This window comes from Macrotis lagotis, chromosome 2 (genome assembly GCF_037893015.1).
Source record: "Macrotis lagotis isolate mMagLag1 chromosome 2, bilby.v1.9.chrom.fasta, whole genome shotgun sequence".
Classification (NCBI taxonomy): Eukaryota; Metazoa; Chordata; class Mammalia; order Peramelemorphia; family Peramelidae; genus Macrotis; species Macrotis lagotis.
In genome coordinates, this window is record NC_133659.1 from 102,758,655 (window position 1) to 102,830,743 (window position 72,089).

General features: G+C 38.4%; 1 protein-coding gene and 1 long non-coding RNA gene across 3 annotated transcripts; one reads left to right on the forward strand and one right to left on the reverse strand.

Moving 5' to 3' along the window:
- The first annotated feature begins 23,169 nt into the window (after window positions 1-23,169).
- On the forward strand, window positions 23,170-52,786 carry LOC141512999 (uncharacterized). The gene is made up of 6 exons (XR_012475658.1): window positions 23,170-23,509; window positions 24,700-24,770; window positions 30,270-30,369; window positions 40,140-40,213; window positions 50,376-50,497; window positions 52,259-52,786. It is a non-coding gene; the product is annotated as an uncharacterized LOC141512999 (long non-coding RNA).
- Window positions 26,109-47,847, reverse strand: CHIT1 (chitinase 1). 2 transcript variants are annotated; one of them, XM_074222410.1, is made up of 11 exons: window positions 47,527-47,847; window positions 47,041-47,070; window positions 44,257-44,458; window positions 41,074-41,130; window positions 39,273-39,438; window positions 38,110-38,234; window positions 37,666-37,789; window positions 35,944-36,129; window positions 35,276-35,389; window positions 32,469-32,595; window positions 26,109-26,581 (listed from the first exon to the last, which is right to left on the reverse strand). In XM_074222410.1, exons 1-11 carry the CDS (start codon window positions 47,549-47,551, stop codon window positions 26,367-26,369), a joined length of 1,371 nt encoding a protein of 456 aa, XP_074078511.1. In that variant the 5' UTR covers window positions 47,552-47,847; the 3' UTR covers window positions 26,109-26,366. The 2 variants fall into 2 exon arrangements, with proteins under 2 accessions (XP_074078511.1, XP_074078512.1); XM_074222411.1 differs by lacking the exon at window positions 44,257-44,458.
- Window positions 52,787-72,089: the final 19,303 nt, after the last annotated feature.

The window sequence follows — 72,089 nt, forward strand, 5'->3', positions numbered from 1 at the left end:
CAACATGCTGCATCTGAAAAAATAAAATAAAATGACCTAATTATTTATGCACTCAGACTTTTTGTACCTCTGTCAAAATTCTACTGTTAGAGTTTTGTTACTTCTAGTCGATGAATTCAAATGTCCCTTGAGAATTGGAATACATTATAAAATCCTCAGCTCTTAGAAACTCACAGTTCTATAGCACATTAAGGTTTGAAAAGCACTTTGCTCAAAAGAACACTGTGAGGCTGGCAGTGAGAGGATTGTTATCCTCAGTTTACAAATGATGCAACTGAGGTTCAGAGTGCTCAATGAACTACCCCAGTAGAGATGACAGGATCTGAGTCCATGCCCTGTGGCTTGTCATGGTCATAAAAGGAGAATCAGTGGTGAGATTTGAACTCAGGTTCCTTTGGATTTCTAGAGGACAGAATTTTGCAATGGAAAAAATGTTATTGGACTTCAGAGTGAGGAGGCATTGATTCAAATTACAAGCATAACTCTTTACACTCTGTATAGCCTTGTGCAATCTAATTCAACATACAGTGATCAAGCATTTATTGTATACAAGATATTGATGCTAAGTACCTGACCAAATGGACTGTGTAGCTGAATATTGGGGGTTTAGAAAACATCAGAAATGAAAACCATTTATCCAGAACACATTTGACAACCCTTTACAAGTAGTAGCATATGTTGAAGCCATTAACCATGGTGCCAGCTAAAATTTTGAGGTTCAATGTGATTTAATTGTGGTGTTCTACAAAGATGGATCTCCTCCTCACATGTCACGAATTCATGTTGCCAATATTGGTCCAAAAGGCTACTTCAATTGGAAAGATATACAGAATAAGAAAAGAACCAAACTATTACAAATCCAGATTTGTATACCAGAAACTGTTCAAGGTCATTAGTCTTTCTCACAGTTTAGAGAAAAGAATGTGTCAGTAATTAAGTGAATCCATGATCTCATTGATAGGGGTACTCCTTCCAACTCCTCCACCCCTTTCCTATCTAATGAAATCCAGAAGTGGCAATACTTAAATGTTAATTTTTTCTTCTTTATTTAAATTTTTTTTCCAATTAGATTCAAAGAATTTTCAACATTCATCCATCTTTTTGCAAGTTTTTGAGTTCCACATTTTTCTACCACACTCCTTTCCCTTTCCGCTTCCCATGTCATTAACCAATCTGATGTAGATTCTACACATACAATTGTGTTCAACATATTTATATATTAGACATGTTGCAAAAGGGAAATTAAAACTAAAAGGGGAAAAGATCATGAGAGAGAAAGAAGCAATATAAAAGAAGTTTTAAAAAGTGAACAGAATATGCTTTGCATTCAAACTTTATAGCTTTTTCTCTGGATGTGGATAACATTTTCCATAATAGGTCTCTCAGGATTGTCCTTAATCATTGAACTGCTGAAAGGAGCTGTGTCTATCATGGTTAATCATCATGTTGCTGTTAATGTGTCCAATGTTCTCCCAGTTCTACTCATTTCTCTCAGCAACAATTCATACAGTTCTTTCCAGGCTTTTCTCATGTTTTCTTATAGAATGGTAGTGGTCCATAGCATTCACCCTTGTTTAGCTATTCCCCAACTGATACAATCCCTTAATTTCCAATTCTTTGCCACTACAAAAAGAACTATTATTAAATTTTTTTGAAATGTAGGCCTTTCTTCCCTTTTTATGATCCCTTTGGGATATAGACCTAGTAGTGGTATTGCTGGATCAAAGGGTGTATAAGGTTCTATTGTCCTTTGGGCATAAGTTCCAAATTGGTCTACAGAATGATTGGATCAGATCACAACTCCACCAACAATACATAACTGTCCCTGTTTTTCTACATTCTGTCCAATTTGATTACTTTCCTTTTTTGTTATTTTAACCAATCTGATAGGTATGAATTGATACCTCACAATTATTTTAATTTTCATGTCTCTAGGGGGTGGCTAGGTGGCACAGTGGATAGAGCACTGGCCCTGGAGTCAGGAGTACCTGAGTTCAAATCCGGCCTCAGATACTTAATAATTACCTAGCTGTGTGGCCTTGGGCAAGCCACTTAACCCCATTGCCTTGCAAAAACAAAAAAAAAAAATTCATGTCTCTGATCACTAATGATTTGTAACATTTTTTCCATATGACTATAGATAGTTTTAGTCTCTCCATTTGAAAATTGCCTGTTCATATCTTTGATCATTTATCAAAAAGGAAATAACTTGTATTCTTATAAATTTGACTCAGTTCTCCACGTATTTTAGAAATCAGTCCTTTATCAGAAACACTAGCTATGAAAATTGTTTTCCAGCTTTCTGTATTCCTTCTAATCTTGGTAGCATTGATTTTATTTATGCAAAAAACTTTTATTTCCCTCTATCCTGTCTTCTCCATATTTTGACTTTTTAATGTTAAATTATTTTAATGTTGATAATGGCTTCCACATTATTACCAGCAAATGCATCATTGATTTTTTTAGCTGTGAAAACACATGCCCCAGTCAGTTCACTGCAACTGAAATGAATGAAAATCTAAGACTTTTCAGTTGAAGAACTATCCATGAATACTGGAAAAACCAGCTGTATCACTTTGTCTTTGTATTTATGTGGCAATCACTATTTCCCTGAAAAGAAAGAAAATAGATTCAACAAAGACTCTATTTAATCTTCACTCATGAAGAGTCATACACGACTGAAAAAAATGAAAGAACAATATTTATTATTAATTCAATTTTACAAATAAATAAAATGAGTCTTGGCTCAGTTTAATGACTTGATCAGAGTACCCAGCTAAGTCCATGTTTGAGAAGGAATTTGAACTCAGTTCTTCTTGTCTCCAAGTCTGGAACTCTATCCACTGTACCATCTAGCTGATGAATAAAAGAATAGAATCCTCTCTCAGATTACATTACATTACATTACATTGCATGGAACATATCATGTGACTGAACCTCAGTTTCCTTGCATAAAAGATGGGGATAATAATCCTTTTGTACCAACCTTGCATGTTTATTGTGAGGATTAAATGAGATAATGAGTGAAAAGCATTTTGCAAACCTTAAATTGATATAGAGATAGAAGCTTGTTATTCTTGTAACCGCTCTGGTTATCTAGATTACAGTCCCCATATCTGGTCAAAAGCTTCTTAGTAAAAGTCTCATGTTCTGAACCTCTTGTTTTCACTTATTTCAACTTGTCTTCAGCTTGTGGACAAATTGGACATTTAGCTATGAAGAAGGTAAGGTTGCTTAGTGGAAAGGGCATTATGTCTTAAAGAAAGATCAGAATTTTAGAGTAACTTGGCATATCAAACTGAGACTATTGACACAAGGCATTTTTTTTAATCCATAAAGAAAAAAGAAAAAGACAGGATAAAAATGTTATTCCCTATCTGCTTATTACTTTGCCCAGGTAGAATTCCTGAGTTGGTACTATAGTTGGCATAGCTTGTACTTATATTGCTCTCACCTACCAAGTGAGAGGAGATATTTCCTTTACCTGTTACCAACCTGGAAAGTCTCTTGTGGCATGCCAAATGTCTCTTCCTGTCTTCCATGAAATCTTAGGATCCTAGATTATTAGATCTGGAGGGGACTTCAGATATTGATCATATAATCCAATGTCTATCATTTGATAATTAGGGAAACTAAGATGGTTTAGAGGCAGCTAATTAAGGTAATGAATAGAAGGCTGGACCTAAAGTCAGAATGCCTTGATTTCAAATCTGACCTTGGATGTTTCCTAGTTGTGTGTCTCTGGGCAAATCATGTAACCTCCACCTACCTTGCAGGGTTGATGTGAGGATCAAATATTTCTGAAGGGTTTAGTCTAGGGCCTTGCACATAGTAGGTATTCAATAAATTCTTATTTCTTTCCATCCCTTTACCTAGAAAAGTTAAGCAATGTATGCAGGGTCATTTAATATCTAAGTGGTGGAACTGAAACAATAGTCATTGAACTCTATTTAATGCTTTTAATCAATGACTAGATTGAAAATAAATGGAATGGGGGAAGCTAGGTGGCATAGTGGATAAAGCACTGGCCTTGGAGTCAGGGGAGTACCTGGGTTCAAATCCAACCTCAGACACTTAATAATTACCTAGCTGTGTGGCCTTGGTCAAACCACTTAACCCCATTTGCCTTGCAAAAACCTAAAAGAAAATAAATGGAATGTGTATCAATTTTTCTGATGACATGAAGATGTGAGGAATAGCTGATGTGTTAGGCATCAAATTTCAACTGAACTGAAACAGTCAATATAAAATTTAAATGGAAAGTTCTATAGTAATTGAAAAAATCAGATGAATGGCATATGATTTTTCATAAGAAAAAATGTGGAGACTCAACTTGATTCAGCTACTTCACAAGCCAATAAAATTTCAGGATTAACTATAGTAGAATGTTCTGAACAAGGTAGGCAGTAGCCTATTCTTCAATCTACATATACAGAATAATCTGTTCAATTCTGGGCAAAATCATTTTGAACAGGAATCCTTAACTTGAGCTCCAAAAATCCCTCAAATGGTCTATGGAGATTTTTGGATAGATATCAGGTAATCCATGAACTTGAAGAAAAAAGTGACTTTTTTTTGTTCTACTAACCTTTAAATGAAATTTAGCATTCCCTCAGTTGTGAATGTGGTGACAAACATTATTCAAAGAAGTCTATAGGCTTCACTAGAATGCCCAAAGGGTTAATGATCCAAAACAGTTAAGAATTGTGTTAGAAGGACATTGACAAGTTATGTTCATCCAGGAAAGGATAATCAAAGTAGTGAGAAATCTGGAAATGGCATCATTGAGAGCTAGAGAAGAGAAGACTTAGTTTTTTGGGAGTGGGGTAGATAATGATAGCTTTCATTTAGAATTTGAAGATAGGATGAAGGTGAAAGTGGGGTTAGGTTTAAATTGTACTCCTCCAGAGGGTAAAGGAGATTTAGTTTGATGTAAGGAGGTGCTTTGTAGCAATTACAGCTGGATTGAAATGATTGGGCTGCCTCCCAGATTGTTCAGGCAGAGGCTGGAGAACCACCTGTCAGGGATGTTATTGTGGGGGGTCTCTGGCTCTAGAAGGATCAGCCTTAGATAACCTCTGAGGTCTATTCCTGAGATTCTACATGACACTTTTCATGTAGTGACATGTAAGTCCCTAGAATCTCACTTGAGTTCATCATCTATTTGAAGGTTATTCATAAGCACCTATTTTCTTTCTTTGAATCTGCCTCCCCTCCCTAAGCCTATTCCCCATACATCAGTCAACACAATTACATGATAACACATTGTAGAAATGAAATTGGAAATGTACTTAAAATAGAAATGCTATAACACAGAAAATTGCAGTAAATAAAAACTAATTTCACAAAAGGTTAGCATCTCCATATACCTGTCTCCTAGGAAATGAATTTAGCCTAGGGAAAGGGATTTAACTAAATAGACGATCCTGCTTCTTGTTTAGCTATGCCACATCTATTCTGCCTACCCTTCAGATATTTCCTTGGAGCACTAATTAACACCCCATTGCATCTTTTCCTATATCCACAACATAGCAAGAAGAAAACCCAGTCAGTCAGCTCATAACACAGTTAATCAGTCAGCTAGTATTTATTAATGGCTACTACCCATTAAGCGCTAATACTAATTGATTAACAGATGTTAGTGGTCATTGTCAGCAGCAGTCTTTTACAGAGATGCTTCTTGTCTTATCTCATTCAGCAGTCTGAAGTGTGAGGTCTAGCAAGCATAGCATTTCTAACATCATTACAGTTTCTTAGACTCCAGCTATCTCTGGAGCTTCATCCTTGTCTAAACAACTGTCATCACTTCTTTTTTTCTCTCTGCCTCTCTTGCAATTTTGCTTTTGGTATTCCAACACCTCCTACACTCAGAGACATCCCCATGCTGAGCCCAACATAGCCCCCCCAACGCCATATGCATTCTCAACAAATCAGACTGAACTCCAAAATATACTGAGAATATTACATTCTACTAAGGAGAAGGCCCTTACAATACAAGGAAGTATGTTAAAGAATGAGTGGGTAAGACACTCATTAAATTGACTACCACAATTATTTGCATAACACCTATTTCAAGATTTCTATGACCTTTCTTATAATGTATAACTATATATTTGCTTCCAGCATTTTGTAACTGCAAGTACTACCTATTTTAATCTTTTTTTAGGTTGCTTTTTTTGCAAGGCAATGAGGTTACACTAGTGGCTTGCCCAAGGCCACACAGCTAGGTAATTATTAAGTGTCTGAGGCCGGATTTGAACCCAGGTACTCCTGACTCCAGGGCCGGTGCTGTATCCACTGTGCCACCTAGCTACCCTATTTTAATCTTTTTTTAAGTTTTTTTTGCAAGGCAATGGGGTTAAGTGGCTTGCCTAAGGCCACACAGTCAGACAAATGTCAGAGACATCTCAATGCTGAGCCCAACATAGCCCCCCTCCCTAAACCCATATGCATTTCCAATGAACAAATTAGACTGAACTCCAAAATATCCTGAGAATATTACATTCTACTAAGGAGAAGACCCTCACAATACAAGGAAGGATGTTGAAGAATGAGTGACAATATGACCCAGGCCAAGTTAATAACTTCTCAGTGGTTAGAGTACTGGCCTTGGAGTCAGGAGGATGGGAGCTCAAATCCCACCTCAGACAACTTGATGCTTACTAGCTGTGTGACCTTGGGCAAGTCACTTAACCCTGACTGCCTCACATCCTGGGTCATCTCTATTTGTCCTGATTCATATCTGGTTACTGGGATCAAATGACTCTGGAGGAGAAAGTGAGACTGGTGACTTAGGCCAGCATCCCCTCACTCAAATCCAGTTCAAGGACTTGTCATGGCATCCTCTCTCTGATGTCATGATTTTCTTGGAGAATGAAGGACAAATATTATACATGTGTGTATATACATATTTATACAGGGAATTCCAAAAGTCTTAGACTACATTAGGTATATTATGAATATATTCATTTAATTAATAATTAAGATTTTTGTCCTTTGTGTTTTGAAAATTTACAATTTTGGAAGTTTACAAGTTTCCTGTAAAATTGGTTAGCTGTAGAATACCAGGATAATTGGGGGTGGAGGTGGGAACCATAAAAACTTCCACAGGGCTACTGATATTCACTTGAGCCAATAACCCAAAAACTTGATGAAAAGTAACTTAGAAGGTCTATTTTTCCATCATATAAAGAAATATGTCTGTATAGCCCACTAGGTTCTCCTGGGATCACAGATCATTTACTCCTGTAGCTATCTTAATCAATTGACCTTTCCCTGGACTTCTGGATGACACATCCACTCCAAGACATGTCTAGTCACCTACTCAGGAAAAGAAACCCAAAGCAGAAAAGCCTGGCAGGGGTCCCAGTGCAGACTCACCAAACTGACTCACCCACCTACAGGGGACATTCAAACAAAAGATCACAATTATTGCCACAGGAGAAGGTTGCAGCCAACAGAACCAGACAGAAGGACATTATCTGTTCTTGTAACTAATGCAGCTCCTACCTCACTGCTTCTGTCCTTTCAGGGGGGTCACTGAGGCTTCATCACAATCATACTAAATCAAAAAATCTTTTTGGCCAACACAAAATTGGAAGCATGCCCCAAAGCAATGAATTGGACTTGGGAACTAGGAATTTCAATGCTGCCGGCATCCTGGGGCTTTGGGTAGATAACCCACCCCATTCTCTCCTCCTCTCCTCCCACCTCTCTACAAAATAGACAAGGAAAGTGGGAAAGCCATCTTTGGAGGAGTCATCACCCCGTGATATCTTTCCAATCTAGACACTTATTTGAATGACCATATGAACCTATTCCTAACTCCAAAAAAATTATAAAAAAATATTTTCCAATAAATCTCTTTTGTACATGTAAGTTTTATTTGAGTGTTTTCTCTTTTTCCTTTCCCTAACCCAGGTACTGCATTACTACTTAGTCATTTCAGGAAGATAGAGAAGGAGGAAGAGGGAACAAGTATCTAAGTATATGCTAAGCACTGTGCAAATTGCTTTATACATATTACTTTATTTGATCCCCACAAATCTGGGAGCTAGGTGTTATTATTACTCTTAGTTTACTGTTAGGGAAGCTGAGGTACAAAATAGTTAAGAGACTTTTCAGGGTCACATGACTAGTGTCTGATTGGTTGGATTTGAACTCAGATCTTCCTGCCTCCAGGTGCAGCACTCTATCCATCACACCTCTTAGCACTCCCTCAATTTGGAGAGGCATATACCACTATATGCAGGAATTGAAGTGAGAAAGAAAAAAATGATCTCCCTATTTAAATACTCCATAGACCCACATAGAGAATACTTATTGCAGTTGCTTCAATGAGTGATCTTAATTTACATAATGAAGATAAACTTGGCAATATTAATCATAGTTAATCTGGGCATTAACCAACAGTCTAGTCCTTAGATTACCAGGTTAAGTAAACAAACATTTATTAAACATCCATTTGCTTATTATATAACAGTCAGTCAAAACAGCCCTTGCCTTAATGAGTTCACAATCTAATGAGAAAGCATTCAAACGATATACAAACAAGATATAGATCTGGTAAATTGGAGATAATTTCAGAGGGAAAAACTTAGCATTGAGGAAGATCAGGATAGATTTATTGCAGAAGGTGGAATTCTAGATGAGCATTGAAGGAAGCCAGTGAGGTCAGGGTTAAGAGATCAGTAGGGAGAACATTCTAGACATGGAGGACAGCCAGTGGAAATTCACAGAATTGGGAAACAACATGATCTGATGACTAGGAGACTGGTGTCCTGGATCACAGATACGTATATGGAGAGGAGTAAGGTAGAAGAAGACTGGAAAGGTAGGAAAATACCAGGTTAGAAAGGGCATTAAAAGCTAATTAGAGGAGTTTATAACTGAACCTGGAGATTACTGGGAGCCATTGTAATTAATTGGATAGGGGAGGGGAATAACATGGTCAGACCTACATTTTAGGAATATCTTTCTGATACTTGGATAAAAGGTGGACTTAAGTGAGAAGAGATTTGAGGCAGAAAATCAACTAGACGGCAATGACAATATTACTGGTATAAAGTAATGAGAGTCTGCACCGGGGTGATGACAGATTCAGAGATGAGAAGGGGATATATATATATATATATATATATACATACACACACACACACACACACATATATGGTGTTGTGAAGTAAAAGGTGACAACTTGACAAGAGATTAGACATAGAGGTAAGAAAGAGTAATGAGTTGAGAATGAAATCTGGTTGTGACCTGGTTGACTGGAAGGATTATGGTACCTCAAACAGTAATAGGAAAGTTAGGAGTAGGAGGATTTAGTGGAAAAGATAATGAGTTCAATTTTGGACATGTTGAGTTTAAGATATCAAAGGGATATCCACTTTGAGATGTCCAATACATAGTTGAAGATATGACTTTGATGTTAGATGAGAGATTGATACTAGATTAAGATCTACAATAAGATAGCAATTGAATCCAGGGGAACTCAGAAGATTACCAATGTAGAGGGAGAAGAGAAAAAGACCACAGACAGAAGTTTAGGGGACACTGGTAGTTAGAAGGCATCACCTGAATGAATATTCAGCAAAGAAAGCAAAGTAAAAGTGATCAGAGAGGTAGATGGAGAGTCAGGAGAAAACAATATGAAAACTTGGAAGAGATGATCAAGAAGAGGGTAATGGCTATTATCAAAGAAAGAGGACTGGGGAAAAAAAGGTCATTATACTTGACTCTTAAGAGGTCATTGGAAACTTCAGAAAGAGAAGTTTCCATTGCATGATGAGGTTGAAAATCAGCCTGAAGACAGTTAAGAAGAGAATGAGAAGAAAGGAAATGGAAGCACTCATGGTAGTTAGCCACCAGAAGTGGCTTGGAAGATAAGATAGACAAAGGATGATAGCTTGATAGGAATGTGAAGGTCAGTTTTTAAAAACATTTTTTTTAAGAAAATTTGAGGAGCAGCTAGGTGGCGCAGTGGATAGAGCACTGGCCTTGGAGTCAGGAATACCTGGGTTCAAATCCGACCTCAGTCATTTAATAATTACCTTAGCTGTGTGGCCTTGGGCAAGCCACTTAACCCCATTGCCCTGAAAAATCTAAAAAAATAATTTTGAGTTCCAAATTCTTTACCTCCTTCCAACCCTTCCCCACCCATTGAGAAAGTAAGCAATATGAAATCAATTATATGTGTGAAATCATGAACACATGTTACCATATTGATCGTGTTACAAAAAAAGAGAAAAATAAAGGGAAATTATACTTCAATTATACTTCAATGCTCTCCTTACTGATCTCTTAACCTTGACCTCACTGACTTCCTTCAATGCTCATCAGTTCAATTCAGAATTCATCAGTTCTTTCTAAAAAGTTGGATAGCATTTTTCATCATGAGTCCTTTGTAATTATCTTGGATCATCATATTGATCAGAGTAGCTAAGTCACAATTAATCATTAAAATTTTGCTGTTACTATATACAATGCTCTTCTGTTCTCTTCACTTTACTTTGTTTCAGTTCATACATATCTCCCCAGGTTCTTCTGAAACCATTCCACTTTTCGTTTCATTTCTTATAGCACAATAGTATTCCATCACAATTATACATGACAACATGTTCAACTATTCTCCAATTAAAGGGCACCTCAATTTCCAATTCTTTGTCACCACAAAAGAGGTACTATATATTTTTTTGATATATATATGTGTATATATATATATATATATATATATATATATATATATATGCCATTTTCCTTTTCCTTTGATCACTGTAGGATATAGACCTAGTAGTTGTTAAGTGTTAAAGATATATTCAAAGTTGTTTAACTTTCAAGTAATTCAATAATTCTTAAATTTTTTCTGCTGAATCTATTTTCCAGTTCAATTGCTTTTCTAATGAAATATTTCACATTTCTTTCTATTTTTCATTCTTTTTACTTTTGTTTTATTGTTTCTTGATGTGTCATAGAGAATTAGCTTCCACTTGCCCAATTCTTATTTTTAAGGAGCTATTTTCTTCAGTGAGTTTTTACACCTCTTTTTCCTCTTAGCCAATTCTAGAGCAACATAGCCAATAAAAATTTAGAATGAAGTACTTTTTCAGCCCATATTTCTAGCCTAAGACAACTTAGAAATCCAGTAGAAATATTTCTTTTCCGACTATTAATTATCTTTTTATAATTTCCTTGCATTGCTTTCATTTCTTTTCCCAGTTTTTTTGTCTAACTAATTTTTTTCTTTAACTCTTCCAAGAATTGTTGTTGGACTTTTGTCCTATTTGTAGTTTTTTCTTTGATGTCTTTTGGATATAACTTTTTCATAGTGTTTTCTTCTGAGTTTATATCTTGGTCTTACCTGCTACCATAGTAATGTTTCATGATCAAGTTCTATTGTTGTTATTTGCTCATTTTTCCAGTCTTTTTCTTGATTTTGAACTTTATATCCTAAATTTCAGAATTTTTCATGCTGCTATTTTCAGAGCTAGTTCTGGGGGGATCTGTGGGTTTTCATTGTTTCCAAAATAATGTGATTTAGTGAGTGATATGCTCATTACTCTCCTGGTTTATGCTCTGATCTTCAAGTGCTAGTGATCCTCCTTCCTGGAACTGCATTCCAAAGCAGTCTATGGACAATGGAATTGTCAAGAAAAGCTCAGGTTGTTGCACCCAATGTCAACTCAGGGTTGTCTGTAATCTTTCTAAACATTTGTCTGATCCCCTTACCATCTCTGGTCTGAGAACTCTCAAACTGCCTACCTCCAAGACCCATCACTCTGGTGTCATAGACCTCTTCTAGTGGCTTCCTAAGTTGTTATGGGCTAGAAAAATGGGCTGAAAAAATACTTCATTCCAAACTTTTGTTGGCTATGCTGCTCCAGAATTCAATTTAACATGTCATTTCAAAGTTGTTTGGAAGGGAACGTTGGAAGAGTTTGGTTGGATTGCTGCCTCTGCCATCTTGGCTTCAGTGAAGGACTTTTTTTGAGAATGGGAAGAATATGAGCATCTGTGTGGGCAGCAGGGAAGCAGTTGGTAGAGAGAGTGATTGAAGATTAGAGAGAAATAGGTAGGATAGAGACAAAAATCTTCTGGAGAAGATAGGATAAAATGGGAACCATTTTTTGCAGGCATAAGGGTTTGCCCTGACAAGGAGAAAGATCACCCCTTTGTGTGAAATAGGGGTGAAGAGGCTATAGTGGCAGTGACATGAGAAGAGTAGGAGGGGACAAGAGAGAGCTCTAGGGGAATGAACTCAATTTTTTTTCAGTGAAATAGGAGACAAAAACTCTCTACTGAGAGAGTGGAATCTTGAAAAACTTGAAAAAAGGATAAAAAGTTTTGGAAAAGTCACTGTAGTGAGTGGAATAGGATTGTGTAGATAAACAATCCATGAAGAAAATCAGGTGTTCTGTCTGGAGGTGGCGGGGGAGGGTTATCTCCTCTCCATCAGAAGCAACTGGTGGTGTAGTAGCTACACTAGTCCTAGAATCAGAAAGATCTGAACGCAGCTCTGACCATACTTACTAGCTGTATGACCCTGGACAAGTCACTTAACCTCTGTTTACCTCAGTTTCTTTTACTGTAAAATGAGATTAATAATAATAACACTACCTCCCAGGGTTGCTGTGAGAAGCAAATATTTATAATAATATTTGAGAAGAATTTGTAAAAAAGTGCAACCCAGCAGCTAGCATATGGTAGGAATTCTAAAAATGCTTATTCCCTCTTTCATTAGACTGTAAGCCCCTTGAGGTCAGTGACCATGGTATTGCCTTTATGTATTTCTTTCCCTTAATCCCAATTCCTTGTACTAAAATGACTAATGTATATACAAGTTTATCAAAAATATGTATGTATGATGCTAACCTAACTGTTCACTGCTGAGTGGAGGGGGGTGGGAAGGGAGGGTGGAAGAAAATTTTGTAACTTAAAAATATACCTGTGCATATGGATGAAAAAATAAATAAATTAATTAAAAAACAAAAAGAAAACCTGGACCTACATGAACTGATGCAAAATGAAGTGAGCAGAACCAGAAGGATATTGTACATAGAAACAGCAATGTTGTACCATGATCAACTGTGAATGACTTGACTATTCTCATCAATCCAAGACAATTCTGAAGGACTTATAATGAAAAATGCTATCCATCTACAGAGGAAAATTTTTTTTTAGGTTTTTTTTGCAAGGCAAATGGGGTTAAGTGGCTTGCCCAAGGCCACACAGCTAGGTAATTGTTGTCTGAGACCAGATTTGAACCCAGTTACTCCTGACTCCAAGGCCAGTGCTTTATCCACTATGCCACCTAGCCACCCCCCAAGAGGAAAAATTGATGGAATCTGAACACATATCAAAGTAAACTTTTTAAAATTTTATTTTTCTTGTTTTTTTAAGATTGTGTTTTTTATAACATGACTAAAATAAAAATATGTTTTGCATATATATATATGTATATATATACATATATATATATATAACCTATAGCAAATTGCTTAACTTCTCAATGGGGGAATGAGGGAGGGAGAGAATTTGGAACTCAAAATTAAAAAAAAGAAATATTAAAAATTATTTTTACATGTAATTAGGTAAAAAAATATATAAATAAATATTTTTATCTCCAGAACTTAAAATAGTGACCAGCACATAATAAGTATTTAATAAATGTTAGGGATTTAGCCAAATGCAAATAATCATAACAACCTAACCCTGCCTTGTGAAAACTGGCAAAAAAAAAAGGAAACTGTGTCAGAGGGCATGCCTTGTTGGTTCCTCAGAATGTCATAGAATCATAGATTTAAATCTCTAAAGGACCTTGGAGGTCATTAAGTCCAACCCCTTCATTTTATAGATAAGTTCCTGGGGTCTGGAACCCTTGGTCAAGGAGCAGGGGTAAGGCATATACTTGAGATGGGAGCTGAAACAGTTTATGATTGCTCATTGTCTAATCATTTGATTGATTGTTGAATGGAAAGACCAGTCTAATGTAGGACTAGAAAGAAAAGGACATGAATTTTAATTTTAAACCCATCTGTGATATACTGTATGTTAAATGTATATGATGGATTAAGCAAAGAATTTCACTGAGAGTCAGAGAACCTGGTCTCTGAATCCTGGCTTTTCTTCTCACTAGCAGGCAATTAAACTCTTGGCCTTAGGGCCTTCATCTGACAAATGTGATCCTGGACAATATGACCTCTACAGGTTCTTTCAGCTTTAAATCTTTGATCCTATGGCAACCTCATGCCCGGTTTCCCTGGACCTGTAAGAACTGATGCTTTCTGTCTCTGCCTCTCATTCTTTCAGTCCTATTTCACTAGAGCTAATCAGATCATTTGTGAGAGTGCCAAATGAGGTCTACTTAACTCATGAGCACATGAAAAATAAACCTTGTTCTCAAGGTCTTGTGGATGGGTCTCTGATGATATCATTGTTGTCTCTATTTGGCCAGGCATATATAGTGATGTCAGGTCAAGTAAGGTAGCCTGCTTTGAATCCCTAGCCACTGAATCAGATAGCACCATGGATAGTGTATAAGAAGACCCGAGTTCAAATCCATGTTGGACACTTAGTAGCTGTGTGACCCTGGGTCAATCACTTAACCCTCTTTACCTCAGTTTTCTCAAGTGTACAATGGGAATATGAATACCTATTTCCTAAGTTGTTGTGAAAGTCAAATAAAATAATATTTACAAAGAGCCTGGCACAGAAACATTTAATAAATCATAATTAAAAATGAAGCTTTTTAAGGTGCTTATTAGATGCTAGATACTGTGCCAAGTGAGTTATAATTATTATCTCATTTAATCTTGAAGTAAGGTAAAATACTTGAAGCAAGCCAGAGCTGAGGAAAATCTCCTTCCCTATCACAACCCTAAAAGATATTTTAAAACTTGAATCCAAATAATTGTAAATGGTCATATACTTTAATAGTCATTTTAAATAGTATAGAAATAAACCTTTAAACAAGGAACAGGCTTTGACATAAAGAATGTAATGGATGCAATCAAGGGGTTGAACCTCTTTCTCATCCCCAAACCCCCACAGTTTGGAGGGAAAAAAAAGAAAGAAAATGATGGGATAGGTAAATACAGGATGGTTTTTCCCCCTTCCAAGGAATCAGGTGAAAGAAAGGGATTTGGACTAGATTCTAGTTTTTTTTTTTTAACTGCTCACAACAGCTGCTCTTCTGATCACTTCTCTATCTCTATCTCTGGTTCTGTAAGACTCTTTCTGACTCTCTCTCTCTCTCTCTCTCTCTCTCTCTCTCTCTCTCTCTCCCCCCTCACCCTGTCCCTTTCTTCCTTTGTCTCCTTTCTTCCTGTTCTTCTGTCTGTCTCTCTGTGTCTCTCTCCCCCTCCCTCTTTCCCTCTCTCTGTTTCTCTGCATTTACTCTACTGTGTCATGAGGTTTCAGTTCTTATTTTTTCTGAGGCCATGTGCTCAGTGCTCCTCATTCTCTGTTGTCTAAACAAGAGAAGTACATATTATGTCTAGGGTAACAGGAGAGGCTCCCTCTCCTCCATCTCTCCCTGTGGCTTCTCTCCCTTCTGGCCCTGTGGTTTCCTTGCAGTATGCACACTGGCACACTGGCACACTGGCACTTTTAACCTCAGCATTCTCCATGGAAAAGACTCTAGGTGAAAGGACTATACTTTGGGAGAAGTAAAATGGCAGATCAACTCAGACTACAATAGATTTAAAGATGATACTCTATCTGTGACATGTAAGATCAGAGGAGAATTGGATAAGGTGGAAGTGGATGGAGAGATTAGATGACTTCTCAGCTCCTCTTGGACTGAGAATTCCTCATGGGACTTGTTTATATGCTGTGAAATGCCGAACATTCTCAGAATAACAGCCCATGCTCATCTTTAGTGAACATAGGATCCAGGGTCAATCAAGTGTGACATTGTATCAGCTCCACCTTTTTCCCTAACATCTTTACACAGATGAATAAATGATTGAATTAAAAAGCATTTTAAGGTTTCTATACATCCTGCCTTTGAAACCAATAAACATTGGTTTATATAGGAATTTTTATATAGGTTTATATAGGAATATTTTTATTTTAACATTTTTTCCTTTTGTTCTTCCAGATTGTCCTTCTCTTCTGTGTATTGGCATTCCCATGCCTTTGTTCTCTCTTTTTTATCTTTTATGACATTTGCCACTGTGGACTGGAATTTTTTTTCCAATTGTGTTGATCATTGCTGCTCTTCAGGCCAAAAATCTTGCTTTGACAATTTTATTTCTCTATTCAACCATACATCAAACCTGTTGTGCTTCCATATTCTCATGAGAAGCAGCTGGCTTCTCTGCCTCATCAAGTATTGATGCATTTTCCTTTATCTTATAATATTTTCAAAATTTCTGGATTGTAGATGATCTGAAGGTGATCTTCCCTTATTACTATCTTCCATACAGGTTCTTGTACTCAAGGCTGTTAACCTAATCTTCTTCTTCCTGATATCTTTGATAATTTCTGTCTTTGCTTCAGAAGCACCACTGTTGGCACATTGAATAGACCAACATGCCTAGACTCTGGGATGTTTAAGTTCAAATCTGACCTCGGATCACTAGCTGAGTGACCCAGGGGAAATTAGTTAACTTCTGTTGACCAGTTTGTTCCACATAAAATGGAATTGATAATGGTACTTTTTCCTATGGCTGTTGTAAGTATTAAAGGAGATAATATTTGCAAGGACCTTCAGTACAGTGCCTATTACAGGTGCTCTACAAAGGTTTATTCCCTTATATTTCCCTATCACTCACTTTTTTTTTTTAGTTTTTGCAAGGCAATGCGGTTAAGTGGCTTGCCCAAGGCCACACAGCTAGGTCATTATTAAGTGTTTGAGACTGGAATTGAACCCAGGTACTCCTGACTCCAAGGCCAGTGCTTTATCCACTGCGCCACCTAGCCGCCCTATCACTCACTTTCTAACTCCATCCTCTTTGAAGGTGGCTGGAGGGAGATGTAATGCTTCATGAATAAATTAATGATTAGTGATTAGCCATCTCTACTCTTAGTTTGTTGTGTTGTTAACTTGTTAAGATTCTTAGTGTCTCAGACCCTGGAGAGAACTGAAATTGCTTTATCTCTTATACACAATTATGCTTTTGGACAAGGTATGAGAGAAGTTTGGAGTTTAGGAGAAAGTGTCATAGTCTTCATCTTATGGATCATGTGACTTGAAGCCAATCTATTAAGCTCTTACTAAGTATAAAACACCAGGTCAAGTTTTGGAAGACAGTATAAGATAATCTCTGCTCCTGAGGAGTTCATATTCGAATGGGGTGGTGGTGTTTGTCCTTCGTTCTCAAAGAGGGCCAAAATGATATCACTCTGTTAGAGTCAAGTTACAGTGTGTTCAACTGTGACTGATCAGATGAATATGTGCTCAGAAGGCTCTATCACAGTTCAGGCCAAAACAGGGGTGGATTCTCTAAATTTGTACATCTTACATCCTACTTAGAAGGGTGTAGTCACAAGGCAGAAGGAAAGGTCTAGTGGTCTTTAGTTGTACAGTAAAGCAAATAATGCATCTTTAGTATCATTTCCACTGATAAAACTGTATCTTTTTCTGACATTGATCCATTTGACAGTACCAAAGACTTTGGTAGTGAGAAATTTCTTGGGCAGCTAAATTGTGCAATGGTTAGAGCACTGACTCTGGAGTAAGGAGGACCTTAGTTCAAATTTGGCCTCAGATATTTGATAGTTACTACTGTGTGACCTTGGGCAAGTCACTTAAAAGACCTAAAAAAAAGAAGTCCCATAGAAGGGCAGCAGAAAGCCTGAGGAATTGGGGGGGCAGGCTATTAATCTTGATGTATTTGAGTCTCAAATGTCAGAGCCAAGTTTCTTCCTTTTCTTTCTTCTTCAAAGGGAGGTGGCAGACATTTATTATATGCCTACTATGTGCTAAGAATCTGTTCTGATCCTCAGTGCAATCCTGGGAGGGAGGTACATTTTTACAGAGAGGGAAACTAAGGTAAAGAGAGATCAACTAATTTGCTCCAGGCAAAACTGTTAGTGCTTGGGGTTGAATTTGAACTCAGGCCTACCTGACTCCAGTGTCCTATCCACTGAGCCACCCTCCTGCCTTCCTGAGTCACCCTCCAGCTTTCTGGACTCCACAGTCATGGGACATGCCCTACTCCCCCCATTCCCCAAGTCTGGAGCCCTGGAAAATCACCACGATTTACCTGTAGATGACTTTGTATTTTCTCATTTCAAACAAATTTAGAAAAAAGAATTTTTAGAACTGGGAGAAATCACAGATGCATTGTTTGAAGGGACCTAAGAGACCATATAGTCCACCCTACTCATTTTACAATTGAGGAAATTGAGGACCCAAGAGGATGAGTGACTTGGCCAAGGTCACACAGGTGGTGGTAAATGCCATAGTTAAGATCTGAGCCTGAATCATGTCTCTGGAGCTGGCATTCCCTACATCACATCATAATACTCAAAACTTTGATCAATCGATCAAAAAGTGTTTATTCAACAAAGCCCTTCTATGTCCTTGGAACTGAAGAAACAAATACAAAAGTGAGCTAGTCTTTGAACTTAAGAACGAATCATTTTACACAGGAGGAAGTTAAGGTTCAGAGACTTCTTGGAGTTGACAGTTAACTGGAGGCAGATTTGAGACCAGAACCTGAGTCTCTAAGTCTCTAAGCCAGTGAACTGATCAGTTTTGTACTCCAGATGTGGTTCTTCAATCAAGCAAATGAACAAATGAGTTTATTCTCATAATCTTAGTAATATAATTATTATAATATGATAACAATGTTACAGTATCATTATATTATAATTATATTAATATATGCTTGTAATATTATAGTATGATAAAATTACAATTCATTAATAATAATTATAGAGTAATTATTTTTATTAAGCATCTACTGTGCCAGTCACAGGGAACACAAAGGGGAAAAATGAAACAGTCTGATCTCAAAGAGCTGACATTCTTTTGGGCAGAAATAACATTTACCCACCTAAATAAATATAAAATTTCACAAAATGGGTATAACATAATCTGTGTGAATGGAGAGAGAGAGAGAGAGAGAGAGAGAGAGAGAGAGAGAGAGAGAGAGACATATTGATCACTGAGGAAAGACCTTCTGTAGGAGCTAAGGCTTGAGCTGAGCTTTGAAGATCATGAGAAATTCCAAAAAGCAGAGGTGAATGGGCAGAGTTGGGAGATAGATTTTGATTTGGGAGGAGCAGCCAGAAAACCATTGTGGTTGGCTAAATGGGAATAATTGTAATAAGGCTAGAAATATTAGCTAGAGCCAGATTGGGAATGATCTTAAATGCCAAAAGAAGGTTTTTTCCTACTTTAATATTGATAGTATTTTATTTTTTCTCCAATTATCTGTAAAGATTGTTTTCAACATCCGTTTTTATAAGATTTTATCCCTCCCTTTCCTCCCCTTTCCCCAAGACTGCAAGCAATACTGGCACAATCATATTGGACATATTTCCATATTATTCACAACAGGTTTAAAAAAATTTTAACTAATAAAAATTATTTGGGGCTTCTCCCATTATTTGGGGTTTTTATGCAGAGAGACTTTATTTTTGTATATGTCCACATATAATTATGCACATATATAGTCAAAGATATGTCTATGTGTACACACAATTCATGTTCATATGAACAAAGACATATCTTTGACTGTATATCCCCCCAATCTAATACATAGTAGGTACTTAATAAATTGTGGATTGATTGATAATCGACTTTCAATACCTTGACCTGGTAGCTTGAGCCCTTAAAATTAATCATTGTTGCCGCCTACTGGCCAAATAAGGAAGAACACCCTAGTCCAAGTGAGGTCCCAGAGAATGCAAGAACCACTAAGTGGAAGGGAAAGTATGTCTTCCCTATGGCCTTGCCCAGATAACTTGTTTCCCAGACAAGCTCAACACTGGTATGAGAGAAGGCTAGCTTCAAATAGACTGAAGATCGAAGTCTCATATCTCTCTTTTGGAAAAACTAACCTAAGGGTTATAAAACCTGGGATCAATTTTTTGGACAAGCTACTTCAACTCTCGTAATGTCAGTTTTTGTATCTATAAATCAGGAGGGTTGGACCTCATGAAGCTCCATTCCAGCTCTAATATTCTAGTGCCTATAAGATATTGAAGCCCCATCCCTGTTCTGTCTAAGGTAGAGGCTACAGAGGCTGTCAGAGCCATAAGTAGGGTTTTTGTATCAGAGGCAAAAGGAAAGAAAGATAATGATCAGTTCAGGAGAGAGACATGACACAGAGACACAAGGAACACTCAAAGAGGAGCTCCTCTGCTTTACAGATCATCCAGTCGCCTCCAATCCAATACAATAATAATCTATTAAGTTCTTACTATTGGGTGGGGGGACTCTGTGGTGGGAGACAGAGACTCACAGACAAAAAGAAAAATAGTCCCTGCCTTCAGAGACTTTTTTATTCTGCTGGTCTAAGGGTTCTTAACTTGCTTTGTGTCACAGACACTTTGGTCAGTGTGATGAAATCTATGGATCTCTTCTCAGAATGCTATTATTAAATGCATAAAATTAAATACATGAGTTTACAAAAGAAACCAGTCACTGAAATGAAGTTTTAAAATATTTTCTTTGAAAAATTCATAGACTGTAAGTGTCAACTACCAGATGCAACACTCCTTTTCGGTACATTCTACTTTTGAGGCAAACTTCCCTGACCTCCATTCCCTGAACTTAGTATTCTATTCTGTTTTTATGCCCTTTTACACAATGATCCCTACCTCTTAGAATCCCTAGCATCTATTAGCACTTAGTTCATATGTTATCTCCTAAGGGTGGCGCATATTCATCAAATAGGAATATAAAAAAGGTAAATTGGGGAGGATAGGACTCTCTAAGTAAGGAATATTAATTTGAATTTATTTTTGAAAATATATATTTTGATCATTTTATTTCAATATAATTGCTTTCCTTTGTGACTCCATGTATAGACTTTTGAGATTTAGCTTCATTATTCTTTTTTTAATTTTTATTAAAGATATTATTTGAGTTTTACAGTTTTCCCCCAATCTTGCTTCCCTCCCCCCACCCCCACCCCACAGATAGCACTCCGTCAGTCTTTACTTTGTTTCCATGTTGTACCTCGATCCAAATTGGGTGTGATGAGAGAGAAATCATATCCTTAAAGAGAATGGAATTCTCAGAGATAACCAGATCAAACCTAGTATCATTATTCTTTTAAAAAATTTTTTCCTAAATGTATGGCAATGGGGTTAAGTGACTTACCCAAGGTCACACAACTAGGCAATTAAGTGTCTGAGGTTGGATTTGAACTCAGGTCTTCCTTATTCCAAGGCTGGTGCCACTGCACCACCTAGCTGCCCCTAGTATCATTATTCTGCAAAAGGTTCATCAGTCCCAAAGGGGTCCATGACATATATTAAAATGTTCAAAACTCCAGGACATAGGGTGATTAGAAAAGTCTTCCCCTAGGAGGTGGCACATGAACTAAGTGCCAATAGATGTTAGGGGTTTTAAGAGGTGGGGGTCACTGTGTAAAAAGACATAGAAGCAGGAGAATAGAAGGCTAAGTTCAGGGAGTGGAGGTCAGGGCAGTTGAATGTACCAAAAAGGAGTAACATCAACTAAGCCTGGAAAGGTAGGTTAGCACCAAATAGTGTAGAGTTTAAAATATTTATGTTTTATTTTATTTATGTTTATTATTCTAGAGACCATAAGAGTTCACTAAAGACTCTTGATCAAGAACAGTCATGATTAAATTTATGTTTTCTAAAGGTTACTTGGCAGATTGTACAGGATGGTCCAGGAGGAAAAAGGCTAAAAAACAAGGTGCAAATAGGAGACTGCAGCAATTCCAGGCAAGAAGGAAGTAAGGAAGCATTTACAAAATGCCTATTTTGTATGATACTTTATGAATATTATCTCATTCAATCCTAGGAGGTAGGGGCAATTATTACCCTCATTTTACAGATGGGGAAACTGAAGCCAACAGAGCTTAAGTAACTTGTCCAAGGTCATTCAGTAGGAAATATCTGAGGTTGCATTTAAGTTTATATCTTCCAGGCTCAGGACTCTGTCCACTGTGGCACATGGCAGGCTTTGAGATGATGAAGGCCTGAACCATCATGGTGGACATATTGAGTGAATAGAAGGCAATGGTTCAATAAAAAAAAAAATCAAATAGCAAATGTTTATTTTTTTACATTTATATTTTGTCCAGGTACCTCTCTAATTGCTGAAGATACAAAGACAAATGTGAAACTAGACCCTACTCTTAAGAAGTTAAATGACACATTTGATAGAGCATAGGTATATCAGGAAGAATTGAGTTCAAATCCAACTACAAATACTTACTAGCTGTTTAAATTTGTGATCTTGGGCAAGTCATTTAACAACTTTCTGTTTCAGCTTCCTTATCTGTAAAATGAGAATACTAATAGCATCTGTCTCCCAAGGTTGCTAGGAGAATCAACAGAGGTAATATTTGCAGAAAACTACATATAAACACTACTTATTTTCATTATGTTTATCAAAGAAACAGCAGGGACACATAGAAGAACATGCAACATATACAAGGACTTGTGGGCATGTGTGCACATGTGTGTTCTATGTATACATGCCTAAATATGCATATCATGTGTGTATTGAGTATATGTGTGTTTGTCAGTGTATATATGTATAAATGTGCTATAATATTGAATATAAGATAGTTTTGGGAAGGAAGGCACAGGGAGCTGATAGGGAAGATTGAGGATGGTGGAAATCAAGAAGACTGTGTAAGAAGCAAATCTTTACTATGTCTTGAATGAAATCGAAGTGTGGAGGTGAGGAAGACAGGCTTTGCTAAGACAGAGACAGACATTATAGCATTATAGGCCCTGTCAGGTAGGTCAATACGTTGGGCCGTCAGGTTTGTGGAGAAAAGAAATTCTTAAAGACTGGAAAAGAAAGAAGGGGCTTGAAATGTTAAACAGAGGAATTTATATTTGGCCCCAAAGATAATATGGGTCCATGGGAGTTTATTGAATAGGGGTTTAATCTGGTCAGATGATTACTTTAGGAAAATTACTCTGACTTCTATGTGAAGAATGGATTAGAGCAGGGGAGAGACTTGAAGCAGGGAGACCTCATAGGAGGCTGTTGTGAAAGGGCAAGAAGTGATGAAGTCATGAAGATATATTGTGAAAGTATAATGCCAAGACTTAGCAACTTATTAGATCAACCATCAATCAGAAAGAGTTTATTAAGTGCTGATTATGAACCAAACACTAGGGTTCAAGTCCAAAGGCTTCTGAAAGAGCCCTCCTTGCCCTGTTACATTCTAACAGGGGGCTATAAGGAGAAAGTGATTGGATCCAGATATAGTTCAATACAAGGCTTTGGAAAAAGGACACTAGGAGTTGGAGGGAGCTCAAAATGACCCTTGAGCTATGTTTTAAAGGAAGAAAAAGACTGTGAGAAAGCAAAGGATTCCAGGTCTATGAAATCATCAAGGTAAGGGGGTGTCATGTGTTAAGAATAAAGAGGTCTGTCTGACTGGGTGTGGGGAGGAGAGTAATGTCCAGCAAGGTAAGCCATTGGGTTGAGGTTGTATAGGGCATTAAAAGCTAAAGAGAGTGGCTTACATTTGATCCTGGAGGCAACAGGGTTTATTGAGTTTATGGAGTTTATTGAGTAGGAAAGTCATGCAGTCAGACTGGCACTTAAAGGAAAATTGCTTTGAGAACAGTGTGGAGGATGAACAGGAATGAGGAGAGATTTGGGACTTGGGTGCCAATTAGGTTATTGCACTAGATCAGAGATGATGAGGGCCTGAATTAAGATGTGTGAGTAGAGAGAAAAGGTTAGATGTGAGAGATGTTGTGAAGGTAGAAAAGACAAGATTTGAGAACTGATTAGAAACAGGGAATGGGGAAAATCAAGGAATCAGGGGAACGTTGAATTCATGATCTTGAGAATCTAGAAGAATGGTGGTGCCTTTAACAGAAATAATGAATTTTGGAAGAGAGGGAAGTTTAGGGAGACAATGAGTTAAGTTTGGGGCATGTCAAGCTTAAGATAGACATCCAGGGTTGTTATATGTTCAAAAAGTAATTGGTGATGTGAAATGGAAGTTCAAAGAAGAGACTGGGGTTATACATGTAGATCTAGAGGGGACAGAAAGAACAGATAAAGACAGGACAGAAAGAGAAAAAGAAAGAGTCAGAGACAGAGATATAAGAGAGTGATGTAGAGTGAGGGAAAGGGAGAGAGACAGAGGGAGAAATAGAAATAGAGAGATAGAGGGGAAGAGAAAGGGAGGGAGGAGAGAGAAGAAGAGGACTAAGACAGAATGTTGGGGGTACAACAAGAGTATGGGGCCTGACTTGGATGGTTGAGCAAACAAAGGAGAATATGGGAATATTGCTATAGCAAATGAGGAAAATGGAAGAATCAAGGATGGTGCTTTGGTTGTATTTCTGGTTGACCAGAAGGATGGTGGGACTCAATAGAAATAGGGAAATTTGGAAGAAAATTGAGTTTGGGAGGCAGGGAGTTTCCATTTGGACATGTAGGATTTGAGATGCTTGCAGATGAAGTCTTGAGGTCAGGGACTGGTTCATTGTGTATCTCCAGAACAGAGCTTGTGGTAGACATTTAATAAAGACTTTATCAAATCAATGAATACATTAATTATCCAACAGGGAATTGGTAATTGGGATCTGGAATGCAGCTGGCCGGATAGGTGATTTGATTCTCATAATGACCCTATGAGGTAGGTGTTTTTATTATTCTTATTTTACAGATGAGGAAACTGAGATAGCCAGAGTTTAAGTGACTTGCCCAGTTAGTAAGCACCAACACCAGATCTAAACTGAGGTGTTCCTGACTTCAGGTCCATTAGCTGCCATGGTTGGAGAATATCCAGGAGTAACCCCTAGAGATGCTAAAACAATCCTAGGTAGTAAACTGTCAAAAACTGCAGAGAGATCAAGAAGAATGAGGATTGAGAAAGGGCCTTTGGGTTTGGCAACTAGAATGCAATTCCATTTAAGTGATGAAGTGAGGAACTGGATTGCAAGGGATTGAGAAATAAGGAGGAGGAGAAGAAGAAGCTAGAGAAGCTGGGGTGGTCTAGATGTGGTATAATTGGGGAAGTTCTGGTCCTCTTTCCCATCCCCTTACCCCTACCCTCCGTCACAATACTCTCTGTTCCCATGAAGAAATGGGAACATGCTAGTGGTGGGTGAGGTTCCAGCAAGAGGTGGCAAAGAACTGGATTCCTCCCTTGTGATGTGGGTAATATCAATTTATCCACTGTCCTAGTCTTGGCCAAGCTGATATATGTCTGCCTCAGGGGTCTTACTCTGTGTGTGTGTGTATGTTTATCTATGTATGGGTATGTCTGTGGGTGTGTAAGAGGTAGCAAATGAGAGTGGGGTATTGGAGAAACATGTTCAGTTATCCTGCCCCTCTATTATCCCTCTGAGGAAAAGTTCTGAAACCTCTGGAAGCCAAGGGAATGGAAATTTATAGCAACAGTCTCCTTAAATCATGTAGTTGCTCTCTCCTGCCCAGATCCATGATAACTACAGGAATATAGGAATATACAGGAATGCAGGAATATCACAGTTCCTAAGGACTTGGCCCTCACATAATAGAGAGGTTTAAAAATTGGGACCCTTCCCTTGTTCCCTCTCCATACCCTACCCCAAGCCCCTTCCTCCAGACCTCAACTTGGGTACAGAGGTTCAAGAGTATAAGAACCTTAGCAGGCCTGCAAGCCAAAGAGATGCCTGGCTCCAATTTCCCCAGGACCTGGTGGAAGGAAATGGTGACAAGGCACAGGACAGGTTCAGTGGAAGATGCATCACAGGCAGCTTGCCAATGCCAACTGCTCCCCCCACACATGGAACATCACGTCTGTGTGAGGTTTTGTAACCTCGCCCTCTCTATCAGTGGTACCAATTGGTGGCACCTGGGGAAAAGTCCATTTATTCTCCTGGTTACAGCTATTAAAGTTAAGTTGAATTCCAGTTGAATTCAGACCTTCAATGAAAGATGGATCAAAGAAACAAAAGGAACAGTTTTTAGCTTCATTTTTCTCCCATTATAGAACAATGGGCTACAATTTATTGTAAATAAAGAGACAGAAGACTTAGGAACCTAAAGCACCAATCTGGGGATAATAAGGGGAAAAAAATGAAAAGTCTATAATACAACCTTGAACACCTGAATCCCCCTGCTCACCATAGAGCTGAATTGAGACAGAGCAAAGTCTTAGGATGGTAGCAGGGTGGTCGGTTGGAATAAGCACCAAGAATGATTCTCCAAGATTGGCAGAGGAATCAGCCCCAATGGAATGAGCTTCTTAAGGCCAATCACAGCATGTGCAAGACTCCTTAAACACCAGGCCTTCCAAGCAGAAGAATTTGAATGTCTGCTTCTCTATACAGCTATAAAAGGTGTTACTTTCCTGAGGGTTGGAGTAGAACCCATTCCCCTTGTCCTGGCAGAAGGTGTTTTCTCCTGGAGTGGGTTTGGAGGTCTGGGTTGGAGTGGGACTCTCATTTGATGATGAAATGCCTGGGAAGAGAATGAAACAATCATCCCCAATGTCTTCAAATACTGGATATGGGTATGACCTTTGGAGAACTACCACCCATGAGAGATAATAACAGACATACTGTACGTCAGAGAAAGGTGAGCTGCCCCAGTCACTTAGAATACCCAACTAACCAGAACAGGCAGGGGTCTGTGATGGATTTGTGGTCCTTGAATTGTTTTACTATATTTGGTTTCTCTGATATTCTTCACCTGTGGGGGGAAAAAACTGGCTTTCCTGTATTTTTAGCTAAAAATCTGTCAAGCTGATTTATTAACATGCAAGAATTCTTACTTGGAAAAGCATTCAGTAAAGATTTCCTTGATAAGTGGTATTCTTTCTGATGCAAACAATGTCTACTTACATTTTATAAAACAATCATGAAACAGAAGATGAATTTCCACAAGATAAAATAAAGCACATTTAGGTTTGGGATTTTTGATCTTTAAAAAAGAAAAATCATGCTGTTAATTCTAGTGCCACACTTTTGGAGATGAACTATTATCCTGAAAAGCTAAAGGGTTCTCTCTTTTAGTTAGATCCAAGGTCGGGAAAAAAAAGTTACCATCCTTAACTTAGTCCATGGTAAGTAAGGGACACTTCAATTAGTTAATGATGGGATATTTCCTCTATCAAATTTCTGGTTTATTCTTTAAAAGCAATAAAGCCTGTTTTCAGTAGCTTTCTTGAGATTGTTTCAGAGTTTACAAAATGAAGGAAAATTAAGAATGCTATCACAAAGACATTGCTATAATATTAATTCTTACTATTTTATAATGTGATTGAGACCTTAGAATATATGTTTCTGAATTAGCCCATTTTGTAAAGAGCACATTTTAAACTCATTAATTCATTAATTCCTCAATCTCGTTTTGTATCTGCTCCTTTTCGGGGCAGCTAGGTGGTGATTAAAGCACCAATCCTGGAGTCAGGAAGACTCATCTTCCTGAGTTCAAATCTGGCACCATACTGTGGGACTCTGAGCAAGTCATTTAGCCCTGTTTGCCTCAGTTTCCTCATCTGTAAAATGAGCTGGAGAAGGAAATAGAAAACCACTCCAGTATCTTTGCAAAGAAAACCCCAAATGGAGTCATAAAGAATAAGCCATGACTGAAATGACTGAACAACAGCAAATCAGAAATAGGATACATTATTCTACTTGATGCTTTATAAAGATGGAGATATACGTTAGTATAGTATAGTAAACACAGCAAAACAGTCAAATGAAGAAAACTATTCTAGATATTGTAACATTATTCCTGGTTGCATGATTGGGTTAAGACATTGCCTTGAATATGAGACAGGCTATATTGGTTGGGGTTATAGAATTCTATGCAACAGATAGAGGCAGAAGAAGTCTAATCTCTAGTCATCTTATCCCTCCAATCACTCAATATCCCAAAGAATAGCCAATAGTTATCAAGGTTGGGATAATTGTCTGGGAGCAAAAGGTAATTCACTTTAAGGACAATTGGGACTTAAATAAACTGACCAGTAGCCAGTCTGATGCCTTCAGTCATATCTATTTTTTTAAGGTTGTTTTTTTTTTTTTTTGGCAAGGCAAATGGGGTTAAGTGGCTTGCCCAAAGCCACACAGCTAGGTAATAATTATTAAGTGTCTGAGGCCAGATTTGAACCCAGGTATTCCTGACTCCAGGGCTGGTGCTTTATCCACTGTGCCACCTAGCTGCCCCATATCTATTTTTTTAGGCTTTTTTGCAAGGCAATGGGTTAAGTGGCTTGTCCAAGGCCACACAGCTAGGTAATTATTAAGTGTCTAAGGCCGGATTTGAACTCAGGTCCTCCTGACTCCAGGGCCAGTGTTCTGTCCACTGCGCCACTTAGCTACCCCTAGACATTTCTATTTAAAAAGTGAATGCGTGTCCTAAATCTAAATACTGATTATTCCAAAACAGCTATAATTCATCTGAAGATAAAGAGTATCATGTATTACAAGTCCATCATCATCTCTAATTTTCATGTAGACGGCTAATGGATAATTGGAAAGGCCAGTAAGTTCAACAATTTCTAATTCCTTGCTAAATACCTGGCACTATTTCAAGAGCACTTATGATATGACTAGACTTTCTCAGGGGATTGATCTCCCACACATTATGGACGACTATTTAATCACCCATGCATCTTCCTGAGGGTCCTAGTCAAGACCTATAAATCAAGACTCAGACTCCTGGAGGCAGGCATTGAATAGGCACTGCGAATGCTGTTGTTCTAGGCTGAGGACCTTCCATATACTAAACAACCATGAATCAGAGGGGACTCTTGATTTATCAATTAGACTGTCAGGTCAATATAGATGAACAAGACCACTAATATGGCCTACAGTTGGTCATTCAAGAAATCCTGGAATTTAGTATGTGATCTGTTCCATTGCAGCCTCTCAGCCTGTTGGACAATTTCACTCAATAATGAGGAAAAAAAAGACTTCTTATGTGCTTACTTGCCATAGAAATGCTGTAGTGCTCTACTAAAGCCACCTGGAGTTGATTTGATTCATAAGAACTGTGGCTTATTTGGGCTCAAATTCCAGATCTTGAAGTATATCTCACATTGAGAATGCAACACTGATCTCATCCCAGACAAAGCAATGACATCTTTCTTATCTCTCCTTGGATATAAGGACACCCAGAAACTAAGGAGAGCTCTAAGTTATAGAAATTCAATAATTTTTCCCTTGGAGAAAAAGAATATTGGGAAGCAACAGGTAATTAAAGAAAGGACCATTTTAAAAGTTATCCTGAGTGAATCAGTTTCCATCATCTATGATCCTCCCTAACTTCAGATTATGTCATAAGATAGCCATGACGGTACCACTCAAATAGTCAGTACCAGGAACCACTATTGTATCTGTTTCCTAACAAACTATTATTATATGATTATAAAGAATAGCATGGTCATCAATAGCAACAACTTATATGCCAATTAGTAGTTTCATAAACTTGAATGTGCACCTATCAAATCTCTCTAAAGAACACATTCAAGGTCAGATTGTAGTAACAGTAACAGTAAAAGTCCTCAAAATAGCAAGGGATGCTAGCAGCTCCAAAACCTAGAGGATATTAGACCTCCCATTGCCACCCATATCTTTCCCTACTTCCTCCACAAAGGTAATCACCAGGTCTAGCTACATGGCATTACTTATAATCTTTCTGTCCTGGAGGTGGTAGTTACTACCTGGATGTTTGCCTTAGAGCAATGTTTGTCCTAGAGCAGCAAAGCCTTCTCTTTGAGAAGGGGAGGAGGTTACTAAAACTATTACCCTTATCTTCCATTGTAGCAAAGATTCTTCTATAGTTATATACACAAACTCAGATTTGAAGGCCTTGTCTTTCAGCAATAGTTTTAGTGCTCAACAGGATTTGATTACAGAACATTTCAGTAGTTTGCAACCACTTCAAAGTCTATTTTAGCAACAAAATAAGCATAAATGCTAATCTAAACAAATATACTATAGCAAAATATATTTACATATATACTGTAGGTAAAAGATATGTTACTATAACAATATATAGTATATTCATAATTTTAACCATCATTTGAATAGAATCAAACTATATGATCACAATAAAAAGGACCTATTGATCAGTAAATTAGTCATACCCATTCTTTTTTGGTAAAGAGACTGAAATAATGTATTATTTCCTTTTCCAGTTTATTTTACAGATGAGGAATTTGAGAGAAATCGGATTAAGTCACTTGCCCAGGGTCACATGGAAAGTAAATGTCTGAGGATGAATCTGAACTAGGAAAGGTGAGTCTTCCTGATTCTAGGACCAGTACTCTATACACTAGGATCACCTAGCTTCCCTTCCTTCTTTTAGTCTGTTCAAAGTAAACAAAAGAAATTAACAAAGGATATCCCTGATACCTAATCAATAGTTTGAATCTCTAAAAGGAACTAGGTGACTACTTAGTTTTGATTTGAAATACATATAGACATCCTATTTTGATATAGGAGCAGCTAGATGGTTCAGTGGAAAGAATTCTTGGTCTCATCTTACTGAGTTCAAATCTGGCAGCAGACACTAGCTGTGTGATCCTGGTAAGTTTCCTCAGCTGTAAAGTGAATCTGGAAAGGAAATGGCAAACCACTTTAATATCTTTGCCAAGAAGACCCCAAATGGGTCAGAGAGTCAGAAATGAATGAAATTACTAAACCACAATAACAACAACAAATCTTGATTATAAACTGTGAGCTCCTAGAGAGCAAGAACTGTGGTTTGTTGCTGATGCTTTATATTGTTTTTGTCTTTCTTCGTATCCCCAACACTTAGCACAATGGCTGGTATGAAGTACTAAATCAATCAATTAACATTTATTAGACTCTGCTGTTTACATCCGTTCTCTCATCTGTAAAATGAACTGAAGAAGGAAATGTCAAACCACTCCAGAATCCTTGCCAAGAAAACCCCAAATAGGGTCACGAAGAGTGGGATATAACTGAACCAATTGAACGATAACAATGTGCTAAGGCTTGGAGAAACATAAAGAGGCAAAAGACAGTCCCATGCAAACAAATATATAGAAACAAGTTATATACAAGACAAACAGGAAGGAATTAAGAGAAGAGAAGAATTAAGAGGGGTTGGGAAAGGTTTTCTGTAAAAGATAAGATTTAAGGAAGCTAGGGAAGTCAGGAGACTGAGGTGAGGAGAGGAAACACACAGGTATGTGGGCCAACTGAGAAAATGTCCAAAGCTGAGAGATGGGTAGTGTTGTTTGTGGAACAGCCAGGAGGCCAATGTCACTGAAGAGTACACTGTAGGGAGCAAGCTCTAAGGGCATTGGAAAGGTAGGAGGGGGCTAGGTTAGGAAGGGCTTTGAATGACGAACAGACCATTTTGTATTTGATCTTGGAGGCCATAGGGAGCCACTGGAGTTTATTGAGTAGGGGTGTGGGGGGGTTATGGGGGGAAGGTGGAAACATGTTGAAATCTGCACTTTAGGAAAATCAGTTTGATGGCTAAAGGGAGCATTGGATTTGTAATGGACTGGAATTGGAAGAAATCCAAGGCAGGCAGACTCAACATCAGTCTATTGCAATAATTCAAGTATGAGGTAAGGGGGCCTGCATTAAAGGACTAGCAGTGTCAGAGGAGAAAGGTATATTGGAGAGCTCTTGAAAAGTCAAAATAAATGCATAGTGACTGAATGGCTGGTATCTGATCTTAGGGAGTCAAGAAATGTTAAGAACACTTGTCCAAAGCCACTGTTGCAACATTTGGTCTTAATATTTTATAACACAACTGAGGCTTTAGGGGAAAGGAATAAACCTTTACAGAACATCTATTCTGGGTTGTTATGGGGATCAAATTAGATATTTGTAAAGTGCAAATATCTAATTTGTACAAATATCTAATTTGATCCCCATAACAACCCTGAGAGGTAAGTGCTATTATTGAACTCATTTTACAATTGAGGACACTGGGATTAAGTGACTTGCCTTGGGTCACACAGCTAGTAAGCATCTGAAATTGGATTTGAACTCAAGTCTTCCAGACTCCAGGTCCAGAGGTCTAGCCACTGTGCATCAACTGCCTTGTAGCTAAATTTCCATAACAACCTTCTGGGCTGAACAACCTTCAATACCTTTTGGGGTGAAACCACTAGGTTGACTATGCAGGTTCCCATGGAAGATAAAAAAGAAATGGGACAGTCACTTCTGATGCAAAGAAGGCAGAGAAAAAATAAGGCAAGTGGAGCTTTTATAAAAGTGAATTTCAACAAGTTTTTCAATCAATTAGTTGGAGGAGATGAGATTTGGAGAATCAGTCTTAAGAAAAAAAAACAATTCTCCAAAAGGATAGAAAAGTCTGAGATTCAGGGGAGGCCTTGTATCATTTTACTCACCCAACTCTTTCTTCAGGGTCTGGATAAGTGGATATGGTCCTTGGTTGCAGAAGGTCCCCTTGAAGTCATCCATATCTATAGACCAGACCATGGCCCCACCTAGACCCTTCTGCTTCAGATATCTAACCTAGTAGGGGGAAGAGAGGGAAAGATTATGGGCAGACATATCAAAGGTCACTTAGGCCAGGGGAGGACATGCTGAAAAACTTGAGTGGAAGGAATCTTTTAAAATCACAGTTTCACCATCTGGAAAGCAGCTGTCTTTCAAAGGTAGCCAGCTTATGAAAGAAGCTACATTTATTAGCTTTTGTGGTCTGATAAACTTTATTTCGCATTGATTCAGTTTTTTCACCTCTGAAATGAGAGGATTGAACTAGACCAAGGATTCTAAACATTTTTGGATGTTACAGAAACCTTTGGCAGTCTGGTCATTGCTAGAGAATCTATATTTATTAGCTTTATGGTCTGATAAACTTCACCTCCCATTACCTCAGTTTTTCTTTTCTAAAATGAGAGGATTGTACTAGTCCAAAGGTTCTAAACTTTTTGGGATGTCATGGAGATCTTTGGCAGTCTGGTGAATCCAACAGAAACCTTTCTCAGAATGCAAAATAAAAATACATAGGATTACAAAGGAAATCAATTATGCTGAAATTCAGTTATCAAAATGTTTGATAAAACAAATTCATGGACTGACTAGTTAAGAAATAGATGATCTCTAAGGTTTCTTCCAATTTTGGCATTCCTAGATTCTGAGATATTATTTAATAACTCTGTAGAGCTTGAGTTTCTAGCTTCTTCCAGATTCTGATCCTTCCCTAGACTCGTAGATGCAGAGAATATTAGGATTGGAAGGATATTTGTAGCTCTTCTTGACCTTTGTCTTGTGTGACTGCTACAATCCACCTTCCAATTTGAGATGCAACTGATTATTAATTTTTTGTCATGGAAGTGGTGTGGTACCTTGAAATCACTTATTTACTTATTGTATTCTAAAATTTCCATTGAAACCTCTACTTGGGTAAATTCCCTTCCTAAGAAACATGGATTGAGTGTATTATGTTGAGTTGATAGTTTCCTCTTAAGAATGCAAAACTACTTTTTCCTCTTTCCTAAGTTTTGTGGAAAAGCCTTACTGAGTACGCTCTGTCCCATTTCCTCCTACTCAACCCTTTAGGTCATCTTTAGATAATTGGGAAAAACTATCCTGCACAAGCCTCCCATACAGATAAAGATTACTTGTGTCTAAGGCTACTGAGATGTTAAATGTATCCCAAGGAAGAGTTTCCAAGGAAGACCAATCATGAGTTCAGAAAGACTATTCATGAGCTCAGCTGCCTTTACCTTGAACAATCAGCACTCTCCAAATCTTGAGGATGTAGGGGAGGACAAAATAAAACATTTAATGATTAAACTGTTGTATCACCAAGCTGAAAGAAGATTCACAGCTGCCTGCCTTCCATAAATGGGAGAGCTGAAAATATAGGAAAATTCCTTAGGTGCCCAGGAGTAACATTGGAAGCAGTCACATTCCAGCCCTTTACTCCATTTATCCTGGAACCAAAGTTACCTCTGGTAGAGCCTTTAATACATTTCACTTGAATATTTGTGTAAACTATTCATTGGGTTAAACTTTCACTTATTAATTGCTTGATGGTAATGGATACCATATAATCATCCTTTTAGAGACTATTTACTGATAATTTTGGGGAATGACCAGGAGAGATCAATGACCTCTTCAGTCTCCAAAATTCTCCCTATAAATGAAGACAAAGGTGCCTCTAATAGATATCAAGGGTTTGAGGGGATTAGGAGAACAAATTGTTAATTTGTGCACCACACTGATTCCATCTTGTGATTCAATTCTTGACCTAGCTCAGTTCCCTTTCTATTCAGTCATGTGACTAGCTAAAATCCTGTCCTATGACAAAACTTAATTTAATTATATGAATTGAAAGAAAACCTTATTGCACTGTTTGAATCAGTTTGGGAACCTGGACTACCTCTCCATGCTGTTTTAAGACCTTTAACTAAGACCCTAGGTTATGCTGATCAGAAACCCAGTACAATCCAATGACTAATGCAAGGAATTTTCTCACAATCAATTCAAGTGTCTTATCTGAAAACTGGGCTCATACTGATCAATTAGTTATTATATCTATATTCCTTTGATTGCTAGCCATCACTTGGAAGAAGTGGAACACTTCTTTTTCTGAATTTAGGTAATTTCATCTATTCATTCTCTCCCTCCTAATTTGGAAAGTCCTTAATCTTTCCTCCAATTAAAAAAATCAGATTTTTTACTATTGTTTTGTTTCATTTTAATTAATTGATCTTATTTTATTAATTGTTCTGAATGTATAAAAGTTTCTCTTTCCCTGTATTTGGGGTCCAAACCTTAACTGGGGAATCTGAATCTGCTTTGTTAGGCAATTGGCATGCATTGCTTAATTAAGTTGATATACTCAGAAAATCAAACCTTTTTTTTCCCTCAGTCATTTCATCTTTCACTCACCACAGATTTACTCTAACCCATTCATTTTGTAGAAGAGGAAACTATGACAAAATATATTTTACAGGGGACTTCATTTGTACAGTTATTGTGGAACCAGACAGTAGTTGATGGTTGTTCCAAAGGATAAATGTAGAAAGTTTCAATCCCACCTCCCAGCAGCTGTTTCTTTTATAAAATGCAATTTGAAAAAAAAAAGGTTTATAAATCATCACTATTCTAATTTTTTCAATGTATAGAATGCACTGAGAGTCTTGATTTAAAGATTACGTAGAAGATCCTATAGGATACTCACCTTGGCTCTGAAGCTCTCCACATTATCAAAGCCTATCCACTGGTTGCCTTGGATAGCATAAGGCGCCTTTTGTTCTTCTATCATGTGGAAAGTAGCATCTGTCAACGTACATACCTAGAGAAACAGGTGACAAGCATAGATGGGATGAGATAGGCAAAGAGAAGGGGAGGGGGGAAGGGGCAGTATGGCATTCTTTGGCTCATCCTCTTCTCTCCTCACCAGCACTCTGTAAGTGTCAAACTAATTCTAGATATCAGCTGTGGTGTAGCAGTAGTAGACTAAAATGGGAAGTTCTCAGTTTGGATCATCCTGAAGAGTCTAAGACAGTTCTTAAGTAGCATGGAATGTTTCTAAATAGAATGGAATTGGGCCAATAAAAATTCCAGAACCTCCAATGGAGCTAAAATCATTTCTGGTTTCCTCTGGAAGCAGACTTGAACCTCAGAATGAGGCAACATAGTATAAAGACAATAATGGGCACCATTTGCCTGGTTTTCAACATACTCATCCAGGGGCTTGGGGTGAAGGAAAAAAATAAAAAATAACATGTCTATATATTTAACTATTTACAAATGAACAGGGTCTTGGGGAGAAGAATCTCTATTCCCATTTGTACAGATACTCAACCCCAACCCTACCTCTCAACCTTGGAGTGCTGGTTATCCTACCTCATAGAAAGCCAAGAAGCCTCCCTCTTTTGTGAAGGAGCCAGGAATCCCAGCCCCAGAAGTTGGGGCCCCTACTCCTGTGTCTGAAAGGGAGGAAAGGGTAAAACTCCGTCCATAGGTGGGCATGCCCAAGATTACTTTATTTGATGGGGCCCCCTTCTTCAGCCAATAGTTCACAGCAAAATCCTAGGAGCCAGAATAGTTAGAGTTAAAACATGGGAAGTAGAGAAACAAGGATTCCCCCCAAACCAAACTCTGATGGATTCCTGTGAAGCTGATAAAACAATTCTTTAAACAATGCTTTGAAGTCCTCTTTTTCTCTACCCCACCCCATCTTCTTTTAAATGCCTTAATCTATTTGAACTTTTTCTTAGTCTCCAACTTGGTGGAGTGGAAAGAATTCCGGATTTGGGAGTCTGAGGAAAGATTTTGAATCCTCGGAGGCATGATGGTATAGCAAGTAGAGTGTTAACTTTCATATCAGGAAAACCTGTGTTCAAATTACAGTTCATACACTTACTAACTGAATGACCCTATATTGGTCAAATGAAGGGGTTGGCCTCATTGAGGTCTAAAACAATGATGCTCATTCTATTGTTTATTGTGTACATGACCTTAAAGAGGTCTCTTTGACTCACTGAAGCTCTATTTTTTTAATCTGTTGGAGAAAGATGTATTCTATGACCACTCTATCTGGGACTTTCTATCTTCCTCATTTCGTTCACTTGTTTCCTGACCTTTCCCTCTGCATAAGACCCTCTTATCTTCTCTAGCCAATGTCCTCTCCTCTGTGTAAACTTAACTTTAACCTTTCTAAGTCTAGTCTTTCTAGTATAAGATGGGATGTTCCTAGTTTGGATCATCCTGAAGAGTCTAGGAAAGCTCTTGAGTAGCATAGAATATTTCTAAATGGAATGGAATTGGGACAATAAAGTTTCCAGAACCCTGAATGGAACTAAAACCATTTCTGGTTTCATCTGGGAGCATAGAATAAAGAAAAGTATGGTATACAGCCTTTCTAAGCTAACTCTGTTGGAACAAGGAACTGTTGCACTGTGTCTCCTTAGCATCAGCTTTGGGTAGCATTTTTCACTTTATTCATTGGTACTTGTGTCTGATATCAAAGGAATGTTTCCCTTCTCCATCAGACTGGAAGCTCCCTGAGGACAGGGACATTGTTTTCTTTTTCTGATTGGGAGATTCAGCTGAGTAGAAACTATTTTACCTCCCTCAGAGTATCTCTCCAGGGTTCTCCATAGGATGGGTATACTGAAGGAAAGTTTTAGAGGAATTAACGATAAATTAAAGAGAGGACTGTGTGTGTGTGTGTGTGTGTGTGTGTGTGTGCGTTGTATATCAAGGGCTACTAACCCAGAAGAGAGAGTAAAATTAAACTAAGTAAAAACAGCTCAATTTCATATTATTTTTAAAGAGAAAAACAATTGACTTCTAAAATTAAAAATCTGGAGTGAATACAGGATCATTTAGGATTTTGCACTATGACTTACTGACCAGCTTCCACTTTCTCTGACACCTGAGAGAACCTGAAATTTCTATCTATGCCCCTGAGTGGCATCACCCAAGAAGCCCCAAACTCCTAAAGGCCTTACTCCCAGAAGTCCTAACCCTATCAACTCTCCCAGTAACTGCTGGGCTATCCTTTGGTCCTCTCAAACAATCCCAGGGGACACTGAGACTTTGCCCCAGGCTCCAGTCACTTACAACATTAGCCTCAGCTGCTTCTCCTTTCTCGGACTGTCTCCTATACAAGGGGCTGTTGTGACCAGTAGTTCTTTCCCAAGTGCCATGAATGTCATAGGTCATGAGATTGATGAAATCTAGAGCCCTGTGGATATCATGGAAAGAGGGAAGTGTGAAAGGTTGGAGTCTCTCCAATAGGTAATGACAACTAAGAAAGCAAAGGTCTAACAGAATGGCTGCCATATCTGTGAACTTGTGGTAGAACATCAGGATGTTGTTTGTTGACCTGAAGAAGGAGCTATCTTTTTCTGGGGGCAAAATGACCTTTAAGGTTCACAAAAAGTGATGCCCGTGATCGCCCTTCCCCTCTCCCTTGTAGAGGATGGTCCTGTTTCTAGGGACTTAATCCCTCAGGAACAAAGTACATAGTAGAGATTCCTTCCACCCCATGGGTCCTAGACTCACTGGGAGATTTTCTGGACCTCATAGCCTCGATCCAAGTGATAACGACCTGCAGGAACTGCCGCACTCAGAAGGAGCCGATTCTTCCCTGACTTCTGACTCTCTTCGATGAAGGCATTGTGCAGATTCTGGGGAGGTAACTTGGGGTCAAATCATACAAAAATCCATGTGATATAATAATACTTACCTCCCCTCCATTCTGGGTGTAAATGAAGGTCTGGTGAGGAGCAGGAAGGATCACTTCATCTGTGACCCTATTAGCCATTTTTTACCCTCTCGAAAGAGGGGAAATTTATACTCTGATTCCCCCCACCCCCACCAACTTAGGTGATTTCAATGATGTAGGAAACTTGCTCAAAGAAATTCCTTTACACCAATGTAGAGCAACACTAGATATGCAAATTATAGCTTTACAGAATAGCCTCTGCAACTAAGAAATTAAGTGACTTGCCTATCATCTCTAGGATCAAATATAAAATGCTCTGTTTGGCATTCAAAGTCTTTTATAATTTGTCCTCTTCCTATATTTCCAGTCTTCTTACACCTTATTGCACACACACACACATACACACACACACACACAAACACAATCTGGAATTCAGCAGAACCACTGGCCTCCTTGCTGTTCCTCAAACCAAACACTTCATCTCTTGATTCTGAGAATTGTCCCTGGTCTTTTTCCACTCCCAAAATGCTCTGCCTCCTTATATCTACTTTCTGCCTTTATTGACTTCCTTCAAGTCCCAGATAAAATCCTACCTAGTCTAGTATCAGACATATAATAGATGTTTAATAAATATTTAATGATCATTGACTGTCTGCCCAAAGTCACACAGCCAGTATATGTCAAAATCAGAATTTGAACCCAGAACCTCTTGGTTTTCCAATCATCACACCCCTCTGCTTTCCTTTTTGACAGCAAAATATCTGAAAGTAGGAGATGACCTATAAATGGGATGCATGGTAAAGTTCTGTCCAGAAGGGTGGCTTAGAGCCTGGAGTTCTGATCTAGCACCTTGGTGAGGCCATTGGCACTGGACCAATCTCTGATCTCCTTGGGGTATTTCATGGTGCCTGTACCAACCAGGGTGAACTCTTTCCCATTTTTCCACCATAGCTGGAAAATCAGATGGCTGCTGTCTGCCCACCCTCTTACCCAACCATACCTCCACCAGAGCCGTGAATCTCTCCTTGTCTATAGCGGGACTATCCCGGCTGCCTGGGTACTCCCAGTCAAGGTCAAAGCCATCAAAATTATATTGACGCAGGAAGCTAATGACTGACTGGATAAAAATCTGGAGGGTTTCAGGCCTAGCCACCATGTCTGTGAACCTGCAAGGAATCCAGGAGACGGAATGAGAATGGGTGTGGATGTTCTGTATCATTCATTACTACTTGAGTGACCCTAAGCATGTCACTTCATCTCCCCAGGCCTCAGTTTCATTGCATATAAAAGGAGGGGGTTGGAGTAGATGGCCTCCAGGACTCTTCCTACCCTAAATCTACAATCTATGTTAGGATTATAGGATTTTAACACTCACCTAGTCCTACTTTGCTAAAAAGGAAACAGACTAGGGAAAAAGATGGGGATGGATTTGTCTAGGGTGAGACAGGTAATAAATGAGAGAACTTGGATCTCAATCCTTTCTGCTAGGGAGCGTGACCACTCAAATTTCAAGGCAGGTCCCTATAGCTTTACATCTACCACCTCCTTGAATGGAAAGGGAAGAAAGACAGAAGTCACCAGCTCCTCTCTCCCTGTCCTATACCCTATCTCCTTATCTTGCTAACACATAGAGCACCCTTAGTCCCCAAAGTCCCGTCAATATTCTCAATATCCTTTTAGAATCCTTCAATCCTGGCCATTTATTCAGTTAGCTGAGAAAAGTCATTCTTCCCTTAGAGGGAGCTGACTGCCACCTCCTGGCATGGGGAATTTAAAAAGGAAAGGAATTCCAGATCTAAGATGAAAAGGAGTCATTGTATCACAGACTTGAAACTCGAAGGATTCTTAAAAGTCTCTCCTTTTACAGATGAGGAAAATGGGATTCCTAGGTCCTCAGGCTCCAGAACAGATGAATAAGGTAAAGACCTGGAGAACTCACAGGTACCTTGTGCTCTACTTCCCTGCTACATTTCTAGGATTACTGTAGTCCCTAAATTTTTTTCTCTCTTGCAGCTTTAGGCATTACTTTGAAGTTAATTCATCCCCATTGCAGTTAGAAGACTCCTTCATTTTGATCCTGGATGTAGCAGTTCTGATCTATCTAAATGGGCAAGCCATTTTTATCTTAGTGAGCCTCAGTTTCCTAATCTGAAAAATTATAATATTAGCTGTCTTGCCTGCCTCATGGGGCTGTTATTAGGATCAAATGAAATATAAGAAGTAAAAGCACTTTTTTTTCTTTCTTTTTTTCTTTTTCTTTAGTTTTTGCAAGGCAAATGGGGTTAAGTGGCTTGCCCAAGTCCACACAGCTAGGTAATTATTAAATGTCTGAGACGAGATTTGAACTCAGGTACTCCTGACTCCAGGGCCGGTGCTCTATCCACTGCACCACCTAGCCACCCCCTGTGAAAGCACTTTTTAAAGAAATTAGGAGGGACTATTCTAGCCCTGGTCCCATTCTACTCACACCTAGAGGTGAGAAGGACCCTCTCCTCATCCTGGCGATACACTTAAGTCTTCTTAAACCAGAGATAGGGCTGGATTCTTTGCTTCCTTGCACTTAAATAAACATTATTTCTGTCCCTTTCCCTATACTTCTATACTATTCACAATGCCTTCTCCTTTTCTTAAACTTCCATCGTTGCTAAGTGGGGTGACTGAAAGTTTGGAAGAAGGTTTTGCCTTCAACCTCCTTTCTACCACAACTCAATAGGGCTTTGCTTCTCTTCCTCCTGAACCCCTAGATTAGGCTTTCCCACCTAACTCATCCTACTAAAGGATCTCACAGGCTCTTGACTCACTTTTTAGTTCCAAAATTCCAGCCTCCAACAGCCAGCAGGATTTTCAGACTGGGATTCCTGAGAAAAGACGAGAGCAATTAAAAGAGATTAGGACAGCCTTTCTCAAATATATTGGTCTAAAAACCCCTTTATATGCTTAAAATTATTGAGGGCCCCAGAAAAATAGATTAAATAAAAAGGAAAAACTCATATGCATAAAGATATTTATAGCAGCTCTCTTTCTGAGTCAAAGACTTGGAAATTTAGGAATATCCATTAATTGAAGAATGCCTGAATAACCTGTGGTATAGGATTATGATGGAAAACTATTGTACCATAAGAAATGATGAGCTCAATGACTTCAGAAAAACCTGGGAAGACTTATAATGAACTGAAGCAAAGCAAAATAAAGTAAATAGAATAGAACATTGTACACAATAACAATAATATTGTAATGATTGATCAACTGCGATTATTCTTATCAATACAATGATCCATGTCAATTCTAAAGGACTTAGAGTGAAAAATGCTATCTACCTCCAGAGAAAGAACTGATGAACTCTGAGAGCAGATTAAAGTACAATTTTTTTTCACTTTATTTTTCTTGCTTTTCTTGCAACTTAATTCATGTGACTTCATATGCATTATGAATACTACATTGTTTGTCCTCTCAATCGATGAAGGACAGGTATAAGGGAGAGAGAATATGAAACTCAAAAATGAATGTTAAATTTAAAAAACAATTAAAAAGTTAAAACGAAGGGAATGTCCTCTTGGGTTCGAAAACAAAATTGCATAATTGAAATGGGGGAGACCCAACTTATCAGACATTGATATAAAAAACCCAAACCAACCTGACTAAAGATTTCATATGGGTTGCAATTTGATGTGGCAAACCAAAAAGAGACTTCATCTACATCCCTGCTTAACCTACTTTAAGAAGGTTTTTATGAGCAAAATGACTTGTAACATTTCAGAATGGAATATCTAGGGTTCCAGACCTCCTAAGATCACACCTGAGATACCGTGTCTAGTTATGATCAAACATCAAGGCACTGACCACTAGAGCCTGTGTGGATGAGGACAACTAGTGAAAATCAAATTATATCATGCAAATATCCATTGTTGAAATAGGCAACATTTCTTCTAGAAACTAGGTGACTCAGCGAGTACATAATTGGTATATGTCTTCTGTAACCCTTCTTAATTTCCATTTTTAATTTTTTCCTATTTATCCTGTATATAACTAGTTTTGTATATATCAGTTTGCATGTGATCTTTCCCATTAGACTGTCAACTCCTTGAGGGCAGTGAATATTTTTTGCCTCTTTTTGGTATCCTTAGCACAGTGACTAGTAAATAATAGGGACTTAATTCTTTATTGAATTGAATGAAATGAAATTATAAGGTGGGGGGGTTGAATAGGAGGAAGATTCCAATTCATTTTGGGAGGCTGTGCTTTCTTGGAAATGGATCCGTGTCATCACTTGAAAGTCCTAAATTCAAGCCTCAGATGGTACATTTTTATTTAAAAGTGATATGGTCTAGTAGAAGATGTATTTAGGATCAAAAGTTTGTGGCTGTTCAGTTGTTTCCAACTTTTCATGACCCCATTTGGGGTTTACTTGGTAAAAGAATAGCTCATTTTAAAGATGAGGAAACTGAGTCAAACAGTACATATCTGAGGTTGGATTTGAACTTAGGGAAGATGAATCTTCCTAACTATATATCCAGTATGCTATTCACTGGGCCAGAAGATAAGGGTTCAAATTCTAGTTTTGCTACTCACTAGCTTTGTGACCTTGAATCACTTCTCACCGTCAGAAATTACTCATCTATAAAAATGAGGATCTTGGACTGAATGACCTCTTCTAGTTCTAAATCTTGTAAGTGCACATCAAAAATTATTTTTAAAAAACTTAAAGAATGGCATTCTTGTTTGGAGACCCTGAGGGAACCAAATACTGTAAAGTGGGTGCCAGAGCTAGGGAGAATCTAGATTTGAAGTACTTTTGATAAAGCTCTGCTCCATATGTCAGGCACTGTATAGTCTAAGGTAGATGGAATTTGATTATGTACCTGTCATCTTACTCCTTATATTTTTGTAACTTGTATTTCCTTATTTCAGTAGGATTAAAACTTACAAAAAAGACACAGTGGGCTGGACCATATGTCACAAGTGGGAAGATAATTAAGCGATTGGTATGAACTGATGCTGAGCAAAATTAGTAGAATCAAGAGAACAATATTCACAATGACAACAATGTAATTAAATGATCACTAGAAGGAAGTTCAACTCTCAGTAATTGAAAAACCAATGAAGGTCCCGGAGAAGAGATAATGAAATGTATCTCCGCTTTCATAGTGAGTGGGAGAGTATGATAGGAAAGAATATTCACATCCACTATTACGTACTCACTGATTCTAAATTGGATTTTGTTGCTAATTGTTTTTCTTTGTCATATGGCAGGCAAGAGGAAGAGTTGGTGAAATGATCTTGATGTAAAGACAAAAAGGCCTCAATAAAATGTTGTGGATTTGTTTTTTAAGTGAAGAAAGAAAAACTCCCTCTGACACTTGCTAGATGTATGTTTTTGGATATTGTTTAGTTCCTCTGAGCCTCAGTTTCTACATCTGCAAAATAGGGATAATCACAGCCATTAGTATCTCCTTACATGACTGTTATAAGGAATTAGTCTTCATATAAATATATATATATATGTGTGTGTGTGTGTATGTGTCTACTATACATGTAAATAAAAATATAAATAACTTTATAAATTACATTGTTAGTAATTATTTTATTATTATATTATATTTTTATACTATATTATGTTTTCTGATATGTGTTATTAATTATTAAGGTTTCCTGGGCCATTTCTAAATTTAAATGCTCAGATGGCAAGATTTGCAAGACCTAAGGCCTGAAGCTGGGTCTTTTTCAGGAGCTCTGAGATGAGAGCAGACGGAAGCTGCTTATATTTTTGTAACTTGTATTTCCTTATTTCAGTAGGATATTAGACTGTCAACTCCTTGAGGGCAGGACCCCAGGAGCTAGTCTAGGATTAACACTTTAGGTATTGAGATAGGTATGTGCATGTACATTTCTTGGGGTAACACAATAAAGGATATCTGTCTTGGTTTCCTTGCTCTTTGAGGCTTTGGCTCTGTCCCCCCATCCTCCTTTTTCTTTCTGTGACTCACTTGCTTTTCAGACTGTTCAAATCCTTGTAAAACTGCACATCCTTTGGGTCAAATGTGGTGAGCTGGTGATTCTTCATGTCAGCAAAGGCATAGATGAGGTGAGTGCAAAGGAAAGGATCCACATCCTTGGGGAGGAAGGCTGCTTGGCCAGCTCTATACTGGGACCAGTTGGTGAAGTAGCAGACCAGTTTAGCAGCAGCGACTGGGATGGGAATAGATGGAAGATTCAATAAAAGTGAGCAAAACTATCATTGCCCCAAGGAGTCAATTGCCTCCTGGATCCACAGAGTAAGCCCATAAAGGGGATTCCTGACTCTGAAGGGAGTCAATATTATTAACTACACCCAGTAGTTATAGGGTATAGGGGGAAATCAGTGAACGTGGATACAGATCCTCTCTTTGACTCTTACTGGCTGTGTGACTCTGTTCAAGTCATTTCAATCTCTCTTGGATTCAGTTTTCTTCATAAAATGGGGTTACCACTTTACAGGGCTTTATTTTTAAAAGTACCTTGTAAACTATAAAGCAACAGAAATAAGAGCTGCTGATGCTGCTACACAACACCAAAGGGAAAGTCAAAAAAAGAAATGAAAATTTGGAAGAGGAGTGCCCCAGGGTTTAGATTTATGTTTTATTCTTTTTTCTAAATGATTTCCTTTCAAATCAGTATTTTACAGAGTACCAGTTTATGAACACTTAGATGGTTAATAAAATAATTTATTTTTCTAAGAAGGAAGGGGGGGAAAGCACTTATTAAGCATCTACTGAATACCAGACACTGTGATAAGAACTTTTTCAAATACTATCTCATTTGATTCTCACAACCTTGTGAAGTAGGTCTTATGATGAACCCCATTTAACAGCTGATGAAACAGACAGATGGAGGCTAAGTGACTTATCCAGGGTCACACAGTAAGAGTGTAAGGTCCAATTTGAAGTGGGATCTTCCTGACTGATGACTCAGAACTCTATATACTGTCTCATTTAGAAGGCTTATTCCTGGAGTCCAGAACCAGAAGAAACTAAGTTCATATTTCTATATGGATTTATATTTTTCAAAGATGTTTTTTCACAACCCTTGATGTAGGTTTAGTATTCCCATTTTACAGATGAAGAAACTTTTTTTTATGACTTGACCCAGGTCACATAGTCTATCAGGAGTAGTTTGTGTCCTTATTCAATCATTTCAGTCACATTCAGTTATTCAGGACTGCATTTGGGCTTTATTTTGGCAAAGAGACTGGAGTGGTTGACTATTTCCTTCTTCAATTTATTTTATAAATGAGGAAACTGAGGCAAGCAGGGTTAAATGACTTGCCCAGGGTGACCCAGGTTGTAATATCTGAGATCATATTTGCACTCAAGTCTTCTTGACTCCAGACCCAACCCTCTATCCACTGCATCACCTGCTCTAGGACTGGGTAGCACTGGGTAGCACTGGAATTCAAATTGACTATAAACCCTTCAGCCATGTGCTATCACATAGTGACAATCAATACATCAATTCTAAAGTATGTATTGGTGCTTGCTAAACTTCAGATATTATGTGATGATCCTTGTACCAGGAAAGAGAGAAACAGCCCCTGTCCTCAAGGAACTCATAGTCCAATTCAAATATCCAGATAAATGGACTAGGAGATGGGAGACCTGGGCCCCAGTCTGTTTTCCCAAAGGCCAAGGCTATTGATCAAGTTGTCCAGTTCAGGGAATAGTTATTGGGCCAGTTTGGTTGGAAAGCAAACTGTACATAGAGTACAGAAAGAAAAGTTATATGAAATAAATGCAGGAAGTTAGAATGTAAGTTCCTGGAGGGCAGGGAATAATTTTCTTTTTTGTCCTTGTTTCTTTGAGTTGAGACCTGCCTGGCATATACAGAACAATATCAATTGTTTAAATGAACTGAGTAGAATTGAAATATCTCTGAGCATGGAGTCATATCACCCCTCCACTAATTATCAGAGGCTCATCCATCCTCCTGCCCTTGCCCCAAGATGAGAGCTGTCTTTTGGCCAAGGTGGATAATTTGCAGTTCTTTAAGAGTAGGGACAGGGAAGCTAGGTGGTATAATGCATAGAGCACTAGGATTGCAATCAGGAAAATCATCTTCATAAGTTTAAATCTGGTCTCAGACACTTACTAGCCATATGACTGTGGGCAAGTCACTTCACCCTGTTTGCCTCAGTTTTCTCATCTGTCAAATAAGCTGGAGAAAGAAATGTCAAATCATTCCAGTATTTTTGCCAAGAATACCCTATATGGGATCATAGGGAATCAGACAGTACTAAAAAAAAATGACAAGAACAACACCAAGAGTAAGGAGAAAGGGAATTGGAGCAGGAGAAATGAAATGTTGAAACCATCAGCAGGGATTATGGAAAAAAAAGCCTTAACCAGAATTCAAGGTTCAGTGACAATTGAACCACTTATATTGCTTTGTAGCTCGTCTCTGAGCTGGCTACTAAGTCCATTTCCTTCCCTCTTCTGGGTGAAGAAACAGCATCATCTGGAACAGGCTGTGGATTACTAATTCAGTCTCTTTTTGCCTCTGTTCTCTCCTTTACATAATAAGGAATCATCCTTCATTCCCCTCCCAAGCTAGCTGAGAAACTGAGTAAGATCACAAAGACAGACAAAGTGGATCGAGCTCTTTGGAGAGAAGTTTCTGTTGAAATCTGTTTAAGGAATTGTCTTTGACTTTTTGGTTATATTATTGAGGTGGTATTAGAGATTTCAGGGAAGGGGGACAGAAATCAAATGTTTTGTCCAGGGAAATTGTTTACTTACTGCAGTGAAGCAACAGCAGAAGAATCAAACCTAAAAAAATATGATGAGAAAGAAAATGAATAAGAGAATGGAGAGATAGATAGATAGATAGATAGATAGAGAGAGAGAGAGAGAGAGAGAGAGAGAGAGATGAGGGACTGCAGGAAAGACCCCCTAGATGTCAGAAAATTTGGGCTTAAATAGTCGTACAACTTATCACCTGTGTGATCTTGAACATTGACTCTCCAAGTTTCCCCATCTATAAAATGAGGGAATTGGTCTTTAAAGGTCTCACTCAAGCCACAGAGTACAAGTGATAGAAGAAACATTTGAACATAGATTCTAGAGTTATATTGTGCCATGATGGTTCTTCCAGCAGGAACAACAACCAGAAAGAATGCATTATGAGCAGCCCTTTAATTAGCAGTAAATTTCCTCTCTCTTTCTCAGTTTGACTTTACCCCCACTAACCCCTTAGGCTTCCTGCTCACCTCAATACTGACTCACCTGTCCATATTGTTCTTCTTCCCATAATGGCAGTTCAAGATCTGGCTTAAGCCCCTCTCTGCTGGTGATTTCTATCCTTCTCTCAAGTCCTGTTTCCTTTTATTAGTATCTGTGCCTTCCTGGCCCAGGTATGCTGAAATCAGAAAGACTAGAAGTAAGATGAAAAGTGGAGGGGGCCAGAAGTTAATTGGCAGGGATTGGGCAAAGCTTTAACACAATGGCCTTTAGCAATCTTCACTTCTCCAGAGCAATTAAAGAATGCAAGCTGAGCCACCACTAATGCCAGCAGTGGTTGGTATTGCCAAATAGATTATATGTGGTGAAGGGGTAGTAGTAAGAGAAGAATAGTTTCTAAAGAGTCTGCTAAATAAGAGTGACTCCACTGTGTATGTGTATTTTCTCTTGGCTCAAATAATGGGGAGCAGAAGATAATTGGGGGTGTCAGGAAATATGAATTCTTTTCCCAAATCAACTCCTTGGGGAAATAATTTCATTTCTGTGTCCCTTTATTTCCTCTTCTGGAAAAGAAAAGGAAGAAGGTGTTCTGGGTAATTTCAACAGTTCCTTGCAGCTTTAAAATTTTATGAGTTTGATTATGAAAGGAGCCATGGTGCTTATTAGCAATCCAAGAGGTGATTACTCTTTGAGGCAACAGAAGCCGAAGAGGGAAGAATTTGCTAGGGCTGGGGTTTTAACCTTTTTTATGTGTTGTCATGAACCCCCTTGGTGGACTGATGAAAGCTACAGAACCCTTTTTCAGAATCATACTTCAAAATGCATAAACTAAAATGCAGAGTATTATAAATTCAACTAATTCTATTCAAATAGAGTTGTCCAAAAATCCAGATCCCAGATCCCAGAGTAAGGACCCTGGTGTTAGAGTAGCATTTTGGAGAGCAGCATCCTCATTCAAACTGACTGTAAATAAAACAGAGTGAGGGGGCAGCTAGGTGGTGCAGTGGATAGAGCACAGGCCCTGGAGTCAGGAGTACCTGAGTTCAAATCTGACCTCAAACACTTAATAATTGCCTGGCTGTGTGGCCTTGGGCAATTCCCTTAACCCTATTGCCTTAAATAAATAAATTTTTTTTAAAAAAGAGTGAAATTAACTCAGAGTTAGGTGATGCATTGACATAGAATCTCCTTATTCTCTATGTTGACACACTATCCCCTTACTCTCTACATTGCTATAGCATCTCCTTACTCTCAACTCTCTACAATGACAATAGCATCTACTTACTCTCTGCGTGATCATGGGAAAGCTCTCCAAACTCTCTGTATTTCTTATCTGCAAAAGAATATAATAATTGTTCTAACTTCAAATTTTGAAGATTAGATAAGATAATATTTATAAAAATGGTTTGCAATACCCAAAGGGACTTCTTATTCTCAATCATTTCAACCTCTCAAACAGCTCTCCCCATGGCATGTGGACCAGGGGGGCATCTTCATGGACTACTCCAAAAGAAAAGCTTCCCTTCTCCCTTACCCTCTTGCAAAGCTAGGCTGGCTCTATTAGAGGCATGTCTGCTGAGGGTCACCCCTCCCCACCTTTGCTTTATCAGTGTCTAAGTGTCTGTAAACTCTGCCCAACTAGTTGTCAAAGAGACATAAAATCTGGATGTTTATGATATCCCCCTCCCTTCTAATAAGGGGGCAACCCCTGTTTCTTTCCCTGTCACTAGGTACTTTCCAAGACCCAGCACTGAAGCTTCCAGCAGGGTCCTAGACTAGTTAAAGGTTCCGAGCTTCAAGGAATGTATGAACTTCTGGGAGAGAATGGAGCTATAAGGGGACTGGAGCTCCAGGGGACTAAAGGTGTATGGGCTCTAGGAAGGCAATCTCTTGAAAGCTAAATAAATATTCTTTCCTTGCCTTCCATAAGTTGCACAGGTTAGTCAAGGCAGCAGACTCTTTGGTGGCCCCTCCCCTTCTTTCTCCCATCCAAAGTCCCAACTCTAGAATCTATGAACTATATGGTGGTGCCAAGGAGACTATTAGAACACTGCGAAGCACTTAACAACTAATAACACATTTAAATCTCATTGGGAGATAGGTATTATTGTTAACTCTATTTTACAGATAAGTAAATTCAGATAGGAAATTTGTAAGTTGCTCAAGTTCATCTGGTGAGCTTCTGAAGCAGGATTTGAACTCCAATCTTTATGACTCCAGGTCCAGCATTCTATTCACTGTAACACCTAGCTGACTTCCACATTAACCTGGTTGAATTTATTAGATACTGTCTCAAAGATTCAGAATGCCAGGGCTGGAAGGAATGGAAGAAATCATCTACAACCAGAAGTTTTCCTCTATAAAACTCCTCAACTGCATTCCTTCCATCCTGTCAGTTCCCCCAAGACCACTCCTCTTTTTGCTCCTCTTTTCTTATTATTAGGAGACAGCTTATTTCCCAGGGCTGAGGTCCAGGAAGCAAGCTGTGCCTAAACTTTGTCTAACAACAGTCCTTTGCTCTCACCCACTGAATGAATTCTGGGCAGCTAAATCACAGTATTGACTCAAATCAGACCCAGGTGGTCCCTGAACTTGGAATTCTGGTCATGAAGCCTTCTATGAATAGACTTTTGTCACTAGGCAAATGCACGTACAGATGAGAATACTTAGACTTAGAGAAAGAAGTGATTTGCCCCCAAAATACATGTACAGATGAGAATACTTAGACTTAGAGAAAGAAGTGATTTGCCCCCAAGTCACACACTGAACTAATGGTGAAGGGAAAATTAGAAACCAGTTCTCCAGGGTGAAATAAATGGTATGTCTATATAATTAGTAGAATGAAATCTTAAGTTCAGTGATTAGCCCCAAACACTCAATCTCTTTCCATTTAGCATTACCTATGGAACTGGGACAGAAGACAGATGGATTTTTATCCATCTGGATCAAGGAGAGGGAGAGTTAAAAGAAGGAGCTGCTAATTGGAGAAGGCATGCTTGGGACATCTGTCATGATGGTGGGTATAGGGGAAAATGAAGATAAACTTAGTCTTTATAATAATTTTGTCTTAGGTTAGCCTATACCAAATGGTCTATTCTCTAGAAGTCGGAGACATAGGAGAAGAAAGACTCCAGTGGTTACCAGGAGACTTAAGGTTCTGGTTGGGGTAGGAGGGAGGAAGCATTTCAGAGATGGAATACTTAAAACAGATAACCTCAGTTTTCTAGTTCACAAAGAAACCTGAGACCTTCGGATGAAAACTTTTTCAAATCTTCTCCATGTCTGAATTTGTGTCTGTCCCTCTCCTTACTTCCTCTTTCCTTTTTATCACAGAAGTGGTATCCCCACTCCTCACACTTCTTCTTATATTTCTGTCCTATTTCCTCCTGCCTTCTCCAGGATTTTGTTTCAATAATCTTCCTCCTCCTCCTCCTCCTCCTCCTCCTCCTCCTCCTCCTTCTTCTTCTTCTCTCTCTCTCTCAAAAATATTTTCTAAATGTTTTCTTAAATCTACCTGTTCTATATATCAACTTATCCCTTTGCTACCAAACTTCAGGAAAGAGGGAGAAGAAATGAAGCTGGTCTCTAATCATTTCCTCATCATCCAAACCTCTCCTAAGACCATTGTAACTTGACTTCTTGCACAGCTCTCCTGAAGCTACTTTCACAAAGATCATCAATAACTACCTACTGCCAAACACAATATCTCATTTTCAGGGTCTATATTTTCTCAACACTTTTGCAGCATTTAACACTGTTGGTCTCACTCTTCTAGATATCTTCTCTTCCCTTAAACTTAATCACTCTACTCTCAAAGTTTTGTTCCAATCTCTGTAATTTTTCCTTCTCAGTCTCTTTAGTATGAAGTGATAGATTTGGAAAGAAACTCAGAGTTGACCTAATCCAATGGGTTTCTGATAAAAAACCTTTTCTATATCTTTTAGAAGGGATTAAACCTCTGTTTATATATTGTTAATAATAAAGAAATTTGTATCTTCCAAGGTAGTTCATTTCACTGCTGGGCATTTCTAATGCTTAAAACTGAACTACTTGATCTAATTATGTCCCATGGAGGTCAAGCAGAAAAAAAAATCATACTTTCTTCTTTATGGTGTATCACTCAGTACTTAAAAATAGTTATCATATCCCCTCTCAGTCTTTTCTCCAGTTTCTACACCTCCAGTCATCATATTACATGACCTCCAGTGTTCTCACAATTCTGATTTCCCTTCTCTTGAATCTATTCCAGTTTTTAAACATCTTTCTTTAAATGTGATGTCCAGGATCTAATACAATATTCCTAGTATTGTCTATTTGGGCAGGATAAAGCTAAACTCTTGTTTTACTTTTTAAGTGAATGAATGAAAAAGCCTGAAGTGCTTATCTTGAGTCAGGAACTGTATTAAGTGCTAGAAATACAAATATAAGGAAGCAAAACAACTTCTGCCCTCAACAGGCTTACAGGTAGATGATTCAATAGATAAAGTGCCAGGTCTGGATTAGGAAAACTCATCTTCATGAATTCAAATTCACTAGCTGAGTAATACTGGAGAAGTCCCTTCATACTACTTGCCTCAGTTTCCTCATCTGCAAAATGAGCTGGAGACGGAAATGGCAAAACATTCCAGTATCTCTGCTAGGAAAATCCCAAATGGGATCACAGAGTAGAAATAGCAGAAATGACTAAATAACAACAAAAAGGGATGATAGAATCATTGTCATCATAGTTTCTATGTCCCAGGCTCTTTACAAATATTTTCTCATTTGATCCTCACAGAAACCCTGGGAGGTGGGTGCTCTTGTTACCCCATTTTTCCTGTTGAGAAACCTGAGACAGCAGCTGAGTATGTGAGATCAGATTTGAACACAGATCTTCCTGACTCGAAGTTTTATGCTCCATCCACTAAGTCACCTAGTTACCTCTCAAGGGGAACAAGAAAAAGGTGTGGAACCATGATTTGGGGATGATAAAGAAGTGTTGTGGAATCCTCGTTCTCTACAAAAGAAGGTGAAAGCTCACCTATGAGGTCCCAGTGTCCCAAAGACAGAGCACAAGTTCCAACAGAAGGGGAATAAAGAATATAGATGGCATGATTTGAAAATGACTGAAAAATCAGGACAATGATGTTTGTGTTGAAGTAGCCAGTTTCCACCACGTATGACTAACTCATTCTGAGCTTGCAGTACCCTAAGACCCCCTAGACCTTTCTTGTATGAATCCCAGTCTTGCCATAGGAAGTCCTCCCCACCTGTAATTCCCATTTCCCACGTAGTACTTTATTCTGCAATTCTATGATGAATTTATTGTATAAAATTTTGTATTATATGTACCATGGATGGGTATGCTTTGCATTGCAATAAAATCAACTATGCATTCAAATAATGAACTTGTATATTAGAGTTCTTTGTAAGTCATCTGGTGTCCATTCCTCTCCAACCCCCCTCCCAAAGACTTGTACATTCCTTAAGGGCAGAGATGATGTCTTAACTAAATTTCCTAGCTTTCCTTTTGGTTCCTGAATAGCAGGAATCTTTGAAGAAGTTTCTCTCACAGGTTCTAAGCAGCCACCATAAAGCAGAACCAACTTGCCCCTTGCTCACTGGAAAGGTTGAACCCAGCATGGCCTCTTGTCTCTTTCTATTCTCCATTATCTAATCAATGACCAAATCATATTGGTTCTTCCTCCTAGTTATATTTCTCCCTTGCCCTTCTCTGCCTCCCTCTACAACATTATATATAGCTCCTGTCCTCTTTCTCCACTCACCCAACCACCAACCTAGTTCCGGTCCTCTTTTCAGCTCATATAGAATCTCACCATAAATTCCTCAGTTATCTCCTTCCTTCCAATCTGTCCTCTCTTCAGTCCATCCTTTACATAGCTGTCAACACAGTTTTTTCTATAGCAAGGTTCTGACCATGGTATTATTTCTGCTCAAGAAACCTCATCATTTCTCTTACATCTAAGATGAAGTATATGTACCACATTTAAGAGTTTACACATAGCATTTTCCTTGTTTTTAATTTGCAAATAAAAATATTTTATGTATTGGAAAAAAGAAGTTTCTACAATCTGACTCCAATCTATCTTTCCACTCATTTTACCTTATTCCCCTTCCCTGTGCCAAAAATTCTGTCTTTGAACTTAAAAAATGGTTTTTACCCTATTATAATTATTTATGTGACTCCAGCACATCATTTAACAACTTTCTGGACCTCAGTTTCCTCATCAGAAAAATGAGGCCTTTGCAATAGATGACCTTAAGGGTACTATTCAGTTCTAAATTCATGATGCTATGATTCCTTTAGACACTGTTTGATCATGAGCAAATCATTGCATCCTGTGTGCCTCAGTTTCTTCATCAGAAAAATGAGCTGGAGAAAGAAATGGCAAACCATTCCAGTAGCTAGACCATTCAAGTAGCTAAACCATTCAAGAAAACTACACTGACTTGACTGAACAACAAAAGACTCCAACACCACCTAATACCCTGGAGGCTAGGAACTCTATGAAGGCAGAAGCTGCTTAGTTTTTGTCCAAGTCTACCAAGCCTAGTGAATAGTCAGGATCTTTAAAATGGACATTATTAAGTCTAATAAGACACCATGTAGGTCATTCAGAACATATGTAGTTCAGTGAACACTGAGTAAGTACTTACTATGTGTAAGATAAAAATTAAGGCTAGAGAAGCCAAGATAGAAGACGGGTCATGGTCTCATAGTGATGAGGGGGGCAGAGGTAGTGAGGATGTACATACACACACACACACACACACACACACACACACATACACAGACAGTGAGAGAGAGAGAGAGAGAGAGAGACAGACAGAGGAGAGACAGAGACAGAGACAGAGACAGAGACAGAGACAGAGACAGAGACAGAGAGACTGTTGGAATGACTGTTCAGGAAAGGGCTGTGAGCTTCACAGGGGTTTGAGTGTTGTTTGAGTAAACTATCTGGAAATTCCCCAAGGCTTTTCAAATCACAAGAATCTCTCTCCCTTCCCCTCCCTGCCTTTTTCCATTCTCACTACAAGGTCACTTTTTCTGAGAAGCCTTTTCATATTCCCCTTAAGAGGCTCTCAAAATGATTAGAATGGATGTTAACACGTCATCTTTCATGTCTAGCTTGGAGGAATTTCTGCTGGGTCCAGGTCTCAGTCATTGAACTTATGTCCTCCCCAGGCAGACTGTATGAATAGGAACTTACTTTTCATTAGAGAGAGGTAGGTTCCCTTTTCTCATGTCATTGGTTTCTTAAGGGTCTCCATCTCAGGGTCCCAGGAGGTTTTTAATTATAGATGATTATATTAAGACAGGGACCACTAAGTGGCACAGGAGATAAAGAGCTGAGTCTGGAGTCAAAGAAGACTTACCTTCCTGGCTTCAGATCTGATCTCAAACATGTTCTAGCTTTCTAGGCAAATCATTTAACCCTGTTTGCCTCAGTTTCTTTATCTAAAAAATGATCTGGAGAATGAAATAGCAAACTACACTAATATCTTTGACAAGAAAACTCCAAATGGGGTTACAGAGAGTTGGACACAACTGAACAAGAACAAGATCTGTAGCTTACAAATTGAGCCGTATACATTAGGTAAAGGCAGATATTTAAGAAATGCTTTAAAGTCGCATATTGATACATTAACAGAACTCAGTCATTTACCTTATAACCAACTACTACAATCTTCTAGAAGGCTAATATTTGAACCTCATAAGAACATCCAGCAATTTTACAAGGCTTAATTGGGCATTTTACATTTTATTTTGCTGATGCACTTCTGGGACAACTGTTTCCAGGGACAGGTTTGACTCTGTGAATAGCCATCATCTCCAAGAGTCCTTGAGAAGTGTCTTGGGGCTGTTCAGATCCAGACTTTTGAACTCAAAAGGACCCTGAGGATTAAGAGCAGGAATAATAGACAAAGGAAGCAGAGGCTGCCATGAGCCCAGCTGTGATCCCGTTACACTAGCTGTCTGTCCTGTGGACATGGTCACCATGATATCTCACTGGAGGCATCTGGAAAGTTGAAACCAAGAGACAGTCAGCCTAAAGCTATTTCTTAACAGATGTTTCACCTCACCCCCTGCCACTGTCATGGGACACAGGGGACAAAAGCATCGCCCAAATTATATTAAGATATGTAGTTCTTTCAGTGCCAGGCCACCACATAGATGGAAGCAATTAGGAAGGACATCATCCTCAGTGACCCAAGCAATGAGTCACCATAGCCTTGGAGTTTCCAGAAGTTTCCAGGAAGGTGAGTAGAGCAATGGAGAGGGAGAAATGGGCCTGGAGTCAGGAAAACCTGCGTTTAAATCTGGACTTAGCCATTTACTAGCTGTGTGTCCCTGGACAAAATCACTAAACTTTTGTTTGCCTTCCAAAATGTAAACTAGGGACAATAATAAAATTTACCTTCTAGGATTATTGTAAGAATGAAATGAAATGAAATAATGTTTGTGAAACATTTTGCAAACTTTAAAGCACTATTTAAAAGTTACCACTATGCTTATTTATTATTATTTATTTCCAGAGGAACTTGGTGTATTCAGGTTTGTTGCACATTAGTCCCACAATAAACCATTGAGGTGGATTTGAATAGCTCCATTTTTTAGGTGAGGAAATTAAGGTTAAGAGAGATTAAAGGACTGTGGTTACATTGTTAGAGATCTAAGGTAGTATTTGAATTTAGGTCTTCCTGATTCTAGGATTATTATTCGTCCCACTAGACACATTGGCTCTTCCCCTTCCTACCTCTTCCCCATCCCCACCCCTGTTGGAACAAGCTTTGAGAAATTGGTTTTGAGGTTATATAATCTATTTCTATGAGTTCCTCATCCAGTCATGAGACAACTTTCAAAAACAATTCTATTACAAAAGTTCTCGAGAGCTAGTGGAAGAAAATGTCCCCACCCACACTTCCTCATATTTCCCCTTTCCACCCATTGCTATCCATCATGATGAAACTTCTCTGACTTCTCTAAATAACAATTTCAAAAGGAACCAAAATGCTCATATTTAATTGAATTCAATAAGTAGTTATTAAGGTAGTCATTGCATTAGGGATACCAAGACAAGATTTTGCTCTCAATGAGCTTCTACTCTAAGGGAACAACATGTGTCTAGAAAAGTAAATGCAAAATAGTCTCAAATACTAGAATGTATCACCTACTCATCCTCTTTGAACCTGTCCTTCACTTGATTCATCACCAGACCTACCCAAAGTGAAAAGGAACTTTCTCAACTTTTCTTGACATTTTGGGGGTTATGGAGTTTGGCTGAAATGTAGAGTGCACATGGATTTGGAAAGATAGGTTGTGGTCATATTGTGAGGGAATATACATGTAAGGGGCAACTGAGTGAAGCACTGGATAGAGCAATGGGCCTGGAGTCAGGAAGATTTATCTTCCCAAATTCAAATCCAATTTCAGACACTAGCTGTGTGACCCTGGGAACATCACTCAGTCTGACATTGTTTCCTTATCTATAAAATTCGTTGGAGAGGGAAATAGCAAACCATTTCAGGATCTTCACCAAGAAAACCCCAAATGCAGTCATGGACATAATTGAAAAATGACTGGCTATCAACAATAATCACTTTGCATACTCCTCAATCTGGAAATTCATTCCACATCCAGATTTCTCAGATAAAGAGTTCTATCTTCATGAGTTCAAAGCCAGCTTCAGACACTTAACTACTTACACAAGCCATTTCTTCCTATTTGGTTCAGGTGCCTCATCTGTCAAAAGAATTGGAAAAGGAAATGTCAAACCACTCCAGTGTTTTTGCCAAGAAAACACCAAATAGGGTCACAAAGAGTCAGATAAGACTGAAAAAGGACTGAGTAACTAAATAAAGAAACAGAATAATTTGGGTTATATCTTAGAGAAATAGAGAGCTGCTTAAGTATCTTGATTGGAAGTAGGGGGAGAGGATGACATGGCCTGGTCAGTACTTTAGGAATCTTGATTTTTCAGTTATGTGAGGCATATATTGAAGAGGGAAGAGACTGGAACCATCAGGAAGATCCATTAGGAGGCAATTGTCCAAGTGAGAAGTGATAAAGACACCTAAATCAGTGTGGTGGCCTGTTAATGGAGAGATGGGGAATAGTGGAAGAGATTTTATGAATCCACCTAATTCCCAAGAAGCCCAAATAGGTGAAGGTGAGGAGAAACAAAACTCTTTACAACCATTAGAATAAAATCACCTTGAGGGCAGGGACTGCTTTCTTTCTGTTTTTATCTGTATTTTATACCCTTAGTATCAATGTCTACTGTGTGGTAACTACTTAATAAGTGTCAGAAATTTTAACATCTTCTCTCTAAAAGTGAATCCTTTGCCTATAGTCACCCAACTGGTTAAAAGACAATTCAAACTAAGATTTCTTAATTGAAAGTTAAGGTTCTTTCCATTAGAACATACTGTCTGTTTAGATGAGGTCTCTCCCAACAAGGTTCCATGTGTAACCTTCCTTTGCTCTTAGCAGAATTTTCCTGTCTCTATTATTTCATGAAGCCCCTTGTGTTTTTAACTTCTGTTTCTAAGCTCCCCTTTCTCCCTTGCTTTATGACTAAATAAACCACTTTATTTCTATGAGTATTCCTAGGCCAGGTTAGCTAAGGCCAGTCTTGTGATTTGCATTTTGATTAGAATTTCATAGACTATAAAATACCAACTTAGAATAAAATTAAAAAGGATACACTTTTCTTCTCACCAATTCTTCTCACTAATGGTACTGCCTTCCACCTTCATATTAATCAACACAATGACAACATTAGATCAGAAAGCAATCCTTAGACTCCTGGACAAATGACTTCCTGAATGGTGGAAAGACATCTCAAATTCCAAATTCTTACTCCAGGAAAATTCTGAAGTCCACATTAGAAAAAAATATGATCAAGAGATTCAATGAGGAACTGCCCTAAGTGACTTCTTTTATTCTAGAACTGCCCCCCCACCCTGCCCCAAAGAAGCCCATCACCAACAGGACTCTATAAGCCAATGGTAGTACAGGGTAGCCTCCAAAATGACCAGAGACTGAATGTGTGTAATCTATAAGATTCTGTATTCCATGAAAACAAAAGTAGAATACTCCCCAGCGTAAAAATCCCCAGGGTGGTCAGGAAGACTTAGAGAACAACCAGTATGGTTTGAAAGCAGGCAGACTGGACAGCCTAGACCCAGGGACTCTTGAATTCTCTATTACTCTGTCCTAAGAAAGCTCTGAGAAATATAATATTCTAAAAGTCTAAGATACAAGATAGGCTAATCCCAGGAGGTGGAAGCCATCATAAGAACCCAGACAAGCAATCTCAAAACTATAAAGAACAAAATCATACAGGGCAAGACTATGGCATGCAAAAGAGCCTGGAATGGAACTTGGCTCTAGCACAAAGTCCCAGTTCAGTAACTAAAGTTGAAGATATAAGTAAATCAAAGGAAAACAGACCAATAGCAAAAATCACTATAAATCTACAAATTCCCCCCCCAAGAAGAAGCTAATAACTATAACAATTGTAACAAGAACCCCCCCCCCAAAAAAAAGATCTTCTGCAGGGATGGCCTGAATGTCTTGGAAAAATAAAGCAAGGAATAAAACAATTAAATAAATGATTTGGAGAAAATAATTAGAAAAATAATAAGCAACTTAAGAGAGAAAGTGATAAACCTTATCCAAGAAATGGACTCCTTGAAAACTAGAGCAGACCAAATAAATCATTGATTCCCTGAGATTGTCAATAGAATCAAAAGACTGAAAATACATGAAAAAAAATCTGATACCAAATGACCTGGAAAGCAGGTCAAGGATAGATAATTTAAGAATCAATGTACTCCCTGAAAGCAATTATGGAAAAATACTTGAAAACTATATTTCAAAAAATCATAACTAAAAAATAATAAGATCTGTTATAAGTTGAGGGCAAAGTAAAAAAGAAAGAAAGAATGAATGAATGAATGAAAGAAAGAAAGAAATACACTGATCACCTGAAAAAAAATCTCAAAAGTAAAAATTCCAAGAATGTTCTAGCAAAAATCTAGAGATCCCACCTAAAAGTAAAAATACTATAAATATTCATAAAGAAGCAATTCAAGGGGTGGCTAGGTGGTGCAGTGGATAAAGCACCGGCCTTGGAGTCAGGAGTACCTGGGTTCAAATCTAGTCTCAGACACTTAATAATTACCTAGCTGTGTGGCCTTGGGCAAGCCACTTAACCCCATTTGCCTTGCAAAAACTTAAAAAAAAGAAGAAGAAGAAACAATTCAAGGGGGCAGCTAGGTGGAAAAGTGGATAGAGCACTGGCCCTGGAGTCAGGAGGGTCTGAGTTCAAATTCAGACTGGGTCACTTAATAATTACCTAGCTGTGTGACCCTGGGCAAGTCACTTAACCCCATTATCTTGAAAAAACAAAACAACGCAAGAAGCAATTCAAGTACTAGAGAAATATAGTCAATATCACACAAAAATAATTTCTACTAGAAAGATCATTTCTACTAGAAAGGAAATCTTGAAATCCAATATTACAAAAAAAGCAAAAGATAGGCTTATAACCAAGACTAATATATATTACAAAGCTGAAAAGAGTCCTATGGGAAGGGAGGGAGAGAGAATGGAATGGAATAGAAGACTTTCAAGTATTTCTAATGAAAAGACCATAGAGGAGTAGGAATTTTGAAATATGAGCACGAGTCCAAAGATATCTAAAGGGCAAATTTATTTGAGCAATCGAGAAGAGCTGTATGATTAGGTAAAGCAAACATTCTTATAGAGGAATAATGAATGTGTCTCTTCAGAGATATCTTCACTAACTCTTCAGTATCTTCAAACATAGGTCCTAAGGGATAAATTGTTTCTATGAGTTCCAAGAGAGAAAATAAAAGGGAATCTGAAAAAACAGAATTCACAAGTGCATAAAGTAGATTAAAGGCCATAATTTGCCATTTCTCAGAATTGGGATTGTGAGAAGATAAATTTACATAAAAGAAAGGGTGGTATGAGTAAGCATCAGATGAATCTCATTCTTATTTAGGGGCATGCTAGAACCATCTTGAACTGGTACTTGAACCCAATTGCAAAATATTCAATGTGAGCATTTACAATTTGGAAATTAGTCTTCATTTATTGTTTTGTTAATTGTCTAGACTTTAGAAAAGTAATGGGGAAAATGTTAATAATGAAGACCAAACTTAAAAGTCTTTCATGGGTAATTTCCTCCCCAGAGAGTCACTTGTTAAACATTTGCCAACATAACTCTACTCTTCCTTGAAATGAATCAAATAAGATTATACCCATATACAGTTTGATATAGAAATGCATCAAACTCAAGATGCAGGTGAGAATGGGGGGATGAATGAGGATTAATATTGAAAAGAGAACAGTTAAAAGTAAAATAAAATCCCTGATTCTAAAGTTGGGGGAGGGGAGATAAAAAAGGGAGACTGGAAAGGAACTAGAATCTTAGAGAGGACCATATATTGCTTCTTAGATATCTGGAAAATAATTGAACAAGTTGTGCTACAGGAATATAATGTATAAAATTATACATAAGAAAAAGACATGATTTCAGAGAATTCTGAGAAGTATAAATTGATTCAGAGTAAAATAAATAACATCAAGAGAACAACTTTGAAAATATTTAGAACTCCAAACAATGCAATGATCAACCATGTCTTCAGAGCACCCATGATGAAGTATGTGACCTAGACAGATAGGTGATGGAGAAAAGGTATAAAGAAATACATTTTTGGACATGGATACTGTGTGGATTGATTTTGATTTACTATGATTTTATAAAGTGATTATTTTTTTCTCTGTTTCCCTTGCTGGTTTGTTTGTTTTTAATGGGGGCAGGGAGTGTTTGTTGGGAGGAATAATAATATTTGTTCTTCATTCTTGAAGAAGACTATGACATCCGATAGGTGGTGCCATGACAAGTACAGAACTGGATTTGAGTGAGGGGATACTTGTGCTAAATCACTAGCCTTACTTTCTCCTCTAGAGCCATCTGGATTCAGTGGCCAGATATGAATCAGGACGACTGGAGGTGGCTCTGGATGTGAAGTAATCAAGGTTAAGTGACTTGCCCAAGTTCACACAGCTAGTATGTGTCAAGTGTCTGAGGCTAGATTCGAACTCTTCTCCTACTGACTCAAGAGCCTGTGTCTATTCACTGCATCACTTATCTGTCCAGGAGGAATAATAATAGTGATAAAAGAGAATAATCAGGTAACAATCAATTTTTTTAAATACACAGAAAAGAAGTTTAGAAGGAAGTATAGACAAGCAAGATGACCTTGAAGTGACACATATGGGGCAGGTAGGTGGTGAAGTGGGGAGGACCTGAGTTCAAATTTGACCTCAGACACTAATAATTATCTAGCTATGCGACTTTGGGTATGTCACTTAAACCCATTGCCTTGTAAAAACAAAAACAAAATAAAAAAAGAAAATAACATGTAGAATTCACTATATTGTTTCCAAAAAAACCTGCAAGTGGCAAGAAATCGAAATTTACTATTTCACATGGAATTCCTTTATGTTATTGTTGCCATTTTGCTACATCTATGCAAATGATTCCTTTTTGTGGTGCTTAAATTCAGAACAACTTAAAATATACTCATTCCTTGCCTAATTTATACCACACATTAAGAACCTTTCTCCTTTTCCTTTTTGAAGAAACCCTCAATATGACTTTAAATCATTTGTACTTAGGATACCAGGGAGAGGGTATAATAAAACAGAGTGTGAGGATGAGCAACCTATTTCCTTCCTCTTTTTAGATTCCAGTTACTGGCATTGAATCTGCTCCAAATCATATGCTAAGATGCCTAGGTATAAAAAAAGGAATGGTCACCATTAGATTATACAGTTGATAGAGTACTAGACTTTGAGTCAGGAAGACCTGAGTTTAAATCCTGCCTCAGATACTAGCTGTCTGGACAAATCACTTAACCAATGTCTGCCTTTACTAATATAAAATGCAGATTATAAATAGCACCTACCTTCCATGATTGTGAGGATAAAATGCAATATTTATAAAGCATTTTGTAAACCTCAAAGCCTGTATAAATTTCTGGTTATTAATATGGGTCCAACAGATTTCCTTAATGTTGGACCTCCTTATTTCTTATACTATATTATGCATGTAAATAGCAATTGTTTCTGTTTTGGCCAGAAAACACCTGAGGGTTTTCCCCTCTCAGATTGATTTTTTTTTTTAACCTATGCAAAAAAAGACTCTTCTTGATTTCTAAGAAATGCTGAGGGTGTTACTTGCCAGGTTAAATTTTTTGTTTTGTTTCCTTGGTCATTCTTGCCTCTAATATTAATGACTGAATGGATATTGCTTTAGTCAAATTGAGTTCTGGGAAAGACCTAATTTTTTTAAAAGGTCAGGGTCTCCTACTGCATCCAGGGCTGTCTCCAGTCATCCTGATGCGTATCGGGCCACTGGACCCAGATGGTTCTGGAGGAGAAAGTGAGGTTAATGACTTGACACAACATCCCCTCACTCAAATCCGATTTATGTGCTTATCATGGCATCACCTCTCGGATGTCATGGCCTTCTTTGAGAATGGTGGACGAACAGCATCATCACCATCATTGTGATGCAGTGGTTGAATTTGCCATCAAAGGAACTGAGGTCAAATCCTTTTTCCGCTGTTTCCTACCTATGTGATCTTAGAAAGATCAGCTGTTGTAGGTCCAAATTTCATGATCTGTAAAATGAGAATAATGGATTAGAATCAGGGTCAAATCCTATAAAAAATTTTCTACACTTTTAAATAAAAAAAAGCCATCTTTATTTTTATACCCACATGAATCATACAAAAAAACACGTACTAGATCATTTTTGAACCTTGGACCATAGTTTGTTGTATAAGATACCTTCCGGCTCTGACATTATAGAACATCTTGTATTCCCCCCCATCATATTCTACTCTAATTTGTAATTTATGTATTTTTATGAAGGAATATACTGGAAAATATTTAACACCCAGCCCTCAGGAAAAGAAAGTACATGTAACACTTCTTAAGTTTCATCTGCATTATTAACATTTTCTCCATCGCTTTTAAAAGTCTAAATGATCAATAAAATAAAAAGGCCAACTCTGATTATTAGTGTTTGTCAATATCCAACTATAAATGCTCATATTGAAATTTTAACTTGAGCTAGTAAGAACTGGCTTCAACACATCACTTGCTTTTTTGTGTTATCTTCTCTTTAGAGTAGAAACTCTCTGAAGGCAGGGATTGTATCATATTCCTAGTACTTAATATAGTACCCTGAAGACAGTAGTTACTTAATGTTTATTGAATTGTGTGCAGGTAGGTGTATTGATTTGGGGGTTGGTGTTGTTTTGTCCCCTAGAAGAGCAATGATATGTACAAGATGACCCCTGAAATCCGTAGGGAATCTCGTAACCATCTAAAAATCAAAATGTTCTTTTTTTCTCTCTTGTATCTTCAAGGGGAAAAGTCTTCAAATTCAGAACACAGAGGAAAAACCCAGTAATTTATTTGTGTAGAAATGTCTCCCTCTAGTGGTATCTTCCTGTTATGGCTGCATGAGCTCTAGTGATTCTCAGTACACTTTTTTGACCTTGCCTAACTTCTCTCTGACTTCTGAAATCCATTCTCACAACATCTCAGATAAACATCAGACTTTACCCAACTTTTAACTCCTTCTCAATTATGTAATTCACTTTGTTGTTCAGTCATTTTTTAGTCTTATCCAACTCTTCCTGATGCCATTTGGAGTTCTTAGCAGTCTACTCTGTTTTGCAGATGTGGAACTGAGGCAAATAGGGTTAAGTGACTTGCCCAGGGTCACACAGCTAGTAAGTATATGTGGTCAAATTTGATCACAGAAAGATGAGGCCCGAAACTCTGTCCACTCATTCTACAATTTCCTTTTACACCATGTAAATCCAGCGTAGTTCCAGTGTTGAGTATATGACAAGGAGAAAGTGTAAGAAAACTGGGAAAGTTGAAAGGAGACAAGTTTTGAAGGCCTCTAAATGATAAACTGGATTTCATACTTGATCCTGGAGGTTCTAGGTAGCCATTAGAGTTAACTGGATAGGGAGAATTGATGACCTGGTCAGACCTGGGCTTTAGAAAAATCATTTTGGTAGCTGAGCATAGGATGGATTGAAGTTAAGAGAGACAAGACAAGGAGACCAACAAGAAAGTTATCACAATAACCCAAGCATGAGATGAGAAGTACCTGCACTGTGGGGACAGTTGTGTGATTTTAGAGAAAGAGACATATATGAAAGAAGATAGAGAGAATAAGAAGGGATTTTTAAACCCATGTGAACCATACAAAAACAAGTATTAGGATATTCTTGAACCTTGGACCATAGGTCAATAGGTTAGATATATGCAATGATTGAGAATTGATTATGATGCTGAGATTCTGAGCACGGGTAATGGAGGGAATAGTGATGTCCTCAACAGAGATAACGAAAGTTGGGAATGGGGAAGGTTGGGGAGGAAAGATAAGTTTTCTTTTGGACATGTTGAATTTGAGATGCGAATACTATATTCAGTTCAGGATGTCCAAAAGGCAATTGCAATGGGTGACTGGAGCTCAGGGATAAATATATGGATTTGGGAATCACCTACAAAGAAGTCAAGTCAAGAAACATTTGTGAAGTGCTTACCATTGTTTGTTCTTTATTTTCGAAGAGCTTCAATGACATCATGGTTGACATCTTGACTTGTGTATGCATCCTATGTAAGTGGATGCATACACAAAGTTGTCAGCCTCATTCTCTCTTTCTAAGTCATCGAAATTAAGTGGCAGGACAAAAGTCAAGATGACTGTCCATGACCTAGGCTGCAGTGGAAAACTTTGACTTCTTTGATGTATGACCAAGCTCTAAGTGATCCACAATGTCTACTTCATCCATCTTCATGGTCAATGAAACACATTCTTTTCATTCACCCATTTTTCCCAAGAGAAGACTTCACATGCTTGGGGCAGAAATCCCCCTAACTCACCAACAGATCTGAGGTCTGTTGGTTACCCTCAACCTGGTTTAGCCCATTTACCAAAATGATTTACCAGAATGTGACTATTGCACCTGCTACAGATTCTTGGAGCCACAAATGAGAATTGAGTGGACATCAAATATGGATGAGTAGTCCTAAAAAGGGCTTAATAAGCCCTCACACTACAAGTGCTAGTTTTTTTTTTCTGAATACCCCCATACACCCTTTATTTGATATTAGGTTCTATGCTAAGTGATACAAATATAAGAAGAAAAAAATAGTTCTTACCCTCAAGGAGCTTACATTCAAATGGGGAAAGATAACATAAAAGGAAGCTGACAAAGATGTGGGAGTAGAGCAGAGATATCTGGGACCATGGTAGATGAAGAAGTTCAGAGACCCAGGAGTGAACACAGTTATCATGGAAACTTCTTTACAATGCAGGTATCAAAGAACTGACCAATCAGAGGAAAAGGCTACTAGAGTGGAAGAATCAGAGTGAAAAGACATCAGAAAAAAAAAACCAAAATCCCTGGGATTGGCTAGTGGTGACAAGCAGAATATAATGCCAACAACTACTTTTTACCTGAATGAGTTACCAATTTTGGATGAGATCTGTGGTGGAACATTAATGGACTGCAAACACCTGAATTAGATAAATGTAAACTGGTGTGAAAAAAAGGGCAATCAAAATTTCCAAAGGCTAAACTCCCAGTCTTGACTTGAACTCATAGGAAAATTGCCAGAATAGTGTCTCCCTTTGCTAGCTTCATAAGTGTATATGTTATATTTTGTTGTTTTTTAGTTATTTTCAGTCATGTCCAACTCTTCATGTCCCCATTTGCAAAATTCTTAGGAAAAATAATGGGGTGGTTGATCATTTCTTTCTCCAATTCATTTTCCAGCTTTAGGAAATGGGTCTGTGAACTTCTTTTTTTAGGATGATCCCAGGCAGATATCTTTGTTCTTTCCACACCTTCCTTTTATGTGTTATCATTTCTTATTTGAATATAAGTGACTTGGCCAGGGTCATACAGCTAGCAAGTATTTGAAGTCAGATTTACATGAGAAAGGTGAGCCTTTCTGACTCTAGGTCCATCACGCTATCCATTGAACCACCATATTGTTCACTTTGTGTTATATGCTCCCACTCATTCATTCAATAAACATTTATTAAGCATCTACTACAGTTAGGAACTGGATATACAAAGAAAGAAGCAAAGCAAACTCTTCCATAAGGAACTTTTGTTCTACTTGGGCAGGGTTTGCATGAAGAGTCTATTTGATGACTGAGGAAACAAAAAAAAAAGGCAAAAGACAGTGCCTACCCTCAAGAAGCTTATAATCTAATGGGAGAGACAACATATAAATAAATATGTACAAAAACTACACACATAAGATAAAAAGATTCACAGGAATGTAAACAGAAAATGAATTCACTCATTTGTAGAGGAATGTAGTGGCACCTGGGGTGGGCTGGTGGAGAGGGGCAGTGAAGCTCAGTGAGGGCTAGAAGGAAGTGGAAAGAGGCCTGGGAAATACGTCGGAAGGCTCCAAGACAGGAAATGGGAAGTTGTCCATGAGAAATAGCAAGTTAGGCCAATTGGAGTGGAGAGTTAGGGAGCTTGAAAAAGAAAAATGGTCAGTAAGGCTGGGAGGGTAGACTAAAGTCCGGTTGTATGTATTTGCCATAGGGCCGCGGGTCCCTTTGTCTAGAGAAAAGAAAGGGTCTTTTAGGACACAGACTATATCTCCTCTATCAGACTTCCTATCTCCCCTCTTGTCTCTCTGGTTTTTAAAAAAACATTTAAATTATATTCAATTAAATTGGGGAGTTTGGGGACAGGTTTTACTGGACTGCTAGGAAAACTGAGTTGAGTTGAAAGCCAGATGAGCTGGTTATGGATAGGGACATTTAATGGACAGCATCCTGATGAACAAGTTCCCTCTCCTGAGTGTAGGTCAGCACATTCTGAGCAGCTTCCCAAAGAGTTGTTTAGAATAGTGAGAAGCAGCCACGTAGCCGTAGAGGCAGGTCTGGAATCCATGCCTTCCTGCCTTCAAGGTTGTGTCCACTGGATCACACTGCCTCTTTATGTTGGTTTTGGACTTGGAGTAAAGCTCCAACCCCCAACAGATTTCTGAAGATAAGATAATCTAAATCCCTCCCAGTACTCTAAGATAAATTGTTATATGGTTTACGCCCTTCAAGAGAAAACATTATGAATTTTCCAGGGATAACAAGTCATTGAAATTCTTTATTATCTTCTTTTTGAGATTTTAGGCAACAAGAAAGGTTTTCTGGAAAAGATGCTTCTGAGCTGAGTCCTGAGGGAAGCAGGGGATCTACAATGCAGAAGTGAGGAGGGAGTGGTGAGTGAAAGACCTATATTGGAAATATATCAATTCAGAGTCAGCACTGCAGAGTGTCCCTCCTCTCTGCGTCCCAGCTTCTTCATCTGTCAAATTATAGAATTTGGTGATGTCTAAGGTTCCTTCCAACTCTGTGTCCCACAAGTCTATGTTCCAATGTTCCTTTCACCAGCTCTTATCTCCTGTGACCTCACACCATTCTGGGGAAGTAGGAAGGGGTATGAGATTAATATAGAGAGCCAGGCTCCACGAAGTGGGGTGCCCAAGTTACAACAAACACAGAACTAAGATTTGAATTCATGGTTTAAAACAAAAAGTGCCTAAAAAGACAGTCCCAGCAAAAGGCCATTGGCATTGTGGAGATTTATTTGCTTTATTATGCACATTTGTTACAAAAGGATAAGGTGGGTTACTTTAGGGATGGGATGATAATGATGATGTTTATCCTTCATTCTGGAAGAAGACTACAACATCAGGGAAGTGATGTCATGACAAGCATGTGAATCAGATTTGAGTAGGAAAAAGGAAAGAAAGAAAAGAAAAGAAAGGAAAGGAAAAGGAAAAGAAGAGAAGGAAAGACAAGATCAATGGAACATTTTTTTAGTGCAGAGAAGAGAGAAGAAGGAAAACTAGAAAGAAGCACAGATAACTTTGAAAAGCTTTAGATTGAATTTATTCTCTATTTTAAAAGAAAAGCAAGCAATGCATATTAAAATCTGGAGTTTTATAGATAGGTTTTCCCCCTTTTATACTCTATACATATATATTCATTTTATTTTGCATTTGTTGAGTTTAGGAAAATGAAAAGATAACTTTAAAAAGTTCATTGGTAAGACAGACATTGTAAGATTCAGTAGAAAGGTCTAAGGAATGAAAGATCCATAAGAGAAAGAAACTGAATGTTTCATTGCCAACCAATCCTGGCTGCTGGCAGCATGATGTGTTGCCAGGATCTTGAGTCAGGGGTCAATGCCTTCTAGAATGGTCTCAGTTTCTGACTTGACTGGCCTTGACCAAAGCACTCACCTGTCTGGGGTCCTTTTCTTGGTGTAACTTGTGGGAAAGAATCCTGCCTCTCTTTAGTCAAAGACTAAATCTGATAACTTAATGACCAGCAGGGGACGCTTAGATCCTAGGCATCTTTGCCCAATCTGCTCAGAAAAAGGGGGAAAAAATATGTTGGGAGGGAAGATGAGGACTGCCTCATTCACTTCCCATTAACCAGTGGCCTAACACAGTTGGCTCAGCTCAGTTAAAAGCTCCATTAGAGCCTTTATTCCTCTGGTTTGTTTGTGTGTGTGTGTATATGTAAGAAATCTTGAGTTATAAGTGTATGAGGGTGAGTATGGGTGTGTCTATGTATGAGTGATTCAAATATGAGTCTGGGTAGAAGGAACTGAGTGAGCATATTTGTGTGTGAGTAACTACAGACATGGGCCAGGGTGCAAGGGATCTTAGATTATGGAAATTAGACCTGGAAATAGCAAAATTGCTTAAGAATGTGTATGCATACATGTGCTCTGTCACAGTCCTTGTGAGCAAAGAATTATGTGCATGACTCCATGTGTGTGTGCCTATGGAGCAAGGAGGAGTCAAGAAGAAGTGAATTTGAATCCTGCCTCAGACACTTAAGCCATGTTCAAGTCATTCACCCTTTCCCAGTCTCAGTTTCCCCATCTGTAAAATGAGAGTAGGACCATCTACCTCACAGGACTAGTGTGGAGATCAAATGAGAATACTTCTAAATAAAAAAAATGCAAACCTTAAAGCTTATATTTTATTTATTGGTTGGATTATATATTTATTTATTGGTTGGAAAATACATTTTTACAAATAAAGAAACTGAGGCCCAGATACATTTAAGCGCTGTGTGCGCAAGATCAAAAGGCATTAAATGGAAGAGCTGGAATTCAAACTCAGGTCCTTGCTTTCAATTCCAGGACTTTCTACTGTACTGAGATTTATACAAAAGAATATAAATGTGTGAGTTTCTACATATGTATGTGCCTGTGGAACTCTGCAAAGAGAATCTAAGTGCTTTCCCCATAACAGCTCCTCAGGACTGATAACAGTGGTCAAGGGTCATGGCCTGGGGCTGCGAGTGACTGTTTTGCTCGGGTAAGGGGGTGCTGGGATAGAAGAAGCTCTGAGAGAGGGACTGATTCACCTCCATTAACGCCCTCCCCCCACACACACCCCATGACTCCTAGCATAGTATTGACCATGCAGGATTGATATCCTGGTGAGAAGTCAACCTGGACTCCTTTAAAGGCAAGCCCAGTCTTTCTTGTCAACCCCTCCCTCACAACCATCCTGGGCGGGTCTCTTACAGGTGACCCTTACTCATTCCCCCAACACTAGGCAAAGGGACTCGCTTACTTCTCAGGGGGAGAAGAATTTGCTGACCTGGAAAGTTTGTAAACATATTCTAGACCATCTTGAGGGGTCTAATTAAATGAGGTCATCCATTGCTTGTTGGTCTCGCCTATACATTTACATCTGTAGGAAACTAAACCATGGTGGGGAAGGAGGCAGGTCCCTACAGTCAGTGAGTGCCTAGTTTTATGGGGGACGAGGAGAAAATTATCCTTGCTTTTGGGGTATTCCCTGTCTGATTGTTCAGTTATTTCAATAGTATCCAATTCTTCATAATCCCATTTGGGATTTTCTTGGCAAATATACTGTAATGGCTTAACATTTCCTGCTTCAATTCATTTGACTGATGAGGAAATTGAAGCAAACAGAGTAAAGTGACTTGTCTAGGATCACACAGTTAGTGTTTGAGGCTGGATTTGAATTCAGGAGGAAGGAGTTTTCCTGACTCCAGGCCTGGCACTCATTCCACTGTGCCACCAAGCTGCCCTGAGTTCATGGACCCCTCTCCCCCATATCTTTTTGGTCTAGATTATCTCTAGGTCCCATGATTTCACTTCTATGTAAGAACACTTGGCACCCTCCTCCCCAAACTCGTTATTTGTATTCAGAGTTGGGCCAGGCAGTCCTCTCCTGACTTTCTGCCTTTGGGCATGGGAGTGAGAACATCCTCTGGGAGTGGGATCTGCCTCATACTGCAGTGGCTCCCAAAGACTGAAAAAAGCAAGTGACTCAGTGAAGACTTGGCAGACCAGCCCAGGGCGGCTGCCAGCCTTCATAGTAGAAAGTAAGTCCACAAACGTAACCCGTGGAGGAGGGGCTGCTGAGCCCTTGCTTGGAGGGAGCAGCTTCAGGTGACTGAATCACTGATTTTTAATTAGAAACTGAGGCCCAGAGAGTTAAAGAGACTTGAGCAAGTTCACACAATTATTAAATATTAGAGCCAGGATTCACACCCAGTTCCGACTCCAAAGTCCCTGCTCTTTCCACTGGACCTCTCACATTACTCCTTTTGTCAACTCCTCACCACACTCCACTCCCTTCCTTCCTGGTCAAATAACTAGATTATAAATTATTAACCTGGGGTCCATGGATCCTAGATTTCAGTAGGGTTGAGAACAAGAATGGGAAAAAAATCTGCCTTTCAACATGATTGGCTTCTCTTGTAATCTTTTGTGTTGTGTTTTATGCATTTAAAAACATTCTGAGAAGGGATCCATGAGGCCTTATGGGCCAGCTAATAAGTATTGTGAATTGCCTATTATGTGCTTAGCATGATTCTAATCCATGGGGATGCAAAGAAAAGCTAAGGACAGCCCTCCTCTCAAGGAACTCACAGCCTATTTGATGGAGGAGATGACATGTAAACAGCTAATTATATATACACATGTATTATATATATATCGAATTATATATACATGTGTATTATATACATATATATATATGATAATCACCAGACTGACAAAAAGGGTCTGTGATACTCATGAGACCTGCCCTAGATGCGGATATAGAAAAAATGCCAACTCAAACACTCCTAAGGAGAGGTGCAGAGTATCAGTGAGGGTGAGGGGCTCCCTTCATCCCCACCCTGGTTTGGGGTTCATAGGTGACAAAAATTAACAATGACTTCAACAGAAAAGACCTGAAGCTTTGGCAGGAGGATCACTGAGTTATCACCTGGGTTGGATATGACCTGGGAGAGAACTGGGGATCCTAGCAGCATAGAAGGGGGTTCCTCATTTCCCTTGGGACTGGGGTGATCAGGGCAGCTTTCACTCTAAGGAAAGCAGTTTGTCTTTATTGCTGACTTTGCCTCTTAGACCTGGTGGGAAATCTCCAGCCCCAGAGATGACAC

Bases quoted from the DNA above. Each gene is read 5' to 3' on its own strand.
- CHIT1 (XM_074222410.1), bottom strand. From the start codon at position 47,551: ATGGGAAGAAGAACAATATGGACAG. The intron at 41,131-44,256 runs GTGAGTCACAGA...GTCTTTTCTCAG, and splicing joins TTGAACAGTCTGAAAAGCAA to GAATCCCAGTCTGAAAATCC. The intron at 39,439-41,073 runs GTGAGTCAAGAG...GATTCCTTGCAG, and splicing joins TGGAATTTTGGAACTAAAAA to GTTCACAGACATGGTGGCTA.